Source organism: Palaemon carinicauda, chromosome 2, assembly GCF_036898095.1.
Source record: "Palaemon carinicauda isolate YSFRI2023 chromosome 2, ASM3689809v2, whole genome shotgun sequence".
Lineage (NCBI taxonomy): Eukaryota > Metazoa > Arthropoda > Malacostraca > Decapoda > Palaemonidae > Palaemon > Palaemon carinicauda.
In genome coordinates, this window is record NC_090726.1 from 60,132,424 (window position 1) to 60,194,923 (window position 62,500).

Consider the following 62,500-nt stretch of genomic DNA (forward strand, 5'->3'; position numbering starts at 1 on the left):
AAGTACATTAAGAGAGCAACGATTATAATCATATTGATAACATACTAACTATTATTGGAATCTTATATGAATAAAAATAGTAACTAATAAACTCATTACCTAGCCAATGTGTTCAGACTTATTACAATAGGTTTTTATATGACATTTTTAAGCATTTGTATACAGTAATGCGTAGCCTATATCAAAAGCATCACCGCCTATTAATATATATATATAAATATATATATATATATATATATATATATATATATATATATATATATATATATATATATATATATATATACAAAAGATATAGAAAATTCCTATTGTGGATATGAATAATGAATACAGGCTATATAAAATATTTCTTAAAATTATTATTCTCTCTCTCTCTCTCTCTCTCTCTCTCTCTCTCTCTCTCTCTCTCTCTCTCTCTTTCTCTCTCTCTCTCTCTCTCTCTCTCTCTCTCTCTCTCTCTCCTAAATATTTCTTTTGGGTAAACAACCACCCAGTTACTTATGATAAAATTATACTTTGTAAGCAAACACTTGCAGATATTCAAATAAAAAAACATTCGGTAGTGTTGTCATAATTTACACTAGGCAACCGCCGTCCTGAGGTAGGATTTGAGAGTTGCCACAGGTTTTATTTCCCTTCCTACACAATATCTTACGATGTGATAATGTTTGTGTGTATGTGTATATATGTTGTTATAAGTTTTTTTTTCATCGTTCATGTTTTTAATATGTTGATATAAAACAAGTTTTAACTAAAAATAATTACAATTCGCCTTTTTCCCTTGCAAAAAACTTAAAGTTCGTCTATGGAAAGGTTTTATCTTATAAATAATTATATAGGTAAAATATAGTTAAAAACATTCAAACTTCTACCAGATATATTTTTTTATCACGAAAAAAATAATAGAAGTCGAATAAGTTCACAAGGGAATTTGCGAGAAGGAAAAGAAAATTGCGCTCTGAAGAGGCTTATAGCAGTCTCCCATACAGCCGCTCAAGAGGCTTGTAGCAGTTCTCGGGTTAAAGTGCCTGCTATGCCTTGACAATGCACCCGCTCACCCCCCCCCCCCCCCCCGACTTGAAGATGATATCTTCAAAGAATTCAAGTTCATAAAGGTGCTGTATCTTCCACCGAATACCACCTCTATCCTCCAGCCCATGGACCAGCAAGTCATCTCGAACTTCAAGAAGCTCTACACCAAGCACCTATTCAAGCAGTGCTTTAATGTCACGCAAAGCACAAACTTAACTTTGCGTGGATTTTGGAAAAGCCACTTTAACATCGTGCACTGCTTGAAGATCATAGATCAGGCTTGGGTGGGAGTAACTCGATGGACACTGAATTCTGCCTGGAAGAAGCTGTGGCCTGATGCAGTTTCTCCCCGAGATTTCGAGGGTTTTGACCCTGAACCTGATCCCGTGGTGGGTGCAGCGGAAGACGTAGAGGAAATCGTCTCCCTTGGCAAGTGCATGGGTCTGGAGGTCGACGCAGATGACATCACGGAACTCGTCGCCGAACATCATGACGAACTTACTACAAAGGAGCTCAAGGAACTCCATGCTATGTCTGAGCACATGAGTGATGACGAGGAAGGGATCGAGGAGGTAGAACATGTGTTAGGTTCGGCGCAAATAAAAGAGATGTTAGGAAAATATCAAGACGTGGTCAACTTCATCGACAAATACCATCCAAAAAAATTGCAGGTTTGTCGTGTAGTTGCGCAGTTCGATGATGTTTGCCTAACTCATTTTTGAAACGTTCTGAAAAGCCGTACCAAGAAACTTTCTATCGATAGCTTCTTTAAAAAAAACTACGAAGCGAACTCGTAATGAAGAGGAAGGAAGTGGTTCAAAGAGTGAAGAGAAAAAAATTCAATCAATTTTAAGTGGAGAGAGTGAAAGTGATTAAAATTAATCATCAAAAAAAAAAAAAAAGAAAATGTAAAAAAAAATTATAAAATATAAAAATAAAAAAAAATAAATAAGCTAAGTTAGGTTAAAGTTCACTTAGTGTAAGTTAGAATAAGTTATGGTAGTGTACGTTTATCGTAGTCACCCTCTCTACCTCCTCGCCGCCCGTCCGTGTCCTCTCTGCGTAGCAAGACCAACACCTGCGCTCGACTTTCTAAGGTAAAGTGACGCTAAAAACCCATTTCTTATTTATTGTTTCTTGATAATTATTCTTTTTTACATGTCTATTATCTAGTTTAGAGTGCATATTGTCATGTGTGATTATGCGTAGTAATTTATTAAGGAGTTATCATAGGTTTTTGGGCTCAGCCACGTATTAATCCTATTTCAATGTATTCTTATGGGAAAATTCGTTTCTACATCCGAACGTTTTCTACATCCGAAGTCGGTTGTGGAACGAATTAAATTCGTATGTAGAGGTACCACTGTATATATATATATATATATATATATATACATATATATATATATACATATATATATATACATATATATATATACATATATATATATATATATATATATATATATATATATATATATATATGTATATATGTATATCTATATATATATATATATATATATATATATATATATGTATATATGTATATATATATATATATATATATATATATATATATATATATATATATATATATATATGTATGTATGTATATATATATATATATATATATATATATATATATATATATATATATATATGTATATATATATATATATATATATATGTATATATGTATATATATATATATATATATATATATATGTATATATGTATATATATATATATATATATATATATATATATATATATATATATACGTTATTGCGATATCTGTTCATTTTAATCATAACAAATCACTAATTTTTGAGAATTAAGGGTTGTCTACATATATATATATATATATATATATATATATATATAGAAGGGATTTTGACGAAGGAAAAATCTATTTCTGGGCGAGAGACCCGTGCCGCCCAGTGAAATGCTCCTTTAACACCATTTCTAAGGTAAAAACTGCTATGAATTTACCAGAGAAAAATTTGTATAGGAATGCTAGGTTGAACCCAGCTCGCTCACCTTAATAAGGTGTCGGTATAATACTGGGGCGTTGAATATATCACGACCAGAGGCCTCGCACCATTTAGATATCTCCTGTCAATATCCCCGAACAGCGAGGTGCCGTTCAACATCCTACTACTACTAGCAATCCCACGCCAGTGACGTCACTCCTTATAGCACCCCAGATTGGGGCCCAAGCAGGGAGGGATGGGTGGGTTCACTGGGCGGCACTGGTCTCTCGCCCAGAAATAGATTTTTCCTTCGTCAAAATCCCTTTTCTGGGCTCCGACCCGTGCCGCCCAGTGAAATCGTACCAGAGAATGGGGACCCAATATGGCTAACTACCTGAAGAGGGAATAACACAAAATAACAGAGCTGATGAGTTTAATATAAAAAAAGAGGGATGTGGAAACCCGTAAAAATAGATCAACATGTATATGACAGTAATAAACAGACATGGTAAACAATCAATAATGAAACCCGTAGGTAGAATTCAACAGATATGAATAGTGGGAATCCAGCTTGGTAATCAAAAATGCAAAATAAAATCAGCTCGGGGATTAAGAACAAGTGTAATGAAAACAATTCGTGAAATTGAACAATTGAATAATAGAATAATACACCATAAGGGTGTATAGTAACAAAACAGGTAGGAACAACAGGTAAGCCAGGCAGGAGGGAAAGAGGACAGAGCAAGATGTTGTGATTAGGACTCAGTACCTTCAGGAGGAACTATATTCCCTGCAGCTACTGTGGCAAATCTAAGAGCTTCTAAAGGTTTTAGGTAGTGGCGCTTGAAAACTTTAGGGGACTTCCAACCCGTATATTTTGAGAGCTCATCAAATTTCATATGGTGGAAAAAATTAATTGAGGTAGCCACAGCTCTAATATGATGGACATGTGGGAATGATGCAGGATTAGTTTGTTTAATAAAATAAAGAATTTCTTGTCTAATTCCCTTAAGGGTAATAGTTCCTCCGTGTTCTCTAATGAATAAGGGCCCTGTGGTTGTAGTGGAAATTCTACCTAAGTAGGCTTTCAGGGTGGTAACTGGACACAGGGATGGATCCCGAGGAAGTGGAACAATCTTCCAGGGAGACCACCTGTTTTGGGGGTCTTCATTTTTAGCCAGGAAAACTTTGTTAGGAGAGAGAAGAACCTCACCCGAAGAGAGAAACTATATGACCAGGGTCTCTAGATAAGGCTGACAATTCTGAGATTCTAGAGCCCGAGGCGAGGCTCAAAAGAAAAATTGACTTTCTTAACAATGCCATATAGTTACAGGATTCATTTGAGGTGTCAGAGGCTAGCTTAAGAACATCGTTCAAAAACCAGGAAACTGCGCTAGGGCGAGTTGAAGGTTTTAGTCTGGCACAAGCTCTCGGAATGGATGAGAAATATGAATCCGTTAGATCAATGTCAAAACCAATATGGAAGATCTTTTTCAAGGCTGACTTGATTGTAGTAATGGTATTGGCTGCCAGGCCAGATTCGAAGAGAGTTCTGAAGAATGTCACAGTTAGGTTCATCGTCATTTTCTCAACTTGGGAATCTTTCAAGAACTTAGCTAATTTCTTGACAGCTGAGTCATATTGACGGAGAGTAGATTCCCTTTTGTCAGATTCGAGGAAAATAATATTCAAACGATCGATGTTTGCACCCCGTTGGGCTGCGAACTTCATGAAGTCCATAAAGTTAGGGCATTCAGAATCCTTGAGGAAGCGAACACATTGCGAGTTCGCACTGTCTTTGTTAACACCGGACTGGGAATCCGGCGGGGGCGGAGACCTGGTTCTAGCAACAAGGGGAACCAATTGCTCTTGGGCCAGTTGGGGGCTACGAGAGCCACTTGACCTTTGAAGGATCTGAGTTAGTGCAGAACTTTCAGCAGGAGGTTCACCGGAGGAAACAGATAAATCGTCTTCCAGGTATTCCAATCTAGAATCATAGAGTCCGTGGCATAATCCTGAGGGTCCAGGTTGGGGGCTACGTAACAATCTATTTTGCGAATGGATTCCGTCGCAAACATATCCACCTGGAGACCCGGGACTTGAGATATCATCCACTGGAAAGATCGATTGTCTAGTGACCATTCCGACACTAGCGGGGTCGTCCGGGAAAGTAAGTCCTCTACCACATTCCGGACTCCTGCTAGATGGACTGCTGACAGGTGCCACTTGTGCATTGCCGCCATGGAGAAAAACTTCAACACGATGTGGTTTATTCGGGGTGATCTGGAGTCTTCTCTGTTGAGGCAGTGTACTATGACTGCACTGTCGAGAACCAGTCTGATATGGAGATTCCTGGCTGGATTGAGACGTTTTAAAGTGAGGAAGACTGCCATGGCCTCTAGGACGTTGACGTGCATTTGTTGTAAGACCGGTGACCATAACCCTTGGACTTTCTTGTGTTGTAAAGGAACTGACTTGGAAAGATTCTTGATCTTCGTCCAAGTCTGCAGACTTTTTCTCAGGGTTGGGGAAAGGCGAGCACGTCTGTCTCGGCGTATTGTGGTTGCTCTGGAGCGCCACACACTGTTTATGTCCTTGAGTTTGGACCTCAGGACGACGTCTGTCACGGAGGCGAACTGTAAGGAACCTAGGATCCACTCTTGGCTCCTTCGGAAGGTCAACTTTTCCTTGAGAAATTGTTTTGTATTCCTCGCTATCACCTTCCTTTTGGCTTTGGGGAGGCACAGCGTATGGGAGAACAGGTCCCCTTGTAGTCCCAGCCATTGAAACTTGGTCTGTGGGACCCGGCGGGATTTCTCGAGGTTGACTTGGAATCCCAGTTGCCGAAGGAAGGTGAGGACTTTGTTCGTTGCTACGCGGGAAATCTGGGCATTGTCTGACCAGATTAGCTAATCGTCTAGATAGACTACTACCTGTATCCCCTGAGTCCGAAGCTCTTGAATTACTGTCTCTGCTAGTTTGGTGAAAATTCTGGGTGGTATGTTGAGCCCCAATAGCATCACTTTGAATGCATAGGCTTGTTTGCCTAGCTTGAAGCCCAGAAAAAGACGAAAATGCCTTGCTATTGGAACGTGATAGTAGGCATCTGTAAGATCGATGGAGGTGGTGACGGCCCCACGGAGAAGTAAGGTCCACACCTGCGAGACGGTAAGCATATGGGATTTGTCGCAACGAGTGAAGGAACTTAAACGAGACAGGTCCCGGATTACTCTTCGTTTGTCTGAGTCTTTCTTTGGCACGCTGAACAAGCGTCCGTGAAATCTTGAGCGACGTAAACTTTGGGTTGCATTCATTAGTAGCAGATCTTTTGTGAAGGAACGTAGTCCTTCCATGGACTGAGACCAGTTGAACTACTTGCAGAGGTTGCCTGAATTTGGAAGATTGGAAGGGCCTCAATCTCTTCCTACCTCGAATTGGGGTACTAGTAGGCTCATATCTCCTCTTTGAAACCAGGCTCCACCTAACCTTGAGGTTTTTGTTGGCCGAGTTAACTAAGGCCCCTGGGAAAAGATCTGGGCCCCAGACTGGAGCTTTGATGAGCCTATTAGGTTCGTCCCTAATTGTGGCTTCGGATAGAACGTGTCGTCGACAATGGGTCCGGGCATTTGCAAAATCATAGGCGTCAGCCATAAAGTTTTGCAAAAGCGACTTAGTGAGGGCCTTAAGGAGGTCCTCCTCGGTGTAAGTGGCGACAGTCAATTCAGAAAGGGCAACTGAATTAAGGGATCTGCTGAATCTACACCTTGACTCATATTCCAATTTAATGAGAGACTCCGGGAGTTTGGGAAGCCGTTCGCTGAACTGCGTCGAGGCACAGTCCGGGCTCAACTTACCTACCGAGAAGGTAGCTGGGGCGTTCCGCCAACATTCACCGTCTCCCGGAAAGAGAAGGGAGGGTAAGTCGGTCTCCCTGAGGTGAGGTAAAGGCTTCTCTTCCTTGATAGCCTGAAAGACCGTCTCTATGATCTTGGTCGCACATGGGGTAGGGGTCTGGTCGTCGGCCACAAACATAGTATATGAACTTTTGTAGGCCGTAATCATTGTGTTCAAGCAATCCCACTCATTGAACACGCGGACCCAGACAGACTGTGCCTGTTCTTTAGGAAAATTAACAGTTTCCTTTGGGACCTTATCCAATCGAATCAGAGCCTCTTCCTTGAGGCGAGCGTAGCCCGGGAAGGGGAATTCAAGACCCGGCGGGTAGAATTCATAATCCACAAGAGGCCGGGTACCGAAATCTCCGATTGACAACATACCCTCCGAGAAGGGGGCATGCAATGCCAACCTCCAAGGGTTATTCTTATTGAAAGGAGGAAGCTTGGAGGCGTCGGGGACGGGGTATTGCTGTTGTGGCGGTGGCAGCCCCGAGCGCATGAGTACCTGAACTAGGCTCTCCATAAAAGCTATTCTCTCTTGTGATTGTCGCGTATGAGACGATAGTATCGACTCAAAACGAGCAAACATCTTCTCGGAAAAATCCACTGGGTCAGATGATTCCGCCGGGGGGGAAACAGGTGCTGGAACGGAGACTACTCCGTGAGAGGTTGAAGGCACAGCAATTGGGTCTTGAGAGACTCTGGTGGAGGAAGATTTAGCCTTCGAAGCTGATGATTTCGAAGCCCTGTGGTCTTTAGGAGACTTGTGGGTCGTATATAAATTCTTACGATAAGCCTTCACCTTGGGGATAACAGGCCGGGGACTGAGACCAGTCCCGGTTGTCCCCGGAAAACCTCGAAAAGAAGAGTGTTCTGAAGGAGAAGAAAAAGCCGGGCTAGGGATAGGAATCTTAGCCCGGGAACCACCTGACTCACCTACGTCCCTACCTGCGTCGGGATCGTCAAGAGCCATGGGTTCCACATCGAGGTTGAGGGTAGAGACGTCCTCAGTTAGGGTGCCGCCCGTCTCTTCTTGGTCCGGGGCCGGAAGAAGGGATTCGAACCTCTCGATGAAAGGATCCGCCAATTCTTTGGGGACCGCAGGTGAAGTTTTAGCATGGGGGTAGAGACGGGAACACCATTTCTCAGAGAGGATATAAGGCTGTGTGGCCTTCACGTTGCGGGCGAACCCGTCAATCCAGATCTTGAGGGTAGCCCGGGCTGTATCTTTCTCAAGTTGGGAGCACTGAAAGAGAACAGACTATTAGCGAGGGATATTTGTGCCAAAGAAAAGTGAAGAAGTCCAAGGACTTCGTAGACACTAAGTGAAAGGCATGCGGGAAGTCCAGAGGACTAGTGGCCTTAAAATTAATATTGAAATTAATCATAACTCCCTACAAGTCTGTATCAATGAAAATGCACTCACCGAGTCAGATGTTAGAGTGGAGGTCATTGTGTAGCAGACTACACAATTGTCTGGATGCCATACAGCTAAGTCATCCACTCGGCCAGAACAGTGGGCGTATGAATGACACATGTCATGGCCGCAGGGTTGATAGATGACAGCGGCACATGCCGTCATTGCACAGCATACAGTCTGTAAAATAAAAGATACATGAGTATCTCAAAGGAAAGCAAATTAGGGGCCTGGAGGCCCTTGTGCGTAAAATTATATATATATATATATATATATATATATATATATATATATATATATATATATATATATATATATATATATACACATCTATCATGATAAAAATGTTTTATATATATTCATCAGGAATCCTGAATGAAAGCAAATAGGGGCTCGGGGGCCCCGGATTCTTAAATTATAGCAATATCATGCTAAAAGATTTACATATCAATATCATGATAAAAATGTTTTATATATATATAAATCAGGAGTCCTGAATGAAAGCAAATTATATATATCACTATCATGGGAAAAATGTTTTATATATATTCATCAGGAATCCTGATGATAAAAATGTTTTATATATATATACATCAGGAGTCCTGAATAAAAGCAAATAGGGGCTCGGGGGCCCCGGGTGCTTGAATGATATCAAGATCATGATAAAAGATTTATATATCAATATCATGATAAAAGATTTATATATCAATATCATGATAACAATGTTTTATATACATACAGTCTGTAAGACAAAAGATACATGAGGATCTTAAATGAAAGCAAATTAGGGGCCCGGAGGACCCGGAGCTTAAATATCTACGTATATATATGTCAATATCATGATATAAATCTTTTATATATAGCCACAAAGTATATTGAATGTAAGCAAATCGGGACCCGGGGTGTCCGGAGTGCTTAAATATCAATATCAAAATAACCATTTTGATTGTAAAAGGAATTGAAATCAAGTCAGACCGTAACCGTGATCATATCAAAAGAGGGAAGGGAAGGTCGAGAACAAGGATCGTATATATAATATATATATGTGACTAATATAAAGTTAATCCAAGTAAGAATGAGTAATGTTGGCTCCGGAGGCGCAACTAAACAACTCGACCGGATGGTAATGTATAAAAGCTACTTCCGGGATCCCGTAATGAAATCTTAATATATATATATATCTATATAAGGTCCGTGAGGTGCATGACACTAGAGGGGGAAAGGGAGTTTTAACGGGTCCGTGACGTGCGGGACCGGGGGAGTAGCACGTACAAAACTTAATAAATAATATAACATAACAAGGTACCACGGACCGAGCCGAAAACTTCCCGCCGATCGTTGGCCAAACGAGCGACGGAAAGAAAACGACTACGACCGGGTAGAGTAGTGGAAAGAGTAAGTAATGTACGTTAATGTATAATAATAGTATGCCTCACAGATCAACGGGAACCGCCCGTGCAAAGCGGATGCCCCCGGGAGGGGTACATAGCGCTATAAAGTGACTCAAACTCGATCGGGAGAGAGAGAGGGAGGGAACCCTGGGGTGGGGTATCGGCGGGAGGAGGCTAGGAGTGGGGCGATAGCAGGTATACCAACCTGCCAGACCCACGATTGATATGATCATGCGGAAGGACTAATAATACTATAATAAACATAACGCCTGGTAAAATAAGATAGGAAGGCATGCTGGATGATAATAATGATAAAATTAGCTATACATAATCGTAAAACCAACGAGGGAGCGAACATGAGACAGGAGAAAATCAAGCCTGTCGGCGTTGGGAGTAGGCAGGGCTACCAACATAACATAGGGTCAGTGAAGCGCTAACAAAATGAAAACTAATATGTAATACAGTATCTGACTCATGAAAGCCCCTCGAGCTAATGCAAGCAAACGAATGACGTTAAAATGATAAGCAAGTCCGTGGCGTGCGAACGTAAATAATCCAAGTAATAATATGAGAAATAGAACGCCGAAGGCAATCAGGCATGCCAACCTACCGAAAATACGCACACGTATATGTAATAACTGTTATCATAAAAACCAGGACAATATAAAATTAATACGGTGTGTGAACCGTGGATATCCGTAAGGTTCATAACGAGAAACAATCAGTATGGAGGACTTATTGAAAATCGTTAAGAACGAACGAGAGAGAGAGAGAGAGGAGGGAGCCGAGCGCCATGAGAGACCCACGCAAGGTTGTGAATAATAAAGCTGAATAATATAAACAAAAAGGGGCAAGGCCCCCTCCAAAATCTCAAAACTCATAGACCTGGTACTTAACTTAGATGGAGGGACAGCGGAGTCCGACATCTTGTGGTAAATCCAGAAAAAAACCAGTGAAATTCACACGCAAGGTAAAATACGGCTAGCAAACTGTGTGCTATTACAGTAAAGGAGGGACGTCACTGGCGTGGGATTGCTAGTAGTAGTAGGATGTTGAACGACACCTCGCTGTTCGGGGATATTGACAGGAGATATCTAAATGGTGCGAGGCCTCTGGTTGTGATATATTCAACGCCCCAGTATTATACCGACACCTTATTAAGGTGAGCGAGCTGGGTTCAACCTAGCATTCCTATACAAATTTTTCTCTGGTAAATTCATAGCAGTTTTTACCTTAGAAATGGTGTTAAAGGAGCATTTCACTGGGCGGCACGGGTCGGAGCCCAGAAATATATATATATATATATGTTATTCCTATATCTGTTCATTTGAAACATATAACATGGAACTTTCCCGGTAGTTATATATAACTACTGGGTGAGTATGTATAACATTTATCTTTACCGGTAGTTATATGTAACTACCGGGTAAGTTTGTTCAAACATTTATTTTACAATGAAAATATCTGTGTAATATTTTATAAAAAATATTTTGTTACAATTTTATATAGCAAGAACTAGAAACGATTTTGCATTCTCATTTAAGCCCTTGGCAGTAGAGAAAGATCTCTCACAACGGGCAGGACTAATTATGGTCTTTTGTGTAAGAGTTTAAAAGTGCAAGTTTCAGTGCTAAATTAGTGTAGTGAATTTATTCAGCACAGTGGACGTTTTTTCTTAGCCTTAGACCTCTTCCAAGCTCCCCAACCTCTGGGAGAAGGAATTTCGATCGGCCAAAGGAAACGAGAGGCGTTAGCTCACGAGCAGACATCCTCTCGAGCGTTCCTGTTGACGTTCCCAAGAACGCTCGCCCTTGCCATGGGAAAGCAAAGAGCGTTGGACGTTAAGCTAACATTGCTGTCAGAGTCTTGCATTGCATCACATTTGCTGATAATAGCAATACAATAATGCTTACGAACCAACATAGACACAGTTTTTGTCCCAGAGCGCCAGTCGGCCATGAGAACCCTCTGATGAACCGAACGCGCCAAGTGACGTAATGAAGATCATTTTACGCTCGGCGCTAAGTCTTTCAGGACGCTCGGCGCCATGTCTTTCAGGATGCTCGGCGCCACGTCTTTCAGGGCGATCGGCGCCACGTCTTTCAGGACGCTCGGCGCCTCGTCTTTCAGGACACTCGGCGCCTCGTCTTTCAGGACGCTCGACGCCTCGTCTTTCAGGACGCTCGGCGCCTCGTCTTTCAGGACGCTCGGCCTCTCGTCTTTCAGGACGCTCGGCGCCTCGTCTTTCAGGACGCTCGGCGCCTCGTCTTTCAAAACACTGGCGCTTTTGTTTGCCAGGACTTCCGGACGCATAGAAAACAGGTTTCCATCCCATTTCCTTTGGAGTTGTTCTTAGCAGTGTTCATCGTATTATGAATACCTCCTTACTTAATTGAGCTAATGATTTATTGGTTTTAGCTCTGCCTTATGCTCGCTGCGCTCGCGAATAAACATTATTTCACTGCTCCTATGCTCTGGTAAGCAGACTGTTTCGATACGCGTGTTATCCCCATGGGTTAGTATTTTGGGGTTAGTTTTCAATTACACAAAATTAAAGGGGTGAATACACACTTAACAAAGGAGTGAAGATGTAGCTTCGCGCTCCAGCATTTGTTCGAACATGGACTTTGCTTCCGTTTCCAATTATCATACTAAATATATCAACACAAGTTTTTACCCTAGCCTTTTATTATTATCATGACCAATGAAATAAGAGCTATGATTATATTGCATATTCCAATATTGAAAATAAATAACAAAGAGGTTTAAAATATAAAACGTTGGGGCCTTTATTCTGTTCGAACAAGTAACTTATGGCAGAAGCACCACCTATTAGTGTTTTTCTGAGCTACCGGGTGGGAGGAGGCTCCTGTGATATGTGCTATGACAAAAGGAGCAAAACGGGTATTTTATATTAAAATTTGTAACTTCGGTAATAGAGGTTTCCGCCAGTAGTATATGGTATTCAAAATAGTGTATTTGCAAAGATCTATTCAATCATTTGAGTTTCAATGTCCTAACTTAGATTGCACCATTCTATAATTGAACGTAGATATCATGAGCCTGATATACCGAAGAATGTATAAGTGCATAATGTTACTCAGTCCCTAATATGCATCCATTTATTTGATTGAAATGTAGATAAAGCTTATTAACTTAGCATTTATTACCTATGAGTTACAGTTTCTGCCCATTTGTCATATTAGTGGTAAATACGCATCTTTTTCTCATCCTCTTATCCTCATCATCATCATCTTCATCTCCTCCTCTGCCTATTGATGCAAAGGGCCTTGGATAGATTTTTCTCGTCTTCTCTATCTTGAGCTTTTAAATAAATACTGCTCCATTCATAATCTCCCGCTTCACTGTTCATGGTCCTCAGCCATGTAGGCCTGGATCTTCCAACTCTTCTAGTGCCTTGTGGAGCCCAGATAAAAGTTTGGTTAAATAATCTCCCTTGGGGGAGTGCAGAGAGCATGCCAAAACCATCTCCATCTACCCTTCACCATGATCTCATTCACATATGGCACTCGAGTAAACTATCTTATAATTTCATTTCTAATCCTCTCCTGCTATTCAACTCCCAATATTCTTCTGAGGGCTTTGCTCTCAAATCTACAAAATTTGTTGGATATTTTTTCATTGTCATACCACGACTCATGTCCATACAGTAACACGGATCTCACTGAACTAATGTATAGCCTGATTTTTGTATGTAATGTCAGGCAATTTGATTTCCAAATTTTACTTAATCTAGCCATTGTCTGATTTGTTTTTTTAAATCTTTCATTAAACTCAAATTTTAAAGATCCTGTATTTGAGATATTTGAGATAATAGTTCCTAAATATTTAAATGATTCCACCTCATTAATCGTTTCTCCTTCCAGTGATATTTCATCTTCCATTGCATATTCTGTTCTCGTCATCTCTGTCTTTCTTCTATTGATCTTAAGCTTAACGTCATGAGATATTTCTTGCGTTTTAGTAAGCAAGCTTTGCAAGTCCTGCGGTGTTCTGCTAACAAGGACAGCATCATCAGCATATTCTAGGTCTGCTAATTTCTTGTTACCAATCCAGTCCAATCCTTCTTCACCATCCACAACTGTTCTATGCATTACAAAATCCATGAGGATAAATAACATAGGTGACAACAAATTCCCATGGAGTACGCCACTGTTCACTGGAAATTCATTTGATAGGACTCCACTAACATTAACTTTGCACTTGCTATGCTCATGAACAGACTTAATCAAATTTACATATTTAAGAGGAACTCCATGATAACGCAGGACACCCCAAAATTTCCGGTGCACGCTTCTCAAGGCTTTTTTCACTGTCCACAAAGGCCATCAAAAGTGGATTTCTATATTCTACACATTGCTGTACCACATGTTTTAAAATGTAAATTTGGTAAGTACAACTTCTACCTTTTCTAAATCCTGCTTGTTCATCTCTCAGCTTTTCATCAACCCTTCTCTCTAGTCCCTCTAAAATGAGCATGCTATTTATTTTCATGATAAATGATGCAAGCATAATTATCGCAATCAATCAGATCTCCTTTTTTAGTGAAAATGGCAAGAAAAATATCTTTTTCTGTGTGATTAAAATGTAATAAAGTTTCATCCATATGTCAGTGTTTTTGGTGTTCACATTACTTCAATCATGTTTGGAAAGAGATGAGTTATAACGTTCTGTTTTTTTAAATTTTCATTAGAAAATATGTCGTTTCACAACAAATCCTCAGTCAATAATTGCCCACTTTTATGTTCAAAAAATTTCTCAACATATTTGAGTTTTTCAAAAGAAAATGGCAGTAGCCAAGGAAGTGTGTAAAGGTGTGCGTACATGTGCGTAAGGGATCCCTAGAACTTCAACAAACATCATTTTACTTCTTTGTAAGCATTTGCATTTTCTATTTACATCTTTGTAAGCATTTGCACAGTGCACAGCTCTAAAGTTTACCAAGACTGCTGTTTTTTAATGATTGTTTTGATTTATTTACTTTTTCAACTTTTAAAGTAGTATCATTGTCTCCTAATCACTAACAAGTATGGTACCAAGCAGATAAAAAGGATTTACTCCTAATCACCCACAAGTAGAATACCTGTCAGAACAGATACAATAGACCATGATTTCGGCTGTATTTCATAAACAGGACGGCGAATTGATAGTTTGAGTGGTCAAATTCAGCCGTTGCGACTTTGTTCCTGATACTGCATACAATTATGATTCAATCACAGGCTAGTTCCAGGACTTAGCTGAGACTGGATCATGAGTAACTCTAGGGGTATTGACCAACAAGCCATGCCTTCAGTCCTTAGAAGGAAGGACACCTGCCTCTGATGCCCCAACCTAGAATATCTTCCCTCACTTGGAACTGTGATGCTGAAAAGAACCCTACTGTAACACACCTTCAAAGGATAAGCACAGGAGCAGAATTGCAGCTAACCAGTGAACTCGTGTATGGGTGATCAAACTCTTTGCAGGTAGCATGCTACCAACAACAGCTTCACTGCAGCATACCCGAGAATTCTTTTCCTGTGCTACAGATACAAGGTCATGACAGTGGCCTATCTCATATCAGAACCATGCTACTGATGGTTGCCATAATAAAAACCAAGAGTTTTTTTTATAAGTTTGGATTAGTTGTAAAACTAATGAAGATATTTTGAAATTCATATAAACCCATCACTATACAGTAATACCCCACCATATGTCCTTAATTAGTTTCAATATTATTTAATTTATTGTTATTATTATTGCTAGCTAAACTACAAACATATTTGGAAAAGCAGGATGCTATAAACCTAAGCGCTCCAAAAAGAGAAAAATATCCCATTGAGGAAAGGAAGCAAGGAATTAAATAAACTGCAAGAGAAATAATGAACAATTAAATTGAGTATTTTAAGATCATTAACAATATTAAAATAGATTTTTCATATATTGGCTATAAAATCTTAAAAAAAAAAGAAGAGGAGAAATAAGATAGAATACTGTAGTGTATCTGAGTGTACCCTCAAGCAAGAGAACTCTACCCAAAGAGTTTGGAAGACCATGGTACAGAGGCTGTGGCACTATCCAAGACTAGAGAACAATGGTTTGATTTTGGAACGCCCTACTCCTAGAAGTCAATTTTCGACATAGGTTGAATGTTCACCCTTAAAGTAACCTATACAATCCCTTTCAATGTACTGAACACATTAAAGTACTTATATACTGCTATCATTTTATAAAAACCAGATCCCTGTATTAATAAGCTTATATGTGATGTAAAGTACAGTACATTACAGCATTTCATCATCATATTACTACATAGAGGCCAATGTAAGATTTTGTAAAATAGTGTAATATGAATATTGTACTATTTTGTTTTTAATGCTTAAAGATGAGCAATGCAAAGTCAGAACTGACTTAGAGTGTAATATAAAGACTGTTATTACTGTATCTACATTGCTTTACCTGCCTCCCTGGTTCATTACTTTCTTCGAGCTGCCCTACCTCTTGAGGGTTGTGGTAGCCTATTAGAAACATCACTACCCAGCTATCTGTTACACGGAAATTCGAGACCCTCTCAAGATACATAGTTTCTTATAGTGTCTGCAACCTCACCATCCTAACAAGTAGGGAGGTGTGGCTTGGTATAGTCTATAGGTCTACATGCAGAGTCATCAGCTGCTATTGCCTAGCCCTCCCTGGTCCTAGCATGATGGAGAGGTGGCTGGGGCACTGATCATATGTAATATGGTCAGTCTCTAGGACATCATCACCGTCCCATTTACGAGTGACCTTTAAAACCTTCTTAACTTTTAGCTGCATAATGCAACTGTGGTGGTTTCCCTTCCCCTCCCAGTTGTACCTTGGCTCTGAAGGGCCTCCCTAGCCTCAGCCATAGGGCCTAAATTTAATAAATAAATAAAAATTACTGTACCATCGACCAAGGACCATTTTCTGTCTTAAAACCACACCAGTTTTTGGTGCTACTGTAGACTACACAAAAAGTGAGGGTTTTTACACATTACAACCAGGGGTCTGTGCAGCTGACCAGCAGATAATTTGGTTTGAATTAGCATTAATGTCAATATTATGTGATCACAAACATAAGATAATTATAATTAAAGTTATAAGTTTTTATAGAAGAAAAATTTTGTTTAGAAAATAAGATTGACTAGATATTTGATAATTTCTAACCTATGTTCTGTTATGTGTTATCAGTTATTTTATATTTGTCTTTATTTCTAGGTGTGAGAAGGGGATTTTCAACATTCATCAAGATACATTTCTTCATCTTCAAAGCAACATTACATCGAAAATTATCAGTGAACTACACAGTCTCACATTTATCATGTTAGTATTATCCTTCACATACCTAAAGTCTACTGTATCTACTGTATGTACACTGTGTGGTCTCATGGACCAAAATTATACTATTTTTTACCTTATAAGTATTTCCAGATTTTGAAATTTTTAGTTTATTTAAGAGTCTTTGCCAAGGGACATGAGAATCCTGCTGGGTGAGGGCTGAACTGTGGTTATGTTTATGTGTGACAGGAGGAATATGAATTCCAAGAAAAATTTTAATTTCTATAAAGTTTAATGCTTCCCCTATTTTTTTTAATGCTTTAGAATGTCAGTCATCTCATGTTGTCTGTGCAGGTGGTTTTGTGTATTTTAAATTAATTTGCAAGAGGTGCCCAGGTTGCCAAATATAATAATCTTTGTAGAATTTTTATGCTTGGAATATATATGAAGAGCAAATGATAAAGAAATGGATATGAAGCACCCTATTGTAATGGAAAGATATACTGCCTTACCAGAGGTTTAGCATAATATTCACCTTAAGGACGTACTAGAATGTGAAGCCAGTATTGAGAGAAATTGTGCATGTAAACATTGATAATTTTCATGCTCGTATATTAAGAAGTTTGTTTTGAAATAGATAATTTATGGCATGTATGAATTCATTTTTCTTGTATTTTTCAGTTCAGATATGGAAAAGCAGAAAACATCCATGGAATCTATTGTCACCCGAATGGAGTCTCAAAGCAGATCTTTGCTGAATAGCAATCCAAGTACTGAAGCATTTGCACAGCTCAAAACTGTGTATGCCATTTCTAATTACATTACAACTTTGATAGACATGAAGAGATTCCACCTTGAAACAATGGACTCCAGTGATATAAATTCATTTTCAAGAGCAAGGAAGGACACAAGTTGTAAACCCATTGAGAAAGAACTTGACAGATATGTTGTTGCATCAAAAATGTGACCACGTAGGAGGATTTTTTCAACTGTGATATATTTCAATGAGTTGTTATATTATGACTCTTAGGGTATAATTGTTTTCTCAGTTGTTAGGTGAAAGGGGATGTATATTTGTGGGAAGAGCACAGAACTCATATTTTCCTAATTTAGACATACTGTAATGGCATTATAGTATTATAAGGTCTTCCTCGTGTCCTAGGACTAGATTTCTTGCCAGTGTTTCAGCTCAGTTGGTGATATAAGCTAGAGGAAAAACCAATCTGTGATTTCATCCCTGCCGCTGCTATGAGGGGCTACCTTGTTTTTAAAATATATTATTTTAATCTATGCATGCTTATAAAGCATCAAATAACCTGTTGATTGATAGCATTTGCTGATGATAACAGAACTGATAATCTATAATGGTTTAATCTTTGCTGTATTTAACTTGTTGGTATTTTATGTTTTTTATAAATAGCCAGTGAACTGTATTTGTCAAATGTTTAATATCAAGTTCTTCAGTGGATTAAATTCTATACTAAGGAGCGTCAATTCAGGTAGGTATTTTTGGATACATGGAATTTAATTAATTATGTATATGATTTACCTTTTAACTAGAGGCAGAATCATTCATAAATTAATCAAATACAGACAGTTGCTAAAATTAATAATTAAGAAGACTCGTGAGAAGAATATAATATGTATAGAATTAGCTAAAATTTGTTTAATCAATTTCATAAGTCTGTTCACATGCCATTGCTAAAATGGTATCCTGTGGTATTATCATTCACAACCTCCAAAAATTGACTGATGAGTACTTACCCTCCCCTGATGTTTGTATTGCTTATCTCTTGAAGATTGCCTTACTGTATATATATGTATTGGTGTTTACCTACAAAACCAAAAATGTCCTATTTTCTTTCCATTCAATAAGCTTAAGCCTCTAGTATACTGTTGTATATAGACACTCTAACAGTTCATGGTATTAACGAAGGCATAGGTATGCCTTACCTGCTTTTATTTTTGTCCTCTCATAATTTTTACAGAGTAATGTTGTCTTTTGGTTTACCATACTAGCTTGTGTTAGAGTTATAAAAATGCTAATTAGGGTATTAGTCATCTTAAGGGATGTCTTTGGGATTTATTTTAGTAATTTTAGATTTTCCCATGGACTTATTTTTGGGCGATCATTATCCCCAATTGCTTTGTGTTTCATAGTTATGGCAGTTTTGTGATTTAGATAATTATTGTCAGGACTTTGGATGCCTTAATATGCCTCTTAGGGAAAGATATGTTAGAAGGTAAAAATTTCTATACCTGAAGGGAAACTGGTGTTTAATATCGTAGAATTCCTGTAGAACAGGAAAAATAACTTCAAATAGTTCTTGTAAAGCTTCAGAGGAAGGAATGTTTGGATTATGTTTTGAATAGCAATGAGCTGGTCTTATCTCTCAATCTTTAGCACATCTTGAAATCTATCAAGTTTGTGGAGTGGATCTTTATATCCCTCCACTCACTAAAGGAGGCTGCTATTATCAATCACCTTAAGCTGCTGCTATTATCAATCACCTTAAGCTATATTATTAAAGTAAAGTTTATTTTAATTCTTGTTGATTTTTTAAAAGACTTAAACCTTCTGACAAACAGTTAAATCATATTTTGAATGGTGAGGAACTGGGCTTGTGTAGTCTAGGCCATTGGCACATCCAATGTTATCCCTAGCAGATTTAAAGTAGGTACTAGTTCCTCTACTGACAAAGCAAATCCCTAGCCTTGTGCAATAAATGCAAGTTCTGTACAAAATACAGTAAGATTATTTTGTCTTTTGAGCCTACATTCAGAACCAAGAACAATTTTAGGATGAATTGTTTACCACAGTTCTTTCAAAATCCATATTTAGAAAAGGGAATTGAAGTTGCATCAGAGAATAAGATGATGATAATGTTAGATTGGCCCATGACAAGGAGTATCAGGACTCTGTGTTGGCAACCAATAAGAGGAGCAAATCGCTGGATAATAATTGTTGAAGCAGAATACACGTGATGAATCGACACGAACACACAGGACGGACAAGAGGATGATGAGATAAAGCAGCCATGGCTACTGGAAGAGACTCCAAAGCTGGAGTCAGGGTCTTAGTAAGGCAGGTCTCGCCACCATCCCAAACCCGTTTCCTTCTCGGTCCTGAAGAAATTACTTTTTCTTATAAGAGGTCTGAACTGGACGATGTCCACTTAGGGAGTCAGAGAATAGGTTTCTTTGTCTGTGGAGAGATGTTGAATATTGTATTATATGAACAGAATAGAAATTAGGGATAATATTCCAAATTTTTTCCAATGTGGTCAAGATTTCTAATCCTAGGTCCAAAAATGTTATGTCCTTGCTAGTTAAAGGCTTTGTCACAAAGGCGCACAAGCAATTGAATCTTGGTGAAAGACTTCAGATTAGGGTACAGAATATTAGAATTGCAGTTATGTAAGTTTAATGTTTTAGGATTTATAATTTACTATCTCTTTCTGTCAGTGGCCTACCTCCATTAGGGTGTATTAGTCTGCAGTATAAACATCAGGAAAGTAAAAAAAAAATTTTCATAGAATTTATTTCTAAACTAATCTTCATGTACATAACCACCACCTTCTCCTCTGACTAATGATGTCAAGAATATAAATTAGTTTTGACTTCTAGACAGAGACAAAATGAGGTATTGTACCTACACCAAATTATTACCATTAATCGCTAGATTTTCTCTACTATAACAGAGGCCTAATTCTATGGAAAGGAAAGAAAACAGGACTTTTTTTTTCAGGTAAACATTGACTTAGCCAAGTTTCATGAGACAAGCAATCTAAACATCAGATGATTGTAGAAGTAACAAATTTCATTATTAGAATAAAATTTTGTAAAATTTTGACTGAGCTTGAATGGGTTCTTAAAGTATCTTTTTTTTTTTTCATGATAAACCCATTACAGTACTGTACTTTTATACGGCATACGTGTAGGTTTCTTAATAATCCCAGTTACGCCAATCCTCTTATAAAAGAAACAATTGGCAATCAGGTGACCCAAGTATTTTATCTTTGCACCTTTTGATTAATTGTTATTAGGGATTATTGTAACAGAATTGATTATTCCCCCTTTTATTCAACCATTGTGACCTAGCTTTTTCTTTATTAAATGTTTGTAGGTATTGTTGGGGCTCTTCCACCTTTACTTACATTCCTCCATTGTAGTACAGTATGTTCCCACTCTCAGTCCTCCAGGAGTCTTGGATTTCTTTGTGGATGTTTGCTCTGGAGCTAATATACTTCTTCTGGTTCATGCTCGGTTGTGTTTTCAGGCTAGACCAGGGTATTGGAGACCATAAGTGCATACAATATTAATATTTATATTTCCTACTAGTGAATTGACGTCTCTAGGACTCTTGCCCGGTAAGTGCAAAGCTGTTCCCTTTATACACCAAATAATATGCAACTTTTTATCCTAAATGAAGATTAGTTACAATGCTTTTTATGTTTGAAATAAAGTAAAATTAACCCACGAAGGACGACGGGCGGCTCCACCAAAGAACAACGGTTTATTGATATTCATAGTAGAAAAAATAAATAAAAAACTAAATATATTATTTTTACTCTAATATATAAGTATTTGATATCATTGAAACCGCAAGAAGATTAGCTTTTTCAATATGCCATTTATTGTTTTATACATTGTTAATTACCTTGGATATGATAAAAAATATTTTTAGAAATCACAGTTGCATATTTTTAGAAATCACAGTTGCAAAAAAATTAGGCACTTTGAAGCTGGATTTTTACAAAACTTATTATTCCTATTTTTTATAGCAGTGCTAATTTTCTAAAGAATGTAGTTTTAAAAAATTCCTAGAAAAACAGAATATTCTATCCAATAATAGCATGGTAAAAAATAATTTATCAAAATATCAAGGGACACATTTTCACCATATCTACATTGCTTGTTTATTGGGCACATATTGTATGAATGCACACTTATTTACGCATACCAATCATACTTTCATAAAGGGAAATAGTTTGCTGAAGATTGTAATGATCCTTGAACAACTTATTGCAGGAATCTAAAAGAGGGCATACTCGAAACCATGAGATATACTGTGACTCACCTCTGGCCTTATTCAAGCTATTATCATTCAAATGAAGAAAGCAACTAATTAGAAGGTACTTGTCTCGTAGCAGGGTTTCTCCGAAAAAAAGAAATTCTAGTTGAACAAAAAGTACTCCAATAATCTTTGATATCGTGCACTTTTATCAATCCCATGACCAAACTAAGAGCTAAAAACTTTTTCATTCTTTCACAAGTTCCTAGTTTCTAGCTTTTGTATTTGCTTTGTGGATGGTCTCTAATCCACTCTTCCTGACTAGTTAAAAATCTGTTTCACGAACAAGAATATCTATAACATCATTAGATACAAATAAAGTAAAGTACTCGATAGGCTTTGAATTATGGTTAGGAAACCCAAAAGGATCTACATTTCTTGGGGTTAAATCCAAATCACTCCCACTGTCAATACCTTCAGGCAGATAAGCACGTGCTCAGGATGAAGCAACAGGTTCAACGTCAAGATCGTTGTCAAAAACATTGCTATCAGTAATGTAATCATCACTATCATGCTCACTATGGATGTCCAAATCATCAGCACTTGTTTCTGAATCATTAAGATAATCAATATAAGCCATTATAAAACAAATTAACTCAATTTTGCAAAAAAAAAAAAAGTTATCTTTTATCACGCCAACAGATAACAAAATTTCATTTGATAAGTCAAACGGCACCTACCCTCACTGCCAACGGCGCTTGCTTAGCACACTCCTATAACCTCAAAGTATACAAATTTTGGCAACTTTGCTTTGTATAAACGATCACTGATTGGGTAAAGTAGCCTGTCACGTCAGTAGAAGGTGGAGCTAAAGTCAGACGTATGAGGGGAGAAAGGATGGATGAAATGCATCCACTATACAGACGCTCGCAAGTTGATAGCAATCAATGCATCCATTGTATGGATGGGTCATCCTTCGTGGGTTAAAAAGGTTCTTCTGACAATGGTGATGCCTTTATGTCACAGGTTATGTGATGTTATTATTGATTGACCTTTTAGAAAGGCTTTTAAATTCACTCCACAGAGAAATTGATGTAGTCTATTATTGTGGCTGCTTATGGGATTCCATAAACAATCTATGTTAGCAAATGATAATTTAAGGAATAAGCGTATTATGTCACTTTTAGTGATGATCTTCCAGTAATCTTTATTGCTTGCTTATAACAGTATTAAAGGTAATTTGAATTACTTTCTATGTCAGTTAATTTTTAAGGTTTTCTTCCAAATAATATAGACTGAAAAATAGGACAGGCATTGATTTGATTTTAAGAATTTTGGCCATGTAGACTGGTGTTGGCTCTCAGCAAGCTATACTGTACATCATGTTGTTACAAGGGTGAGGGGGTGGAAAAAACCTGCAGTTACATTATGATGTAAAAGTTAGAGGGTAAGAAGTAAGAAAGCAAGAATGGACAAAACAGAACGAGGGGAAAGTGTACAGCTATGCACCAAAGAAGACTGTACTTATGACACCCCCTATCCATCGAGGAATAATGTTTGCATTATCAATTCCTAATTTTGTATTTGTAATAGTGTAACTTTCTTGAGTAGCTTTGATAATTTCTTTCTTTTGCCTTTGAAAAGATAATATAGAGTTGAAGACAACCAAGCCCCTTAATTTAAAGGACCTCTCAATGGCAAGAGATTAAGTAATAGTGTAATACCAAAAGTTATTTTTGTATACTGGCTGTCTTCATGATGATTTTTATAAATCTTCCTTGAGGTTATACTGCTTCTAATTCTATCTTGAAGTTTGCTTATGCAGTATCGATGTTTTTCCAAAAATACTAAAAAAAAAAGAAAAAAAAATTCTTTCCATTCACTAGGCTTAGGCCTCTTGTATAGCATTGTGATAATCTAGCACCCAATAGCAATAACCATTCCATGTTTAGGCTATACCATTAGTTTCTTTGTCTCTACATCGTTCTTGCTGTAGCAAGTCAACTTTAAACCGTTAAATTCTCCAGATATAAGTATTATTTTGGTTATCAGTGCTTGTAAGGTATACCTCTCTTGGCTTTGTTAGTAATCTGTCTGCAGTGATTTTTTTTTCTAGATATTCAAATTCCGCATTCAATATGTATTTTGTACAAGGGATGATTTTTTGTCTTTCTTTGTCTTATACCAGGGGTAATTTCCTGTTTGTAGATTATTATTGTCAAGAATGCAAAGGCCTTACTTTTTATCTAATGGGAAAATATGTTCAGATGAATCCTGACCAAATTGAATGTTCCAAATGAAAAAGAAGACCAACTTTAATCTAAAAGGTAAATTTGGAGAAATCAAGGTTAGTTATTTTTACTAGGGATGACAACAGTAATATTACTCTAGACATTAGTCAGTCAAGTTTTAATAGTGATGAGCTTCAGAGCTCGTGTCATTTTTACTTCTTTTGTGCAATTTCATATGGCCTATCTCTCTTCAGCTAACTAGCCCAGTTTTGAACCCTAATCTAATTCGTCAAGTTTTGCCTAATGGATATATATGACCCCCAGTTCTTGAAACAAAAGACCAACATGGCAGCCTGGATCCTAGTATCCTCCTGCTTGCTGAAGCAAGCATTCATATGCATCATTTTTTTCTATGTATGAATTACATAGCATAGTGTAAGATTTCCTTGGGGCAATGTATTGTAACTAGCTTCTGTAACTGAAGAGTTGTTGTTTCAGCCGACTATACAGTAACTATGAAAATCAAACATTAAGCAGATTAGGTAAGGGAAAAACCCATTTACTTACAAACTAATGGTCTCCACATCTGTCAGTATGTTTAGAGAATTGGTGAGGATGACCAAATGTGTTCATGTAAGTGAGATGGTGGATGCCGTGTTCCAGGGCAGGTCAAATCTGAACCTAGATGACTTTCCATTATTTCCCATGATTAACTGGTAATACACACTTTCAGGGTCTCTACGAATAGGATGACTATTAGGGTTCTGTTTTTTTAGTAGGTTTAGGCTTTCTTATGAGTTTGGTCATGAGAGCTCACAAGGAGTTGAATGCAAGGTAGATGAGTGGATTGTTAAGAGTTCTAATTTTAGAAATACAGCAACATCTTTTATGTTTTGTAAGAGTATATTTTAGGAATGGGTTTTTGTAGCAGCTCAGTGGCGTACTAAGTCGGTATTCAATAAGCATTACCTTGAAGAAACCTGGTTTGTTCATCAAGATTTCTGGGCTTTAGGTGCTATTATAGTTGCTGGTGATGAATCAATTAAAAGTTGGCTAGTTTTTTTAATCATGTAAATCTAATTAATTTTACATTAAACTTTTCGTGTGAAACACTGTTGGCTGAATTATGTAAATAAGAGATTAGGTAACAAAAGGTATTTAGGAACATTCTGTGGAATCAAGATATGACTCTAGGGTATTAAATAAGTTTGTTTGTTCATTAATGACATATTTGCTTCACCGACTCGCATCCATCAATGTGTGGGAAATCAGTAATATGAACATCTGGATAGGTTTATAGAAATAAACATAATTTTTAATAAAATTGATTCTAGACTCTATGCTCATTTACATACCCACCCTCCTTCCATATTGACTAGTAATGTAGAGAGTGAGTTTTTACCATTAGCTGCTAGATTGTCTCAATGCCATACTAGAGGCCTAAATATATTGAAAGGAGAGTGAAAATTATTTTAGTTTCTTAGGGATAAACATCGATATAAGCAGTTTGGGAGAAAAAAAATATTAACATCGGATGGTATAAAATTTTTAATTAAAGCTGCTTTTTTGCAATGAAAGAGCCGAGTATTTTTGTGGTAATTGTATTTCTATACAGTAATCTCAATGAAATATTGTACTGTAATATTGTATGGTAGTATTCTCGTAGTATGAATTGTGTTCGTTATTGCTTGATTTATTCCTGTAATTTTTTTTTATATACAATATGTTAGAAACACTATATATAGACTTTATTCAGTACTTTGTTATAGTTCCAAGTCTTGTGTAGTAAATGTGGTTTATTTGTATTAATTTAACCATTCTTTGATATGAACCATATACAGTATTTATTATTGCTTTGAGTAATTATTTGAAAGGGCATGAGAAATTCAAATCTTGCAATTATTACTCATGCATGTATTAGCAGTTGCTCTCTGGTTTCTGAATTTGACTCTATGAAATTGAAAGAACTCATGAATTGTTTTTTTTTTCCATTTCACTCTTCTCTACATTTTAAATTATTGTACTGTACACAAGTGCAAACCAATATTGTGAATATTCATACCACGTTTCTGAATAATATGTATTTTCCCTAAGTCCTGTAATTGGAGTATGATCTCAGCAATGCTGTAAAATTCCGTTAAAACGTTTTCATGAGTTAGTCACCTGGCTTCCAATTTGACCTTATATGAAGGACTTGCAGGGTGGTTGAAAATGGAGGTTCAACTTACAAGACTCAGGTTTGGAGTTATGAAAAATACAGTACAAATTATTTTGGAAATTTGTGATTGTTCTTACATGAATATTAACCATCATCTTTAATAGGAGACATCCCTAGGAGGGAGTGATTTTTCTAAAACTAAACTGGCTGGTTTACATACATTCATGAGGAATTGTCAAAACATTTTGGTCCCGCACAGGAGTGAAAGTAATGAATCCTGTATGAAGATGTAGCAGGTGTTATGCTGGTAGCCGATTATGCTTTTATTATTAAGAAATTTACCAGCCCAATGAGTTAAGCTCCACTCTTACAGAACTGACTAACATGGAAGAGCATAATATGTAGAGATTGTGTTGTCTAATAGTTTTTTCTTGTCTTCTAGGTTCCCCATAAGGTATCCTCATCTGGGAGATCGCTCAATCATGCGGTAAATAACAAAGCATCCGTTACACTCCAAGGAAGGGGAAGAAAGAAAATTTATAAAGGGCCAGTAAATCTTGACTCATTTCTAGACTTCACTTGCAGGGTAAACAAGTTTGATTGTTCCCCAAAGCTGAAAGGAAGTATCGTCATGTCCCAGGCCAGGAAGGCAGCGGACTTCTTGTAGAGAAGACAAACAAAACTCAAAGTCATGAACAACTGAATTCTGGTTCTTAGTTACAAACAACTGAACTCAAGCAAGAGAGACTTTCTTCTATTATTCAGAGTGACTTGTGACAGGAAAAGCCATGCAGTTCGCTTACTTGCTTCGCCGAGACTGACGCTAGAAGATAATCTTGAGGGTTGGAGCCTCTCTGCTATGCGTCTCACAGGCTAAAGAGGGCCCACTTGAGAAACCTTAGGACTCAAGACATTGATGCAGCTCGAGTACCTAAGGTGCGTCGAAAGATATCTTGGTGCATGAAAGGATCTCTGCATGTTGATGAAGAACATGGAGGAGAACTAAGTGACAGGTATCCTGTGACTCAAATGTTACAATAACTTGAAGAGTAAGTAAAAACAGTCAGATAGCAAGTTGTCTGATTGCACGAACACCAATCATGCAGTGATGGTGCGCATGGAGGAAGTTTGTCAACTAGTGTTGGATGAAGAGAATCTTTGTGAGAAATATCACTCAGTTAGGGCGGCTCATTGATCATATGCTCTATCACCATCCCTCTGCTGGTCTGTCGTCTTCGTGCGAGTTGATTTCTGGAGCACTGAAAAAGGGAGAGAACGCTCATCGTACGAGATAGAGCTGTGGAAGTAGTTGTGTGAACACCTGTACTGCGTAAGCTTGGGGTACGTACCACATTCTTATGCGTGGGAGGAAACAACCAGACACAACTCCAACTGATTGGTCGAAGAAGTAGCAGCAGCGTTCACAGGTATGGTCAAGGGCACTGAATTGTTACAAGACTGAGAGTCGTATGTGCCATCATTTCTTCCAGCTGTGGGAAAGAAGGGCAGAGCTTTTCATCTCGACCGACAGTGTGTGTTAGTAGGGGTGGTACATAGTACCAGACTGTCCCTCCCCAGTATACGAGAGATCGTTAGAAGTCACATGTACGACGCAACTGCTAACAACTTTCTTGATGTCATCTTCCACTTGTTTTTCCTTTAGAGGTCACAGTGTGATGAATCTAACAAATATAAGGCAGGGAAGAAGGAAGAACTTGAAGTTTGACTTTATGGGGTTGGGGATGTTAATGATGACGTTCCAATGGGATGAGAGACTGCACTATCAAGTGATGTGCCCTAGCTTCTTTCTGCGGTCAGGAAGATCATTGGCAGCAGGAAAACCGCCTTCCTCCGAGGCACAGCGATATTTAAGGAATGCCAAATAACTTTATTTCACATTGTTGTCCCCATCGTAAGGCCACACTATTGAGGCAATAGGAAAAATTGCAACAGACAGATATGTGTACATAGAGAAATTGGTCTGTACTACTCGGCAGCCAAGATTAAGTTGGAACTCAGTGGACTGTCCAACCTCCAGCTACTACTACTACTTGTTTAAAGTTTTAATGGCTATTTGGTTGTGGCTCCCAGCTCCTTCCACCTGACCCTGCACCAAGTTTTTGGTTCCTTACTTTCTTCATGCTAAAACAAAACAAAATTAGGAATAGCATAAACAACAGATGTTATTTTATTGTATTTTTGTAAAACATATCCGAAACAACCAGCTGACTAGGCTTAGAGTTAAAAGTCCATTTTAGGGTCTAACCACGAAATTCTGCTTACTCTGAAAATTTAATGTGTATGACATTCGATAATAAAAACAAGAATGTAATTGAAAAGATCACAATTTCCAACTTTTATAGAGTAAGCAGAATATTCAAATGGAATGACCTAGTATAACAAAAAAAAAAATTGGGGGAAATACTGCCAAATTAGGAATGTTTCTTACTTTGAGATTCTGCTGAAAACAAAAAAAAACTTTTTAAAAAGTATCAGCTGAAAACAGTTTTGTCCTTAACATTTAACTTAAAAATTATATAAGGGATAAATTCTACACGAATATATGTAACCCCACACCAGAGGTAGCCCTAACTAGTCTTTATTTTTTTTTATTCTATACTTAAATGGCAAGGGTTGATGAACAAAAAAGTTAAGGTTAAACCCTTGCTACTGTATTTTATATCTACTGCCATTTAACAAGGTGATCACATTATTGAGGATTGTTACATATATCAATAGGTTTTTGTCAAATATTACGAAATTGTTAAAAAATTTAAACATTGCATACCAGTGACATGCTGATTAGTGTCTTGAGATGGACATTTTATGTACGGTGACAAAAAGCTATCGGTACAAATTTCATTGTCTTTCAAAACTATCAAGAGTACTTGCTACTAAGGCACAAGAAGAGGGTTGGTAAAAAAATATCATAATATTGCAATACCTAATTTTCTTGAAATTCCTATAAATGTATACTGACTGGCACTTTCTACTTTCTGAAAGAGATGCAAATCCATACTATTGACCATCAGCTAGTCTTACTTAAACACCATATAATTAAGTTCTCAAGATCAATGAAATTCTTGTATACAATCAAACTTGTCCAAAAAACTGTTTGTGTAACACAGACTTGTGAGCAAAGATTATAATATCCCTAACATAAAAAAGATTTGAGAAAATATAGTATAGTTTAAAAAGCTAATGGTCCACTTCATTCATTATCCCTATAGTCTATTTTAAGCAACTAGATTGCAAAATGTTAAATGGCGTAACCCATTTACATCCCCACACATGAAAGTCAGAATGAGAAAAATCTGGCAATTACCAAATTAATATCCAAAATGTCATAAAAACATTCCACTTATGAAAGGATCACTTTTTAAGTACTACTACAATATATTACTTAAAAATGAGTAGAAGTATATATGTTGGTACCACATAGTATTATAGAATAAATAACAACATGAAGATACAAAGGTTAAGGCCTGCACAGTTTATTCACTTAGCTTTGTAGGTGCTAATAACGAAGGCAGAAAATAAAATCTTTACCAATTTAGACATAAGTTTCGGAACAATATTTTAAGCCTTGATGAGACACCCACGAAGCATTTTGATAGTAAATTAAAAATCAATCCTTCCACAAAAATAAAAAATATATTTCAAAATATATTAGTAGGTCCTGCGGTTATGACAGTCTAGTCTTGCAACGTTTTGAGGATTAGAAATATCCCATAAGGTAAGGCAAGTAGTACTTATTCATGTCCACACTATATTGATGTCCTCCATATATTTTATTTTATTCTACTTATGTTTCAATGTCATGAAGTGTATTTTATATTCTAAATTATTACTTATGTACTGAATTAGCTAAGGAAACTGACTTCGTTACTGTATTCAGGTGAATTCCAACTTGCATTGAAATTCGACTTCTACCACAGGCAGGGAAGGATCTCCTATCACAACTCAAGGACCACCTGTATTATGCAGTATAAATTATTTGGACATAGTAATTCATCCAAAATGGTAAAAATATCCAATGTCTTTTAATTAGAAAAATATCAAAAACACTTCCAGTGAGCATCACAGGATTTACGAGGAAGGAAATTGATGTACAATACACGGTGAATATGGTGTCGGAGAAAATATTACAAGCAAAATTCTAAACTTTAAGGAAGACTGAAGCCAGAAGTCACTTTAAACAAACAAAGTAGGGCATAATGAATAAAATAAATAAACTGTTTTAGTGTCCTACTAATGAAAAGGTTTTAGTGTCCTACTAATGAAAAATAATTATGAAGCCACCTCTGCACTGCAAACTATAAATAAGTACCGAAGAATTTTCAATAATGTAAATCTTTATCTAATTTTCCTGGCTATGACTTTTTTTCTTTTTTTTTTATATGCTCGAGTATGAATAAACTACTGTAGGATGGAAGCAAACTGAAATAATAAACCAATCAAAAATTTTGAACTAATTAACCAATCAAATTTTTAAAGGTTATTGTGACATCAGCCCCTTTAGGAATTATACCCCAAAATTCTGCTTTAAAATGCAAATTCTATTGTGCATTACATATTTTCTTACTTTTCTTTGTAATACTTTTTAGTTCACTTTTTCTTGTATTGCCACTCTTATTACATTTCATAAAATATGCAGCTACCCTCAAATGCATCATTAACTAAAATATTTAGTAGGGTTAATGATGAAACTTAGTGCAGTATATCCTGACCACCAAAATAAACTAAAGTATCGTATTCAATAAACCAGAGAAATAAACAGGATTGTAGGAACGAGAACTCAATTATGGCCCTGCGTAAGAATAACATCGTATCTTGTACCTTGAAATCTGACCTATACACACAAACATTCTCGCTTCAAGACACCATATCAGCACCTACATAAAAATAGGCATGCATTTTTCTTTTTTAAAAATTACACAGTTCACTGTTTGTAGCCTACGCAAATATAACCACTATAATTGCAGACTTTGAAGAGAGAGCAACCCTAGATACCTCACCAGCCATTGCATAATTTAAGCATATGCAATTTACTACTGTGCGACACCATGTATACTTTCATTCATAGCAAAGTAAGCCTTTTGACACTTCTGTACACAGTTATCCAACTTCAATCATGAATAAAATACTGCACCATATCATAAAAATCTCCAAAATAAATAATTCAATATTGACTGACTATGTAAGAAAAATGCTGACAATATTTTCAAGCCTAGGTAACCATTAAGCGGTAGCTTCTGGTTTTGCTAGGTTAATGTCATTAGAAGTAGCGTCTATGCACTTCCACAATCCGTAAGTCTTCCCTACAGTCGTCTGCCAAAGGCGCAAGGTTCCATCCTCACTACCAGAAGCGTACAGCTCTCCATCAGGACTAAAACGTACGCAGTGAACAGGACCAAAGTGACCTTTGAAGGATTCAATCTCCTCAGTTGTATTGTAGTCAAACTTGTACATCTTGAAATCTTCACCCCCACAGATGAAGAAGGTTCGTCCAGGGTGAAGAGACGCAGAGTACACTGTTGTTGGAACGGTCATTTCTTTTTGCACCTCTAAGCTGTAGAAATGCAACAAATATTACATATTTATATAAATTTAGGACCTTAAAAAATGTTTGGAAACAACATACAAGCAAACTTCAAAATGCCTACTTCAAATTTGGAGCAGTTACATATAGATTACAAAATACTGTACACAGTATTCTTTGTTAAGCTATATTAATCATACCGCAAATCCCAATTACTGTGCATTCCAATACTGGCCTAAAGAATTATCTATACCTCCCTCTGAAACTTACTTATACTATATGGCTGTTAAAAATAATCACTAATTCATTCACATCAAAGTATATTACTGTACTCATATTTGCAAAATAATACTATAGTTATCATAAATTATCTACTGTATTGGTAACTTCTACTAATGTGTACAGTTCTATATGTCTGAAATTTCCTTACAAGATATCCCAGTATTAACAAAAATAACTATAGAATAAGGCACATGTCAAGATCCTAAATTAGATTGAACATCTAGAGATCATTTTGCATATGAAGTTTTTAAATAAGTAAATTCTCATTTATCTATGGCTTACAGTAGTGTAATGTATTGAAAAAATTATCAGTATATAATACAAAAGATAAAAAAAGGATTACTGTACTAAGAGAATAGTGATATTCCCAGTTATACTGTAAATGTTAATAAATTAGGCATGGTGATTAATAGAGTACTATACTGTATAAACTTGGTGTCACCAGTATTCCATCGCACGGTAAATACAGTACTGAATAAACTTGGTATCACCTGTATTCTGTTGCACAGTAAATACAGTACTGTATGTGCTTTACTTTCCTAAACCTACGATTCCTTCCTCCTCAAAAGATGCAATAACAATAATCCACGGACTGTTCCTCAACTATCGCTACAGTACCCCAATATCAGTTTCTCATATGGTTATTTTTCATTACATTTTCTCCAAGTTGAACCAACCTATTTTCTGAGACTAGATTGAAACATGGTATTTGAGATACAGTAGGGTCCCGAATTAAGCGAGAATTTGGTTGATGAACGTTAAATGTTTTAAGAGTTTTAATAACTTGAAAAAGTTTAAAATTACATTCAGGATGGGTGTAAATACCGTATATTTCCCCCTATACCACAACCTAAAATTTGGACAAATTTTCATGAATTTAAGTCATATCTGTTGTATAAGACAACTGGTGAATAAGAAAATCATCACTGTATAGACCAGCTTTTGTTGTATCCTTGAAAATCCAAAATTAACAAAATAAAAGGTGATTTTATATCAAGCGTTTCCTAAACAGGCCATAAATATCACCATCTAAAACAGAAACCATTGTTTTCTTTACGTTCATCTCTGATTACAATGAACAGATGTACGCATTTACAACATATCTGTGTTTAGGTTAGTTTTTGCAGAAACAGCTTTCATACCAAGTATTGATTATAGGCCTATAATGATTTTGTTATTACTTATGTTGCTTTACTTAAGTTTTTCTTAGAACTTCAAATTAATGAAATAAATGCCATTTATATATTTTTCCATATTGTCCATTCCATATCCAAAATACTTTTTTTAACATCAATTTTAAGTCAGTTTGATAACATATCAAGTTGTACTCAGCTCAGTTATGGAACCATCTGCAAAAAGGAGCAGAAAGTACTAACACTGACTTTTAAAGCCATCGAAGTTACTGCTATAAAATACGATGTGACAAAGATGGTACAAGATTGGAAAAATTTAGGATAATTTGAATGATGGATTTTTAATAGCAAAGGAATACACTTAACCCCCTGCTATAGCATTTTATTACTATCATGCATACAGCACTTAAAAAAGCTGCCCAAATACCTTTATCATGCCCTTAATGACAGCTATAGTGCACCCTGGTTGAGAGAGAGAGAGAGAGAGAGAGAGAGAGAGAGAGAGAGAGAGAGAGAGAGAGAGAGAAAGAGAAAGAGAGAAAGAGAAAGAGAAAGAGAAAGAGAAGAGAAAGAGAAAGAGAAAGAGAAAGAGAGAGAGAGAGAGAGAGAGAGAGAGAGAGAGAGAGAGAGAGAGAGAGGAGAGAGTAAAAATATAGGTTATAGATGTTTTTGATAAATTAAGAAATGGTATAAAAATGCTGTGTTAATATATTTGTACACACATATTCTTGAGAACAGCAGCTAGACATCAGCTGATCTGATCACAGCTAGAAGTAAAACAAAAAGAAGTCAGCAATAATAGATTGTTAAAATACACCCGAAATTTAAAACAAAAGTACACAAATGTTTTATTAAAGCACAATTAACTAAATTCTCGTAATTTTCTAAAGTGTAATGATGTTTCCTAAAAAATAGTAGTCTGCTGACGAAATCGGATGACTATTTTAAGCTACTACGATTGGAAATGGATTAATACACGGTATAGTTTTTCGTCATATTTAATTGACATCTTGTAAGAAAACAAAATTCGGGACCGTACTGTATCTATTTTGGGTGTTTTAGTCCTAGTTTCTCTGTGCTCTTATGCTGGCAATGCCTTAAGTATTATTTAGCTAAGTAGCTTCTATTTAACATGAAAAATAAAAATAAAAATGCTAATTGGAGGGGTTGAAATTGGCATGATAATGAAATAACACTGACTGCTCATGGTATCATGCAACAAACTGTTATTGATACTATGAAACCAAAAGAAAGGCTAAATTCTTTTCAAGAATAAGAGTTATATTTACATCATGGAGGTACTCAGGAAGCGAAAAAAAAAAATTTTCTAAAGTATTATACATTGAAACACAAGGATGTGCCATATTCAACGATAAGTCAGACAACGTACTAACTCTATTGTACATAACTTTACTAGAGGTATTAATTGCAATTTATTATTCTCCTTGGACTATGGAGATATTGTTGAAAAACCATGAAGTGAAATTATGAGTAAAAACACATTTTCTCTTGTATAATACCAAAAGGATGCTTTTTGTCTAATCTTTCACTACAGTATTTGAATGTACTATTTAAAAAAGGAACTAAATTACTTTATGGACTTTATCAAGGATACTAGTATGTATTTATAGTGTGGGTGTGTCTTATTAAAAAATGAACTAAATTACTTTACTCTATGGACTTCATCAAGAATAGTATGTATTTATACAGGATTAAAAAAAAAAACAGCATTTGACTAAGTCCAATTTTCTTAGCACTGAAGTGGATGGGATAAGCAACTCAAGTGTCTTTGCCTATCCCCAGCCAAATTCAAAATGGAATAAATTGTGATTCTATATCATGACAAATAGAAAATGGAAGAAATTGTGATCACTGTACTGGTAACTTTGCCAGAAATTATACTTTTGAAATGAGGATGTTTCCTTTAACCAGAATGTTCAAAAGCTTGGCAGTGAAGAATGATAAACAATTACCTATCTAAGCATTCTAATTATTATAATAAAGTTAATAAAATCTATGGTCTCAAGGATTTGTTCTTGTTGAGTCTATCTTATACTGTATATTACATGTAGCCTACTACTACAGCATACTGCATCTCCTTAAAAATTCAGTGACTGAATGAAATAAAGGTTTTTAATAATTTCATTCAAGGATTTGTTTCTTACATAACTACAGTATATACATATGCTCCATAAACTGGATAATTAAAAAAAATATTTACTTGATAGCAGTTATTATTTTGTATCTAATGATCCCATAAAGAATTAAACATGTTATTTTCATTATAAAATAAATTTTTGAGCATACCCGATAGTTATATATATAGCTATACGTCCCTGACGTCCGGCAGAAATTTCAAAACTCGCGGAAATCGCAGATTGGATAGCCAGGTGTACCACCTGCGTGCCCCTAGCGAGGTACCTCGGAACCATTCCATGATTCCTCAGATCTTCCATGCTTCTAGTCTCTAGAGGGGAGGAGGGTGGGAATTTAATTATAAATAACTACCAGGTAAGTATGTTCAAAAATTTATTTTATAATGAAAATAAAATTTTTAAACATAAGACTTACTTGGTAGTAATATATATATATAGCTGATTAACACCTTTGGTGGAGGGTTAGAGACAGCCAACATTATTGGAATTTTACTTAAGAGTTAATAAACAAGCTTAAGGGTTCGTACCTGATAAGGAAGCTGACTTCAATGAATTCCTTCATTATGTCCACTTTCCTTATTATGAGATCCAGCGATCCACCCAGGGGGCTGAAGACCTCTAGGAGCTGTCAAACCAGTCTAAAAACCTCTATGTGACAGGACCTCCTCCAATACCCTTGTTCCGGGGTGCTCTCAAGGAACAAAATGACCACCTGACTAAAGTCAATGATTGTGGAAGACTGTCGCAATCTCCACGAACAACCATAAAAATACAAAAGTTCCAAGAGAAGAAAAGGGTATTAGGAATATGGGAATTTAGTGGTGGATCCTTCCCCCACTACTGCACTCGTTGCTACAAATGGTCCCAGAGTGAAGCAGTCCTCATAGAGAGTCTGGACAAATTTTAAATAATGTGAAGCGAACACAGATTTACTCCTCCAAAAGGTTGTGTCCATAATACTCTGTAACGATTTATTCTGCCTGAAGGCCACCAAAGTTGCTACAGTTCTAACCTAATGCATCTGACTTAAAAACTCTTGCGGTCTGCCTTACTGCAATGTGCATGAGTTTCTCTTATTAAGAGCCTTCTGAAGAATGAAAGTGCATTCTTCGACCTCTGTAACGAGGGCTCCTAGACCGAGCACCAATGAGTTTCTGTCTTGCTTCGCAACTTTTCCGTTCAGTCCAGAACTTCAGGGCTTTCACTAGACACAGGACTCTTCTCCAACTCCTCGCCAACCACATCCGAAAGGTTCGGAAACTCAAAAGCCATGGGCCAAGGTTGAGAAGAGCGTTTATTCTTGGCGAGAAAGCCTAACTGCAATGAGCCGATCGCTTTGTATCTCGAGAAAACCAACGTTTTAACTAAAAGCATGAATCCCACCGACTCTCTCAGCTGTCGCCACACTGACCAAAAATAGAGTCTTCATCGTGAGGTCCTTAAATGAAGCTGAATGCAAGGACTCAAACCTGTCACTCTTAATGAACTTCAGGACTAAATCCAGATTCCAAGCTGGTGAATCCTGGAACTATTGCTTTGATGTTTCAAACGATTTGAGAAGTTCCTGTAGGTCTTTAAAATTAGAAAGGTCCAAGTGTTGGCCTGAATACGGTTGCTAACATACTCTTGCATCCCTTGATGGTAGAGGATGAAAAAATTACGTTTCCTTCGAAGATATAACAGGAAGTCAGCAATCTGAGTTATAGAGGTACTGGATGAGGAAACAGAGTTGACTCTGCACCACTCTTAAAAACTTCCCACTTGGATTGGTAAACCTAGACGGTCCACGTCCTTCTTGCTCTTGCAATAGCCCTAGCTGCTTCCTTCGATAAACCTCTAGCTCTTGTGAGTTTTCCGATAACCTGAAGACAGTTATATGAAGAGCTTGGAGATTGTTGATGGTATCTTTCCAAGTGGGGTTGTTTGAGTAGAACTACTTTTAATGAAAAGCTTCTTGGAGTGTTTACCATCCATTCCAGAACCTCTGTGAACCACTCTCTTGAGGGCCAAAAGTGGGCCACTAGAGTCAATCTGGTCCCTTCGAGTGACCCAAACTTTTTGAATTACTTAGTAATGAATTTTGAACGGTTGAAAGTGTACACGTCCATGTCACAAGCTGTTCGACGTCGCGTTCTGCTTGATGCTCGACGTCGCGTCCCGCTTGACGCCACGTCTTGCAGGACGCTTGACGTCACGTCTTGCTGGACGCTCAACGTCACGCTAAAGCAGGACACTCAATGTCACGTCCTGCTGGACACTCAACGTCACGTTAGCTGGACACTCGACGTCACGTTAGCTGGACATTCGATGTCACGTTAGCTGGACACTCGATGTCACGTTAGCTGGACACTCGATGTCACGTTAGCTGGACACTCGCCATCATGTCTGGCTGCTTGACTCCTTTGGTTAAAGCGGCTGAAACACGCCACATAACAATGGAGTTGTAAAGACGTTCGTCGTCAAGAACCTCTAGACTAGAAGCCTTACGACACTTGGCATCCAGGTGTGAAGCTACCCGACACTCAGGGTCCAGGCCTGCTACTCTCTTGTTGTCCGCAGGCTGATAAACTTGCACTAGCGAAGAGTTTCTGTTGTATATCTTGCAGCATATTAAAATTAGGGTCCACTTGTTGTGGTACAGGAGACGTCACATCTATCACAAGCTCGCTTTCTACGCCGTTTAAAGAGCACGCAGAGCATCCAGAGGACGATAACCAGACTGATGGAGGAGGAGGAGGAGCATGAACCTAGGTCAAGCCAGGCTCAGACAACTGTCCTGCAACTGGGTGAGTTGGACATTTCTTGACAGTTGCTGACGACCTTAAAGGACGCTTGGCAGGAGAGCTTTCTTCGGTAGAATGAAAACGCTCAGGACTGCTCCAAAGCCTACAACCAGAAGCTTGCAGTGTCATGATAGGACGCTGATTGACCGTGTCTACCTTCCTCTTCAGAGGTCTGGAAGCTTGACGCCAGCCTCGTCTGGGCGCTGCGTTATCCGAAGAGGACGAAAAAAATTTTACCTCACCTTTCCTGTATAAAGGTGAGCGTCCTGGGAAGCGTCAAAAGGTTTGCTCGAAGAGGCGTCTGCTCGGGAGCTAAAGCCTATGGTTTCTTTTTGTCATTCGACATTCCTTCTCCCAGGGGTTGGGGACCTTGGAAGAGGTCTATGGTCGACATTCCTTGGAAGAGGTCTATGGATAGAACGTTCGACATTCCTTCTCCCAGGGTTTAGGGAGAGAAGAACGACAGGTCCTGGCAGACGCACCACCTATTTGAAGGGTGGTGCTTAGGCCGAAACAAAGAGCCCAAAACTGGACAACTTCCTCCTAAACACGAACCTTCAGGAATTGCATGAAGTTCGGATGGATGAGGATGTGGAAGTAAGCATCCTGGAGGTCTAAAGAGACCATCCAGTGGACCTTTCCTACTGCTGTAAGGACAGATTTCGATGTCTCCATGGAGAACTTTGACTTCTGAACGAAGGCGTTGAGAGCAGTTACATCCAGGACCGGACAATAGCCTCCCTCTCCTAAAAGAGACATATTTGATGTTGCATAGTCTGTTTGGCAGAGGTCTATCGGAGTAACCAATAAAGGAGGTTTCTCTAGGAAAAAGATTTCGCATCCATCCTTTAGTAATAACACGGACCAAAGGTCTGCTCCTCTCCTCTCCCAGGCTTGCCAGAAGTAGTTAAGTCTGGCTCCTACTGTTGTCTGTGCGGTTTAGAGAAAAAGTATGCAAAACTTTCTTGCTGATTAAGACACCAAAACCTGTGTCTTTGACCAACTCTTGAGGGAGAAGAGAGAAAGAAAAAAGGGGTGGTGCGTACCTCAATTCTGACTTCTGATTCAAAGTTATCCTGCCTCACTGCCTGCATTCCTTAAGAGACTCAGCGATCCACCCAGGGGGCTGAAAAAGTCTCTGTGGGGCTGCCACAAGGTCCTCGACCTTAACGTGGCTAGACCTCCACCCTTGCTATCCTGGCATACCTGATAAGGAAGCTGGCTTCATAGGTTTTTATGCCTCATTTACCTGCATTCCTTGAGAGACTCAGCAATCCACCCAGGGGGCTGTAAAAGTCTCTGTGGGGCTGCCACAAGGTCCTCGACCTTAACGTGGCTAGACCTTCACCCTTGCTATCCTGGCATACCTGATAAGGAAGCTGGCTTCATAAGTTTTTATGCCTCATTTATCTGCATTCCTTGAGAGACTCAGTGATCCACCCAGGGGGCTGTAAATCTCTGTGGGGCTGCCACAAGGTCCTCGACCTTAACGTGGCTAGACTTCCACCCTTGTTATCCTGGAATACTTGGATTGCATCCAGTCTCCCATCATCCTCAAAGCTCTATTAGATGATCGAGACACTACCATCTTAGAAAACAGAGACTCCTTCGACGCCTTCCTTAGTGAAAACTCTGAAGGCGGGACGAGGAGCAGCAGGCACAAAATAATTCAGAAACTCTTCAGAAAAAACTCTCACGAGTTTCTATGAGTCAACTGAAGGATGAAGGAACTTAGGATCTTCTCCTACAAGAATTCCTCTAAAAGATAAATAATGGAAAGGAGATCGTCGATCCCTTCTTCCTACAAGTCTCTAACCGAGGTAGAGTCTTGTTTCCTAGGGGTTAACTCCTTAAGGTCCTGTAATTCTGGCTTCAATGGGTCCAAGATCATTACTTACTTTTAGGGGTTTATTTCTCGCCCTCCATTAGACAGCAATGTACAGGCAGACCTTGGTGTGTGAAAATAATTATTCCAGTTAATATTTTTCTCTGTATATTTTCAGTTATAGCGCCTGGTATAACTATGTTCCAACGACAGACGCTTGCGGTCATTACGATCGGAACTAAGACGTTCGCAATCTCGACGTTCAGCTCGACTGGTGTAATCACGACATTCGAGTCCTGATGCTCGACGTCACGTCTAACTGCTTGCGTTAAGTCCAACTGCTGGACACTGGACGCCTTGCAACTGCTTGACGCCTGGCGCCACGTGACTCTCGGAAAAATTACGTTCACAGTTTAGACGCTCGCGACTAAACGCTCGCGATTTAGACGCTCTGAACTATGCTTGAAACTCGCCGTCACGTCCAACTGCTTGACGCTCGGCGTCACGTAACTGCTTGACGCTCGATGTCACGTAACTGCTTGACGCTCGACGTCACGTAACTGCTTGACGCTCGACGTCCTGTTTAACTGCTTGACACTCGACGTCAAGTCCAACTGCAGGACGCTTGACGCCAAGCAAATGCTTGACGTTCGGCGCCACGACTCTCGGAACAAAGTCGCTCGCGATTCAGACGTTCGCGTCTAGAACATTCACTCATCAAACAAGAGAGACAAAGAAGTTGCACTCAGTTCCAAACATCGTGTCAAACTCTTACAGCATTGTTAGCAGTGCTGGACATTCGACATCCTGCTGGATGCTCGACATCCTACAGGAAGCTCGATGACGTCATGTTGGAAGCTCGATGACGTCACGCTCGTCGTCCAATGACATCCTGCTGGAAGCTCGATGACGTCACGCTCAGTGTTACGTGTCATGACTTCCAGCTACTAACGCCTGGCGTGATGTAGTCCATTCCTTAACGCTCGGCGTCCTTCTTGACACTAGCTATTTGTCTAGAAGGAAGTGAAATATGTAACACGCCAGCTCTGTCTGTGAGCCGAGTCAAACAACAGTGAAGATAACACTTTTACCTCGCCTTACCAATGGCGAGGGCGAGCGTCCTGGGAAGCGACAACAGGAACACTCAAGGGGACGTCTGCTTGAGCGCTAACGCCTCTCGTTTCCTTTCGCCGATCGACATTCTTTCTCCCAGGGGTTGGGGAGCTTGGAAGCAGTCTAAGGCTAGGATAATGACAGGTTCGAGTAGACGTACCCTCCACTGACTGATTAAGTTCACTGCTCTAATTAGCACTGAAAATTGCACTTTTTAATATTCTTTTACATAAGACCAAAGGAAAGACATATACAGTAAGCCTTTTACCTTGTGAAAAGAAAGTACATTAAATGTAATATATTAATTAGACCTGCCCGCTGCGAGAGATATTAATCTTCCACCAAGGACTTGAATGAGAATTCAATAGGTTATTTGATTAATATTAGAAATCCCAATATCAAAAACAAAAATAAATAATGATGCAAAGTAATTTGTGAGACTGTATCGATTGTCTGAGTAAAACGTAGCGTAACTTTAACTGTAAGCTAGTTTTATTTGAACTGAAAATAGATCGATGATTCTCTAATAAAGTATACTAATAGGACAAATATATTCTTAAAACTAATCTATTCCTTTTGTATTATAAGAACTTGAATACTTTGGTTGTTAGGTAGAATTTTACTTTTCATAAGTAACGATACAAAGTAATTTGTGATACTGTATCGATTGACTGAGAACTGCGTAGCATAACTTTAACTGTGCGCTAGTTTATTTAAACTCCGAAAATAGATCGTTTATCCAAATAAAGAACACTAAGAGGACAAATATATTTTAAAAATAATATATTCCTTTTATATTATAAAAACTTAACTACTTCTAGTTTGTAAGGAAAGATTTACTTTCCATTCTCTGCATCGAAAAAGAAATGAAAATGCAAGTCATACTAGCTACGTAGATTACGTCATATAATCGTGACGTCATAGAGCTGGCGAAGTGTTTACTTACCGCCATCATGTTTTAAAGAGTAGGTTCGTTATTTTTTCAGTAGGTGGAATAAACTCCTAATCCTACTCCTTTCAATTTATGAACATATCGATCATAAACCAACTACTACTCTCAGTTAAAATAAAACCAAACTAGCGAAAGCCAACAGTAAATTATACAACACCAAGATGACTGCAATTATACAGGTTACAGCAAGTGAAAAATCCAATGATGTATCTGAGGAATCTTGGAATGGTTCCGAGGTACCTCGCTAGGGGCGCGCAGGTGGTACACCTGGCTACCGCTACCCAATCTGCGATTGCCACGAGTTTTGAAATTTCTGCTGGACGTCAGGGACATATAGCTATATATATAACTACTGGGTAAGTCTTATGTTTAAAAAAAGGAAAGACAATCTGAACACTTAAGAAATACCTTATTCCAAATAGAGATGGATAAAGTTTTAGTAACTCTGAAGATAAAGAGTTTAATTTAGAAACAGGTTTAATTTTACAACCAATACGGTAATATAAAGAAAGGAATGAAGCTATCAGAACAATTGCAATGTTTTTGAATTGGTTGAAATGGAATTTTACAGAATTGAGAAACCAAATAGGAGTAAATTAGTTATAATTGTCTTTGAGGCATTAAACTCAAGGTTCAAATATCTAAACAAGAGCATAGTTGGAAAATTTTAGGGGAGATAATAAAAGCCATGCAAACACCACTAAAAAATTAGTTGGGAGCAAAATTGTGTTATCATATAAATCCTATGTGTCCTCATGATAAGACTTGTCAAATGCACACTTCATAGTCACCTTTTACTAAAGGTTCATGCAAAACCATTACTTACGTTTCTGGATTAAGGAAAGCCACTTTAGAACCGTATGTCAGTGTCAAGATCTGTCCATCAGCAGCTAGTTCCATGCTTGTCGGGTTGTGAGCCACTTCTAATTTCCGAATCTCCTATAAATTAAATTGAAGTAAAAATAAGAAATAACAAGTTAACATACAATATTAGTTTCATTAATCAAAACCATAAATTATATGCCCAAAATCTATCTCAAAAGTTCCCAGACACATTCTTCTGAAAAGGAGTGATTGCTTTTGCACACACCCCTTGGATCCACCAGTGGGACCCAGATATCGTGAGAAATGATGGACTGGGAGAGAAAAATCAGCACTGCTGATGGTTGACGGCTTTGTATAAAAAATGGTATAAAAACTTGTTTCATAATTTCAAACACTCAGTTCGTTTCATCACACCCTTATCAATCATAATAGGCCCAAGTAGAAATATGAGTCAACAGGTTAAGAAAGTTATATGGAGCCTGTACAACATTCGATGATCATACAAGGCAGATAAATATGACAAACTTATAACAGAGTTTGTATTTTTCCTAACATACAAACCCAAATTCTTTACTATAGGAGATATTCTAGCGCGAGCTGGAAAATACGGCAGAAAACCTTAACAAGGTAGTTATCCCCCAGATGGGGGTGGGGGACTGCCGGCCGGAAGCTACTGAGTATCTTCAATCGGATTCTAGCTAGGACTATCTAGGGGGCGGCGACGGCGGGAAGATTTGAGTAAAGAATTCGGGTTTGTATGTTAGGAAAAATACAAACTCTGTTATAAGTTTGTCATTTGTTCCTACACTAAATACAAACCCTCATTCTTTACTATAGGAGACTTAGTCTTGAGGTCAGGGTGGACGAAGTATTCTCTACACCTAGAGAAGATAGTCCTCAGACTAGACTCTATAATGAACAATCTCCCATTAACTTCCCTGTAGATCCCCAAATCCAGCATGACTGAAGGTTTGTAAATACTGTACGTAGAAACCGAAGTTTCAGTATGAAGAGGAGGAAAGGGCTTGCGACTCCTCTCAGCCTTGCTATCCTGTCGTCTGATGGAAAGGCGTTATGGAGATTGGTGTCTATAATCATGCCTAGGTGAACCAGTCATTGATTGGGCAGCAGAGCGGACTTCTCGAGACTTACCATGATCCTTAGATCCTGGCAAAGTCGTAGAAGTTTGTCTCGGTGTCAAAGAGGGAATGACTCCGAGTCTGCTAGGATCAGGCATTCATCCAGATAATGGAGAAGACGGAAGCCGATCCTGAGTGCCCATGATGAAATTAGGGTGAACAGTCCGGTGAAACCCTTTGGTGCTGTGGAGAGACCGAAACACGACACCTTGAACTGGTACTCCTTGTAGTCTATGCTGAATCCTAAGTACTTCCTTGAAGACGGATGGACTGGGATCTGGAAGTACACGGTCTTCAGGTCCAGAATACACAAGAAGTCTAGCGGTTTACTGCCAGACTGACTGTGTCTGCGGTCTCCATGCTGACCGAAGTATGCTTTAATCTGGACCTCCGCCCACAGAGTTCACCGCCTTGCTGATCCCATGACAAGGGTATTAAATGACACCGGATTCATCCTCAGGGGAGGTAGAGGTGTTGTGAACAGGACGCGATATCCCTGACTGATTACGGAAATCGTTCAGGAAACGGCCCTGAGTTGCCGCAACCTAGTAGGTATCCCACCAGTGGCGGACATGCAGGGGAACTGGCAATCCTAGCGTTTGCGGCCTCGGCTGCTCCTTCTAGGATTCTTCCCTCCCCTGAGGGACTAATTGCCTTTCTTGCCCTTGACCGGAAAGGGCTTAGACCCCACTGTCTTAGCTGCCGTTGTTTTGGTGGGACGTGGTTGCTGAGGTGCTGGAGGTTTATAGGGCTTGAATGTCAAAGCCCCATATAGGAGGGAGTCTTGGTGACTTCCTACACCTCTCAGCCGCCTGCTTCACGTCCTTAGGCTCAAACAGGTTCGTTCTCATAGCGAAAGAATGTCCGAGCCTATAGATTTTGGTGCTAGGGGACTCCCGTTACTGTCTTGGAGTCCTTTGACTCCCTCCCTGGAGGGATGCAGGACTCCAACCACGACGGAGGCAGGCTCTTCTCCACCCTTATTCGAGAAGACTTTACCACACGAGGTGGGGTTTCCCTTAATGGTGTGATTGGAGAACGTCTCACCTCCCGTGACTCTTCTGAGGGCGGGAAAACTTTGCCCGAAGATGAGGGAGGAAAGTCTGAGGGGGGAGAGTGCCTGCCTCGAAGACTTACGAGGAGACAGCTATGACCTCGTAGAAGTTACCTCGTCCGAAACTCCTCTTTTCCTCATCGGGGAAGTGGATGTAGCCAAGGATTTGTGGCTCAACTCAGAGAGAACGGCTTAAAAGCCTGTGCTACCGCTCTGATTGGAGTCCCAAATCAGGCTGCTGGCTGCGCTGTCAGACACTCCCTCTGGAGGGGAAAACACTTGTAAAAAGATAAGGAGGGCATGTCCCTGGGCCTTTCTGGAACCTTCCCCCCCACCGGCAAGCGTGCTGGGCTGGGCTGGGCTGGGCTGGGCTGGGCTGGGCTGGGAAATGTGGCGATGGCGCCCTTACCGCGCGATGTCAGGCAGCCTCGCGCGGGGGAGGGTATTGGTGGTTGCGCTAGGGAACGCGCGATGGGGAACACCCGCGGGTCGCGGGCGAGAGACTGTCGAAGCGCTGATGCGGCCGTGCGGGAATACCCTGGGCTCGCGCGCGGGAGACTGCTGAAAACGCGCGCGCGGGCGAGTCTTCATAGAGTGCGCAGGAATTATATTGATGTGCAGGATCAGAATGAAGAGCCCGTGTGGACCAGAATGTTGGAGCGTGCTGCATCTCGTAGGAGTTTGTTGGCGCGCGCGGAAGACCATCGGTGCGCGCGAGCACGCAAGACTATTGGCACGCACGCGGGAGACCATTGGTACCCGCGCGAAGAAGATCGTCGGCGGTTGCGCGCGTAAGAAGATCGTCGGCGCTTGCGCGCGTAAGAAGATCATCGGCGCTTGCGCGCGTAAGAAGATCATCGGCGCTTGAAGATCGCCGGCGCTTGCGCACGTAAGAAGATCATTGGCGCTTGCGAGCTTAAGATCGTCGGCGCTCGCGCGCGTAGAAGATTGCCGAGCGCGCACGGCAAACCATCGGTGCCCACGCACGGACGATTGTCGGCGCTTACGCGCGTAGGAAGATCATCAGCGCTTACGTGCGTAGGAAGATCGTCAGCGCTTGCACGCGAAAGAAGATCGTCGGCGTTTGAAGATTGTCGGCGCTAGCGCACATAAGAAAATCGTCGGCGCTTACGCGCGTACGAAGATCATCGCCGAGCATGCGCGCGTTGCTAGTGCACTTGGATGCAGGGTCAGCTGACAGGACGATCAGGAACTGGGATGTGTCCTTAAAAAGGGGCGGTCATCCTTCGATGAGGACCGTAGGCAGGACTGCTTCAGAGTCCAGAGCCGAAGTCCTTCGTTGCAGTGCAAGGTAGAGCTGGAAGATCGGTAGGTCAGCTGGCTCAACACTGGAAGATCTGCTTGATACTCCAAGGAAGGGTCTCTATGAGAGACCTTTCCCGAGAACGGGAGAGGTGCCATTCGTAGAAGAGACTAGGAGACACTCGCACACTCGCACACAGCACAATCACTGGTGAGCGCCTGTGCGCTATCTCAGGAAACTCAAACGATGTGCGCTGATGCGCAGGTGAACGTTGACGCACAGTCCCTGGAACAGGATGTCTCTGGATGGCAGTCTCAGGAACAGCAGGCGAGCACTTGCGCGCAATTGCGCATGAGCGAGCAGGAGAACGTTGGCGCGCAGAGTATACCTGGCGCTTAAGGGACTTACTCACAATGTGAGAAAGCCTCTTTTCTCCCGAAGGGACCGGTGCCCGTTGGATAACGGGGTGCGAGGGCGCCCACAGAGTCGGCAGCCAGGAATGGAGACGGCAGGTCAGCAGGTCAAGGAGATGGCTGGTCTAATCAGTGATCACAAATAGTAAGAACCACTGACCCCCAAAGGGAAGTGTTCTCCACAGAGAAGCTGAAAAGTTAAAAAAAAAAAAAAAATACAATTAGATTTCATTAAAAATAGAGACAAATAAACGGAATAGCAACCCAACCCGCAACGGGAAAGGAGCTTCCGTAATAGTATGTAGTAGTAATAGTAGTAGTAAGGGGTGAACGACCTTGAGTAGAGAGAGAGACCGTAGGCAATAAAACTCCCACATTCCCTTCGCTGAGAATCCAAGTTCCCCTTAGGAAAGGAGGAACAGCGTAGATAATAGATGAATGAAGAAAGTCCAGTGATAACGATCCCCACGGCGGCCGAGCTAACGGAAAAGCCGATGGACCAAGAGGGAGAGGCCGTACCCCACAACGGAACCGAGGTGGCCTAGCACTAAGCCGGTGATGTTGTCGTACACTACACACACGGCATAAACACTGAAACGAAAACTTACATTTCTATACACAAATATATACATAAACATAAAGAATGTTTATATATATATCACAAGTACTGTATAAGAAAAAATAAGAAAAAGTAAGAAAAAGACAAAAAGCATTAATGGCTGTCAAAGAGGCGTGGGTGAAAGCGGATACGTCCGATCACCACCCGAGCCAAAGTAAAAGTGAGCTTACCACACAGGTGTGTGAGGGGGGAGGGTAGCTAACTACCCTCCCTACCCACCAGTAAACACTCGTTAAAATTTTAATGGCTCGTCCTTTCAGCTACGCCGAAAGTAATACCCACTTTAAATAGCGTGGTTTGTATTCCAGTTACGGAACAAAGACCCTATTCTTGGCTAGTTACTGATATAAGGAAAAGACTGGACAGGGTGTAAAAGCCTCATCTCTGTAACTAAATTTCTTAGCACAAAATCCAATTCAAACAATAAACCAAAAGATAACAAACTGAAAGTACCAAGTTGGCCACATCTGAATCAATGGGAAGAGGGCTATGAAAAGAGCCAGTGTGTTAACATAAAAACGTCTCTGGCACAGCAGAAGTAAAGGCGGAATTCTTTATGATCTACTTGCTTTTAACTAGATTTCTGCAGTGGAGACTTGAGAGTTCAATAACTCAAGGATGTCCTTCATCTGGTTGAAAAAGGCCACGTCAAACCTAAGTCTGGGGTTCTGAGATAGAGGGAAGATATCGTCAGTGCCTCACTATAGGCTCATCCAAACCTCTTTAAGTAACAGATTAGGCTCCTGATCATCATAAAATTAGAGGCTTCTGAGCTCAATGATGGGGTCTCAAGAGGAGGTACATCTGCAGAGCTTGTAATCGCATGCGCCAAGAGGTTTTCAGGGTAATCATCAATAGTGATGATATCCCGGTGAGGACTTTGTCTGAACAGAGCTCTTTATCCTTCCTTTCCCTTGAGTAATAAAGGGAAGGAGGTGGAGAATGAGTGGGAGGAGACTAGTTTACTCCAATCGTATGAGTGTTCATTTTTATATCTTGATCGGGAAACAGAGGAGTTAAAGTCTCTCTTGGAACTCGTTTTATGAGGTAAAAGAGAGTTCTTAGTATTCTTAGAACTCTGTCCTTTTGAACGCCTACAGAGAGGACCACATCTACGTCGTCTACTAATTTGTTCTTCTTCATCCAATGTAGTGGAGATTCTCGGGAAGGAGGTAAATTCTCCATGGCCCTTATCCGCTTCCAGTACCTGTGAAGAATTTCCTGATAAAGAATATCGTTTCGAAAAATTCTTATCCTCATAGTTATGATTATAGAACCGAGTGTAAAAATGGGGTCTATTAGGATAGTTAGTGGGTTTGTCTCTAGCATAGTAGGTAACAGGTTAGCCACGGCACCAGCCACCCGTTGTGATACTACCTCTGGTTATGGCTCATTTTTCCTTTGCCTACACATACACCAAATAGTCTGGCCTATTTTTTCCACATTCTCCTCTGTCCTCATACACCTGACAACACTGAGATTACAAAAAAATTCTTCGCTTTAAGGGGTTAACAACTGCAATTTAATTGTTCAGAGACTACTTTCCTCTTGGTAAGGGTAGAAGAGACACTTTAGCTGTGGCAAGCAGCTCTTCTAGGAGAGGGACACTCCAAAATCAAACCATTGCTCTCTACAGTAGTCTTGGGTAGTGCCCTAGCCTTTGTACCATAGTCTTCCACTGTCTTGGGTTAGAGCTCTCTTGCTTGAGGATACACTCGAACACACTAATCTATCTTATTTCTCTTGTTATTTTGAATTTTTTATAGTTATATCTAATAGATTTATTTAATGTTATTATTCTTAAAGTTCTCGTATGGTATATTTCCTTATTTTCTTTCCTCACTGAGCTATTTTCTGTTGGAGCCCTAGGGTATATAGCATCCTGCTTTTCCAATTAGTTATAGCTTAGCAAGTAATAATAATAATGAATAATAGGACACAGTGTTCTTATCTACATTACGTAGGGTGAGGTTTTATTTCATTGGTTCCCGGCCAAGAGTTTATAAAGGTGACATCACGACGCTTAGGGGTAACTACTTGCTTGGATCTGTCGACCTACCTGGGATGCTGGTAGGATTAACCTCACGCACAGAGAAGGTGGCGTGTACAGTGAAGTCCTCACGTTTAGATGTCAGCACATTCAGACTTAAGAATCTAAACATTCAGCCTGATGGTATTCTTTGAAGAATTTCTTGGCATGAAAGGAATATTGTAGTTAAACTCGACTTCCCAGCTTTAGCAAGCTTGGAAGGAAAACCCTGCTTGCAGCATGAAGGTATTGCCAACTCTGGAGGGGAGGGACACGGCCGAAGCGGTTCAACCACTTTTATATATAGAGATGACAATCTCTTAACTTATTCCTTGCTGCTCTTTAGAGGTCTTTTCTTCAGAGGACCCCTAAGTATACAAGGCAAGCCATTCTCATTAATACCAGTTGGAGACTGGTAAGCAGAATCTTCCAATAAGGCCACCTCATTATGGGGGGAAATGACAGGTTCAACTCTAAGGTGCTCATGGGAATGAGAAGCTTTCACTCTTCTAATGGGAGACATTTCTAAAGGGAACATCTTATTTGCATAGTCTGAAAGATATAAATCCACACTCTGCGCAATCGTGCGGGTTGAGGAGGATCTAGACACAACAGTAAATCTGGGATAGAAGCCTCTATTGGATCCTACTCAGGGAGCGTAGCTGCCGTAGCCAGGAGATCCGCAATAAGAACAGGATCAATTTCATATTGCACATTACTAACACTAGGAGATAACATGTTAATGAAATTCGGGCCATCATCCTCCATGATAAAACCTCAGAGGACCCCTGACACACAGAACTTGGTTGGGAGATAATGTTCGACGCTGAAACTACATTTCGTTTCTTCTCATAGCTTACCAAAGGAGGAGGAGGATACCCATCTCCCCTGGCACACTTCTTCCAACGAGAACGATATTTCCCCCACGGGGAGGATGCTCACTCCCTACAATACTCACATGGAAATTCAATCAATCATCATCTTCCTTGACACAATAGACATACTGGGTGAGGATCCACATCTATATGGTTCATAAAAGTTCCACAAGGGCAACCATAATGGCTCAGACAGGAACGCATCGAATTCGACATAATTGAAAAGCACAGTCTAACTCACAAGAAATGAATACGCAAGTGACAAGTAATGTCAAAGACATAAGCACAAGCATAATAAGGGTGAAGAGCAGGTGATGCAGTTGTATAATCGTGGGAATGAAGGCAGGGACGTCCAACTGCCTTCACAGCTAAAAGCGCTGTGAGTAAACGCTTGAGACCAGCATAGCCAGACATGCGCAGTAGCTACCCAGCAATACAGCATGATGCAATCTACCGATTTTATTTTGATTGTCTGGCCGTTGCAAACAAAACCAAAAGTAACCCCATTAAATGACTACGAAGTTTGTATCCACATAAGAATAAACAATTTTAAGATAAATCAGATAAGTGGCTATGGTATTTTTATGGGAAAGGTACTTTCAGTAAACTCTGTACTATATCCCAAATGTAACATAACTGATCAAAATTACAAAATCATGAAGAGATTTTGAACCCCAAAATTTATAATAAGTCTAAATATATAACATAGAAGTGTCGAGGACATTCTTGATAAATGGGCCGGTCTTAAGAGAGGTAGACATACTAAGCCACAAAGAGAGGATGGAAATTCAATAGCAACCTCTCCAATCATACACTTACACAACTATGGGTAATTCTTATTTTATATGAATACACACAAACCAACTCACTTCCCTCTCAATTTACACAAATATCCTAAGAATTATATAATTTACTGAAATGTAAAAGATACCAACCTGGCCTGAAGCCTTATCCCAGCAACGAACAGTTTTATCTTCTGCACAGCTTAACATCTGCTTACCCTGGTTCATGAAAAGGACATGTTTTAAACCTCCAGTATGGCCAGAGAAAACTTGAGGCTCTGAAATAAGGAAAATCATATAGTAAAAACACATTGATGATACTTTACAACTGAGTTTCAGTAGGCATAGCAAGTAGCAATTCATAAAAGTGGATTTCCTAAACATGATTTATAAGATCTAAAACTTCAAAATACTATATACTGTACATTAGTTGCAATACAGTACTGCACATACAAAAAAAAGACTCGTGCAAGTAGGTTTCCTAAAACCCTACATATATCTTGCTTGTAAACAGAATAAGAAAATAAACTTTGTTTATAATGTGTTATAAGTTAGGAATTTTATTGCAGTGATGCAGCGGCTTGTAATATTAACAGCTAGAAGTGAGACTATTTGACAGGCATACAGAATTGTGAAAAAAATATTAAGTAGGTTACTTTACTTTATACAAAAAAAAAAAAAAATTATAGAAGCAACTCAAATTAAAAACTAAGAACTTTATCTCAAACATATTAATTAAATTATTTTCTACATTACACTGTCAAAGATACAGTAACAAACATTGATAACCTAACATCAAAATTTAAACTTCCATGAATATTTCTGTCCTTTATCTCTTAAAGCCATTGTGGTAATTCTAATATTTCTTCTATTCATATACTATTTTAGTACCCCTTTTAAAATTCTTCCCTGCAGTACTTTCCCCGAAGAAGGAAGAATCTAAGATGGTTCTTTAGAGAAATCATCAGTTCCTTTCTGGTACTTTTTGGCTTTGATTATTTTATATACATAAAAATGTGTAAAACATTCTTTAGTTTACAGTACAGGATATTCATATTTCTTTAAACTGGGTGTTGCCATGTAAGAAGATAAAACCATAAATCCCCAGCATTCTGACCTTTCTTTTCTTGAGTAGTAAGATGAGAAACTTACTGAACATCCTCTGACATTACAATCTACAATAACAGAATTATAAAATTCCAAATGCAACACATTCCACACGGCAATCATAATAAGTGGGCGACACATTATTGCCAGATTATGATACTTAAAATGGTATATCAAAGGATTCACGTGTGAGATAGCTGCATTGTATTTTTATTTTCTTTTAATTTTCAAAATTTCCCTTTAATGGCATTCAACCTAGTTGTCCTTCTCTGACACTGTCTTGTTCCAACATTTACCAACTAGTTTAGAACAGATTATTCAGTCAAGCATCAGGAATCAATATCAATGTGATTTATTGACAAACTGCTATATAATGAGTGTGAAAGTTGTGAAAGTGACATTGATGAATCCAGAGAAGATAAATTTCCCGGTACTTGAAGGGAATACAGTACAGATTCAATACAGTAATGTGACAAGACACCTTTTATATACACATTGGGACAGCTTCCTTCCTTTCAATTTCCATCTGCTTTAAAAGTACGATAATGAATCATACCTGCTTCTGGTTTGCCCAGGTTGAAAATCTTCAGCAACTTTTCATTTGATCCAGTTAACAACTCTGTAGAATCAGGGGAAAAGTCCACACTCTTGACAATATGGGCATGGTTAAACGTTTGCATTTCTTCTCCAGCCACAGCATCCCAAATCTGAAAGACATTCATGATTTTAACTTGCAAATAAAACTAAATATATAAGGAAAATTAAAAAAAAAATAAGGCAACATATGGTATTCCCTTACTAACTAATCATATAAATCCATGCCTCACCTTAGCAGAGAAATCAGCAGCGGCAGTAGCTGCCCTTGAGGCATCAGAGTTGAGGGCTACACCCCACACAGCACCCTTGTGTCCCTCAAAAGTTCCAATCCAGTCCCCAGTGTTTCCCTGACGAAGCATTGGCTTTCCATCTGCGAATTCATAATAAAAATTAATGCAAAGTTAAGACTGTGAATTTGCTAACCAAATGCAAAAACATTAAACCAAAGATATAAAAGTGGAATTTATATGATGATTATAGATAGTAAATAAGCAAACACATCCTTTTCATAACTTGGTCCATACAGTTACAAGTCACAGAACATTGAATATTGAGACTACAAAAATTAAATATGAGGTGTCAAAGGTAATCTCGTTAAGAATAGCCATAAGTCCACAAAACATTCAAAGTGACCGAAAGGATAATTCAGGTAACCAAAGTGTAATGAAGCTTCTCACTCCCCACTTAGATTACAATGCAACACTATAGGCAATTTCTTCTAAGCAAGGCAGATTTTCATCGACTCGCAGGGGTGCCCTTTTAGCTCGGAAAATTTCCTAGTACCTGATTGGTCGGAAGTTTTTTTGTCCGAATACCATCATTGTTTTCAAATGATTACCAAGAAATGTGAATCGAAACTTATTTACTAACCTAAATTTCTCCCTCAGATATCACAAATTTCTAAGTAATTTGTATTTTTCCTAACATACTTACCTAGAACTACCTTCTTAGGAGTTACTGGTTAACTCTAACTAACCGACCAGCTTTTTGTATAGTTTATAAATAATGTTAACAAATAAATATATTATAAAGTATTGTGATGGTAAATCTAAATTTCATAACAACGCCTGCCGAAGTCAACGACAGGAGCTTGTTTTCGGATGCACGCTGCATAATATTGTAACTTTTCACATATTTCAAAATAAATTGAGATAAATTATACAGAAAATATAAAAAACATTTTATTATGAACTTTCTTTTAATAACAGAATCTACTCAATAACTGACATCAAAAGAATCACAACCAACCATTATTACTCCTAAAGTATATAGGATTTATTTCACAAACATTTAAGGGGAGACAAATGGAGAGAAATCCCTTAAAGTAAGAACATAACAGGCATCCTTGGTTAGGTTAAGTTACCTCCCTTTAGGGTATCAAGCCAAAATTCTTTGCACATGTCAAAGTGGTAGAGTGGTTAGTGAGGAAACCAATGATTAACAGTAAGGCGGTTTAATCTCCTTTTTTTTCATATATTTTTCTACTTCTTATGCTTATTTTTCTGTACAACGTTGGCCAACTTTTGCTTTAGAATTTGGCTATACACGTATTTTGACATCAAAATTCAAACCAACAACAGAGCCTGAGTGTAAAGAAGTGTTAAAATTACTTACTATGACTTTATGAATTGACATATATCAAAAGGACATAAGTGGACTTGAACTTGACTTCCAATTAAAAGCAATGACATATACTGTATAGAATACCATTGCTGCTAATGTATTTTCTTTTTTTATAACTTTCTTCCTATCGCCCCCATAATCATTACATATAGGCCCTAAAATTTGATAAGTGATTTTACAAAATAATGGAGTGGTTTGTACCATAAAAAAACATAAATAAATAACATGAAATTTAAAGCGATTGTTAAAGTACTAAATTTTAGTGTATTTACAAACCTAACCCATGCATTCAGTATAGATTAGCAAAAGTGCTGATAGTAGATAGTCAGGAAGGTTTGCAGATCAACAAACGTGGGTCGGGTCATTGAATGAAAAGGGATGTTCAATTACATTTTATTTAATCAAGAGAAGTAGCCTAGAGACCGAGTGTAAAATTTCAAAAGTTATGACTGAAAAACCACATCCTGAAAGGAAAACAAACACAAGAACAGTACGTAACCTAACCAAGGAGCCATATCCTAAGCTTCGTATCATTTTTCCGACAATGATACAAAAATTTTTCCCCTAAAAAAATCAATTTGGCGAGTAATAAAGTTAATTCCGGTCCCAACCAACTGCATACACACCGTAAATGCCCTTACCTAAGGATGTGCCTGAAAAGCGTAAAGGAACGTAAAGGGATATAAAATTTGGATACTACTAGTCAATACCCATCAGAAAGTGATAGGTAGTACGCCTGCAATGGACATTGGTGATTTCTAGCGTAAGCGATAATGTGAGTTGACAGTACCAAACGTTATTGGGCCTTAATCTCGGTTACAATTCTAACGGTGTTTGCTCCGCTGTGGCTCGCTGCGCTCGATAAAATTTACATTACATCAGTGCTCCTGTTCTGGCAAGCAGCACATGTTGAGCTGCACTTGTAAGCCCCTTGGGTCATTATTTCAGGGATAATTTTTAAAACTTCTAATAGGTTTTGCTACAACGTGGCTCGCTTCACTACAAAAAAGATAACCTGCTGCTCCTATGTTCTGGCAAACAGTACATGTTAACCTAAGGTTGCAAACCCAGTGGGTCATTATTTTGGGGATATTTCTTTACTTCCACATAAGCAATAATAGCTATATGGGTATGTACTGACAGGAAAACTTCTTAAAAATAACACTACATATATTGACCTCTCTTTCACTTTATATGCCCGTTAACTGACCTCTTTTACTTTCCTTTAGGCTTTCTATGACCATTTACGGTCCTTTAAGCTCATTAGTAACACTGCTTCCCCTTAGTTACATTGGTGTGTCCTTACGAGCCAGGGGTCTAATAGCCCTCCCCATAGACATACCTATGCTAGAAACCAAATTTTATTTAAATATAAACTGGTTCCATTGTAATTAAAAGTTTTGCCAAAAGAAATTAGTAATTCATAAAAGAAAACTTTAAAGAGTTAAAGAAAGCCCGATGGCTGTGATAGGGCATCGTCTTCATAAGTGAAAGTTGCTAACCTACGAAGTTGGTCGTAAGCCAACCCATACAAAAAATATTTTACCTATTAACGCCTCGAACGACACTTACACAGTATGCCTACCAAAACTCTCGACATTAATAAATGCAGTAACAAAAGAACTAAAACATCGGCACAACCAGATGAAAACATAAGGAATGTTCGCAACAAAATGTCAGACATAAGTTACACATTCTGTATTAACCTCTCTGTAGAGTGCTTTCAGACCTTTGCTGGCAGAGATCAAGAAGTAGCCATCAGGGCACAGCTGAGAGAAAGCCAGATGGACAACAGGTCTTGTGTGGCCACTGCATGTGAGGGGAGTCTGACGAAGAGTTGCAGCCATGGTGGGACTTAGCGAATCTAGCCTCTGATGTCGTCTAGTGTCGTCTGCCGGGATGTGATCCGTCACTCTGGGAGTCTCGAGTCTCACGCAAAGCTCACCTAATGAGAAAGTAGAGTCGTTTCTTACGATAAAATTGATTTTTTATGGCTTTATCTTCAATATTTTCAGTTATCTTTGATAAATTTAATATAGAAAATTTACTCATATCATTAAATGCTAATTGAAATAATCAGTATCAACTCAATAGTATGAAAGAATTATCGAAATGAATGGAGCCATTCATATTTAAAGTAACTATTCATGTTATACTTGATTAAAAACATATGAAGAGGACTTTATTCTAATCATTAAAAATTATTAAATCATCAGTAGCTATAAAATATAGTGTTCCTTTCATTTATATTAAAATTTCTTTTTTTTTTATTAAAAACGCTACTAAAAAGTACTCCTGGTCGTTGTAAACTCGCGTACTCGTCTGAACATCACAACCAGCTGGCAGGTGCCGTTTAATACTGCAATGTTGCCAACTAAAATGTCTATTTTCAAATTTTCTTCACTTTTACGTTTTATTGCGCAAAGTCTTCCTAGTCTCTTAGTTTGTTAGCTTTATTCTAATAAATATAATATATTTCAATATACTGCAATAGTTTTTACTCCTAAATGTTAGTAAATTGTTCTCAAAGGTTGAGATTAATTTATGCACTGGCAAAACTGATTTGATAGACTTTCTTCTTCCCACGTCTTACTAAAAGTGCCACAGGCAGAATGCACCATGAAGAGATACCGCAAAATAAAACCCATAAAAAAAGTAGAAATTTGAAGAGTTATGGGAGTAAAACAGACAATTATGAAATATAATCTCGTTATTAAAATCATTAGTTCCAAAACATACATTACTTTTTTATTACTTTCTTAAAATGGATATAATCAAAACGGGTAGTAAATAGAGTAGCGTAATATACATTGGGATTAACCTTGTTTGGGTTGTTGAGGCTTTTTCTAAACTCATAGCTTGGACCTCCATATTTCTAGAAGCACAGACCTTAGAAAGTGCTATTTTGAGGCTATTTATTCAATATTTTATTAAGCACAAGTATCGACTATCCATTTTAAAGCAAGTCTTTTGGAGTGAGTTTGACAAACATATACCCGTGAAAACACTGAATGTGACCCAACATAGCTAATGCTTAGGAGGACACAAGAAGATTTTCAGGAAACAGATGGTTAGTTTTAAATGATGGAATGAATGTTGTATCTGATATCAATGTGGGAGAGAAATGTAATATTTCTTCAGCGCACAAGTTTATAACTTTTAGATTACATTTACTGAAACATGCAGCTTTAGAAATAATTCAAACCTTTCTCCTTATGTCTTTATTGATGGAGTTACAGAGAAAATAAATGATGTTATCCCTGCTGCCATAGCAACCGACTTTTATCGAGTATGTTGATTTCCTTACAAATGAATATAATAACTAGTGTGAATACAAGGGTAATATGATAAAATGAGTTCATTGGTAGAAAACACCGTAACTGCTAAGGGTATATCTCCTTAGTTGATGGGGAGAAAAAGATGGAAAAAGAACGTTAAGAATGTGGACTGTTAAAAACTGAAAATACATGTGTGAAATACAAAACCAGTTCTGAAAACTGTTCTAAATTATCAGAACCAAGTTCATAACAACTATTTAGAATCTATATTTTATTCCAAAAGTGTCAGAATATGTAATTCTTGAACAGCATAAGTCCTTTAGAAAGAATCGGAGCATATTGCCAGACAACCAGTAAGCCTTTCAGTCAGTATAAGTTACAGACAATTATATTCTACAGAGATAGCTATATTCTCTGTTACAAATTAGAATTTTGCATTAAATTTTCATATGGTAAAATATTCGTTACTTCCATACTCTAAGCCATCTGATTATATTTTGGAAATGGATCAGAGAAGAAGACAGACAATACTGAAGATCAGATCAGATTTAGGTTGAGGCTTCACCTGAGCATCGGTGCCTAGAATACTGCTTGTATTGTCAATAAAGAAAACGATCTTTCCTTTCAGCTACAGAAAACGGATTGTTTTGTAATGATAACTAAAGTAGATGTAATATGTGCGACGGATAATTGCTTTAGAATAGATTTTGGGGGTTGTCCGTGGGAGCAGAAGAAGCTAGTAATGTTGTAAGAAAATATTCATCAATTATAAACAAGAGTTCTTAATTTGTTTCTTGCATAAAATAACATTTTAGTTTAAATTACGAAGACAACCATAATAAATAAAGTTTTTGAAAGTCTTATGGAAAACGTCTAAACTGTTCCTTAGTTTGCAATTTGGCTTTCGCATAGGCCTTGGGAGAAGATGGTTCACTTCTTATAATTTTCTGCGTGGTACATAAATCCCTTCCTCGTCGTTATGAGCTTCATATGAATGGCCTTGATTTTAGTACTGCCTTTGGTCGTGTTAATCATAAGGCATTTGTTGTCAAAAATAAAGAGTTGGGAGTAGGTGGGTCTTTTCTTAACACCCTAATTCATTTTTAAGAAATAAATTGGAAATATTTGTTGTTTATTCACACCATAGTGATTTTAGGGATGTGTTCTTGTCCCATCAATTTTCATACTATATAGCTTACACAAGACGTGGTTTGGCCTAGAAATCCAGGTCTATCTACATGCAGATGATGATACTCTTTTTACTTTAATTCAATCTATCATGAATGTAGATCTGAAGTATCTAAATCTTAATAGAGATCTAACAAAAATTAGTGCATGGTGCAAATTATGAGGCATGAAGTTGAACCCTAGCAAAACCCAATGTATGATTGTAAGTAGGTCGAGGATAATAGCTCCTCAGCATCTATATTTATGCATTGATAATGTTTTGGTAGTTATATGCATCTCCCTTAGAATTTTCGGTGTGATTATTGATTGCAAATTTACTCTTGAGAAACACATTCGGTTTATTTCTTCTTCGGCTGGAAAAAATGGGCGTCGTTCAAATAGTTCTTTGTGCATGTTGCATAGGACTTTTCATGATTCTGAACATCCATTGCCTTCAGATATTCATATATTGCACCCTCCTGTACATATTACTAGGTGTGAAATTAATTCTAATAGTTATTCCTTTTCATCATAGGGCTCAATACTACACCGAATTCTAGAAGTCTTATTCCAGCTAAGACCAAGCTGTGGAGTGATCTTCCTAAACAGACAGTTGAATCGCTGGAACTTCAGGAGTTGAAACCTGCTGCAAATGTATTTATGTTGAACAGACTGACATAAGTCTCTCTTCGTAATTTATATATGACAGATCTATTCTAACGTCACTACTGATCTTAAGATATTTTGTAATCTTCATCCATTACCTCTCATAAGGTTTATTTACTTTCTTGTTTCATTTCCTCACTGGGCTATTTTCCCTCTTGGAGCTCTTGGGCTTATAACATCCTACTTTCCCAGCTAGGGGAATAATAATAATAATAATAATAATAATAATAATAATAATAATAATAATAATACATCTTTAGACTGCTGTCAGAAGTGATGCTTTTGTTAAGGAATCGTATCTCAAAAACATACGGCACCGAGTAAATAGGGCAACAACTTCATTGGGTAAATTCACATAGTGATGCACATAAGAAATTAAAGTTTTGGTAACATCCTTGCCACGTTTTAGTGACTTCTCTCCGTGATAGCATACAGGGAACAAGTAGCCATTGTCTTTGTTGGATTGTTAGATTAAAACGACTGACCAGGCGAAGACGCCTTAATCCAGTGTAAGACAGTTTTCTTCTTCTTCACTCTGGTGCGGTTAAATACTGACTGATGACTACTTTTAAGTTTTCAACCTGAACCTCAGTCAAATCAGTCGTGTGACATCATGCACGAGATTGTCCTATTTTGGTCAGAAGCATTCTAACTATCCCCACCGTGACCATGCTCTAAACCTGTACTCTATCCAGATGGCATTCCATGACTGATGGATCCTGCTCGAAGAGTACCTCCTGGCCAGGCGAAGGCATTCCAGGGTAGAAGCCAAGAACTGCCACTCGGAGAAGTTGGGTTCATTCTCTTTTTCTGATTTGGACACGAGCTTCGATATCGTAGAAATAGCTAACAAGAATTTATCTGTAAGCTATGGGCTGCCTTCGTGTAAGAGCCCGTGTCTTGCTTTTTGCTTGGCAATCTAAAGCAAGCAAGCTATCTGTAAGACTATGAGTATATGATGGACTTACTTCAAGCTGCTTAAATCTAGTTTGATGTAAGATTTAAATCGGATGGGCTCAAGTAACAGTTGTACATGGCCTTATTATAGATTCCATCCACCAACTTTTTCCTTCCCTCTACGGGTTGTACTATAAGACAATAAGACGCAATAAGAAAAGGGGATCGACTAATAGTGATGTTTTCAGTGGTATGGGACATGCATACTATGTATAATTCACCTGTTTCTGCATTAAATGTATGGTATCAACGTACAATTACAGTCTACTCAGTTGCAGCCGATGTCACCGAGTCCAAGATGGCAATCGTAAAATCCCTTGTAAGTTCCTCTTTTAACTATACTTCCTTTAGAATTTTTTTTTTTTTATTTAATTATCCTTTAGTTTCTTCTTAATCTTCCCTATATAATAAAGACCAAGTGTCTATTTCTATATATATATATATATATATATATATATATATATATATATGTATATATATATAATTATATATATATATATATATATATATATATATATATATATATATATATATATATATATATATATATATATATATATATATATATATATATATATATATATCCCTTTAAGGTTAAGCTTAGCTCTTGGGTAGGGGGAAGAGGAATAGTCAGACCCTGGTGAGAGGGATGCGTGTGCATATCTATCTAAATATTTAGCCGTCATTTTTGACGGGTCGAGTACACTAGTACAACCTTTCATTTTGTCACTACTGTTTATAATCTCTAACCTCATACCAAGCATTAATTTCCCTGTTTCTTAAAATACCTCTCTGTCTCTCTCTCTCTCTCTCTCTCTCTCTCTCTCTCTCTCTCTCTCTCTCTCTCTCTCTCTCTCTCCTTAACGTGTTTGGAGTTTGGGTAAAGTTCGGGTTAGTTTATACAGATACTGTTGATATTTATTTACATGTTTTTTCGCCTGATGTTAAGATATACTCATTAGCCAGGTGAGAAAATTAATTTAATTGCAATATTATTTTATACAGTGAAGCACATCACCCACACATACCTTTTTATTTATCTATCCGTCAATATATATATATATATATATATATATATATATATATATATATATATATATATATATATATATATATATATATATATATATATATATATATATATGTACTATATATATGTATATATATGTATATATATATATATATATATATATATATATATATATATATATATATATATATATATATGAATTTTGCACATTAAGACCGGATTTTTTTTTATATTTCAAAAAGCCATATATTTTGATACATTAATGTCTGAATTCTCTTACCGACCTCGGGATCAGAGTCTCGAGGCGAAATCACTCAAAGACTAGCATCTGACCGGACAGAAATCGAACCCCGGTCCAGGATGCTTGTATGACAGTGACCATACCATTTAGCCACGAAGAAAGATAAAAGTCAATGACAATTCTTCTGTACATATGCCTATCGCATTCAGATTTTTTGTACTTAAAATTGAAATCAGCCTATCTTCACAATCGTAGGTAATTGGTAGGTTTGGAACTTGGTATTCGATTAATGATAAATTCTTGACATTTAGACGTGTTTTTTTCATATTTCAAATAAGCCATATAGTTTAATACTTTAATGTCTGGATTCTCTTACCAACCTCGGGATCAGAGTCTCGAGGCGAAATCACTCAAAGACAATAGCATCTGACTGGCCGTGAATCGAACCCTGGTCCAAGGTGCTTGTATGACAGTGACCGTACCATTTAGCCACGAAGAAAGATAAAATTCAATGTCAGTTCTTTTGTACATTATAACTGTCGAATTCAGGTTTTTTTGTACTTAGAATTGAAATCAACCCATCTTCACCATCGTAGCTAATTGATAGGTTTGTAACTTGGCATTTGATTAATGATAA

General features: G+C 38.2%; 1 protein-coding gene across 1 annotated transcript; it reads right to left on the reverse strand.

Moving 5' to 3' along the window:
• Nucleotides 1–28,592: 28,592 nt before the first annotated feature.
• wmd (serine-threonine kinase receptor-associated protein wmd) lies at nucleotides 28,593–56,464 on the reverse strand. Its single transcript, XM_068356295.1, has 6 exons — nucleotides 56,254–56,464; nucleotides 53,132–53,271; nucleotides 52,861–53,011; nucleotides 51,351–51,475; nucleotides 43,024–43,136; nucleotides 28,593–31,983 (listed from the first exon to the last, which is right to left on the reverse strand). The coding sequence occupies exons 1-6, from the start codon at nucleotides 56,369–56,371 to the stop codon at nucleotides 31,653–31,655; spliced, it is 978 nt and encodes a 325-aa protein (XP_068212396.1). The 5' UTR covers nucleotides 56,372–56,464; the 3' UTR covers nucleotides 28,593–31,652.
• Nucleotides 56,465–62,500: the final 6,036 nt, after the last annotated feature.

Coding starts and splice junctions, on each gene's coding strand:
- wmd (XM_068356295.1), bottom strand. CDS start 56,371: ATGGCTGCAACTCTTCGTCAGACTCCCCTCACATGCAGTGGCCACACA. Junction 53,012..53,131: donor CTGCTGATTTCTCTGCTAAG/GTGAGGCATGGA, acceptor AATGTCTTTCAG/ATTTGGGATGCTGTGGCTGG. Junction 31,984..43,023: donor GCTTTCCTTAATCCAGAAAC/GTAAGTAATGGT, acceptor GCATTTCTACAG/CTTAGAGGTGCAAAAAGAAA.